At 37.8% G+C, this 72,089-nt stretch overlaps 1 protein-coding gene across 1 annotated transcript; it reads right to left on the reverse strand.

Moving 5' to 3' along the window:
- Nucleotides 1–14,021: 14,021 nt before the first annotated feature.
- SEM1 (SEM1 26S proteasome subunit) lies at nt 14,022–41,365 on the reverse strand. Its single transcript, XM_056118407.1, has 3 exons — nt 41,191–41,365; nt 18,594–18,687; nt 14,022–14,227 (listed from the first exon to the last, which is right to left on the reverse strand). The coding sequence occupies exons 1-3, from the start codon at nt 41,264–41,266 to the stop codon at nt 14,185–14,187; spliced, it is 213 nt and encodes a 70-aa protein (XP_055974382.1). The 5' UTR covers nt 41,267–41,365; the 3' UTR covers nt 14,022–14,184.
- Nucleotides 41,366–72,089: the final 30,724 nt, after the last annotated feature.

Below are 72,089 nucleotides of genomic sequence, written 5' to 3' on the forward strand. Positions count from 1 at the left end.
GAAAATTACATAGTTAGCAAATACATTATTTGTAAAGTAACTTAAACAAATTATTATTTATATTGCTTTTCTCTCCTTAATATTGTTTTGTATGCCTGTCATTTCTGAATTAGAATATAAACTTTGACAGTTTAGCAGAATATTAAAGTGTCACCACATAATGTAGAGTATGAATACATTCTATTCTATTTTCTAAAATGGTTGGCTGACAACTGAAAAGGAAAGAAAAAACTTATCACACTCATTCTCTTATGGTATAAATAAATAAAATTATAGTTCTGGGGATTTTAGCCAATTACATATTCTACCTAAATATGTGTAAATAGATATGTCTTTAAAAACACTCAATAAGTCTTGTCGATTAAATACATAGATATTTGAGATTCATTTTGAACTCTTAGATATAGTAAAGATTACTCATCAACTTGAAATTAAGTGTTCCAAGTTCTGATCAAGTTTATATGTCTTCAAAGTCTCATCTTGGTACTGGCAATAATCCTCCTTGTTTATTAAAGTAAGTTCATTCGTGTACCTGAAATCCAATTTCCTAATGGTTAGGAACTTAATTGTGTCTCCCTGCTATCTCTGAAAATAAATTCTAACCCTCCATAACTCTTAATATGACATTTGGAAATAGATCTCTTTGCAAAAGTACTTAGTTAAAATTAAGTTATACTGAAGAAAGTTGGGCACCCAATCCTGGAATCCTCCTCAGAAGAGAGTTATTAAGAAAACAGCTAAGCACAGGTTATATTTTACATCACTGCAAGCCAAAGAATGCCAAAGACTACAGGATTGCCAGTAACCCACTTGAAGCTTGGAAGAGGCCAGAATGGTCTCCTTTCAGGTTTCAGAGAGAGGATGACCCTGGCCACAAGGTGATTTGAAACTGTTACCTTCCAGGAGTGTAAGACAATAGATTTCCTTTAAGTCACCTTTCTTTTGTGTCACTTTGTTATGGCAGTTCTAGGAAACTAAAATATAATGTCTATGATGTCTATAAAGCTGGACTCTGAATGTCTCATCCATAAATATATTTTTATTATTGAGATTCAGAAGTCAATACAATTTTTTCTATAAGGGACCAAAAATAAATATTTTGGGCTTTGAAGAGGATATGATCTCTGCCACAAATATTTGACTCTTTCAATCAAAACCTTTTATAGACAATATGTAAATAAATGAGTGTGGCTATGTTCCAATGAAGTTTTATTTATAGACATTAAAATTTAAGCTTTATAAAAATTTTCCATGTTACAAAATATTATTCTTTCAGAAAATTCCCCTACCATTAAAATTTATACCAACCAGTTCCCTGGCGACTCAAAAATAATCAGGAGTTTTGGTCTACAGGCTTCAGTTTGCTGAACATTATTCTAAGTTTTTGACATAAGTGAAGCCAACTTGGTATAAAACTTTAAAAAATCATATGGTATCTTTACTTGTAGATCTAAAGTAGTCAGGATTTCTGTTAATTTGTTTATATGTATCTATACAAATAATGAAAATATTTTAATAACACTACCTGAGAATCATGTATTTAAATAATAAAGTAGCTTTATAAAGAAATCTGTCTCTAGTAAATGTAGCATTCTTTTATTTATTTATTTTTTCTGGGGCATTCTCAGTAATGCTCAGGGATCACTCCTGGTGGGCCTGGGGAACCATATGGGATGTCAAAAATTAAAGCCTGGTCAGCCCTGTGAAAGGCAAACATCCTACCCACTCAGGACCAGTAGTTAAAGTAGTTTAATAGAACAAATATTAATAATGAAAATGATTAACACTTCTTGAGCACTTACAGAGTACTAGACATGCAAAATGATCTCATTAATGCTATTATAAGCTTACAACTTACATATTTCTTTTTTATTTATCAAAAAAATTATTTATTCTTTATTTATTTTTATTTATTTTATTCTTTTTTATTTATTCTTTTTTATTTATTTTATTTATTTCTATGTCCTCATTACAGAGGAATCTCAGAAAGGTGAAGTTAACATGCCTAAGGGCACACAACTAGTACAAAACTGAACAAGGGATGACCAAAGTAATTCTGACTTCTAAATTCATAATTTAAAACAATTTTTACCATTTTAATTTCTTAAAGTTATTAAAAACTATTAAATTTAAAAAGAAAATTGAAAGTAATTTTAAGAAATGTCAATAGATTATGAAATTGTAAGACCAATAATGTGTCAATAAACTCTATAATTTATAAAAAGAATGAAAGAAAATGTACTCCACAGGGTCAGGGAGGTGGTATATGTATTAGGGATCCAAGTCTGATTTCTGACACCACATTTTCTCCCTCCCAACATTGGCAGGTGTAGCCTTGGAGGCCCCAAATCCCTTCTGGGACAACCTAGGTGGTCTCTGGTACCATAGGGCCTGAGAAGCACTTACATTCTCAGGTCTTCACATTCCAGTTGGCCAAGAGTTGCAAGGAGAGGTCTGCAGACCCTCTGATCAGAGCATGAGAGGACCACCCTCTGCCCCCCAAAAAGGATGAAAATGCACTTCAATCTAGTATTAAATTACGTCAAATATTACATTGCATTTCTTCATTTCAAATACAGGAATGTTATGAATAAATGACCCAAACTTATTCTTCTTCTCACCCAGTGACAAAAGAAGGTGGGATAAAAAACAAAATAAGCTGTTGGAACATAAGTGATTAAGTTTCTCACTCAGGTAAATTGACAGATGGCATAAAAGAGAAGAAAGGATAGAGATGTTAGGAAAATGGAGAATGGTGTAATCAAATACAAAACCATCTGGATCATGTCCCTCAGTGACCGAGTGTTTGTGTTTAAGTTAAACCTTTTGTATCATTACCTGACGGACCACAAACTAAATTTCTAACCTGAAGCATCCTTTCAGCAAACACAAAGTAACCATATACTTTTTGAGAAAATTATACACTCCATCCATATAACGGTTAAGTCTATGAAATTATTAAAAGGATAGAACAAGAATTGAAGGTTTAACCTCAAGGATGCCATCATGTCTGAGATTGTATGTTCGAGAGCATATAATATGTCCAATACAAATGATTTGCTACAAACTGCAGTCTTCTTTGTGTTATTTTCCAATGTAAACAAAAAACATGTATTTATAACAAGTAAGGTTGTAGGGAGTGAAGTGGGATTGTGATAGCACTAATTTACCGCATCAAAATACATCCTCTTGTCAATTCTAGGAAAATGTCACTCAGTACAATTGTTCTAAGTCTTTTGGTCTTCATTTCTGTATTGCTTAAGGTGCCCAAGCTATGCTTTTGGGATAATGACATACTTAAAGCAAGTTGAAATCAATACATGGTAAATTCAATAAGAAATGCAGGCCATGAGCACTGGTGGAGGGATGGGTACTCGATCACTGCATAATTGAAACCCAAGCACAAAAATTTGTAAGTCTGCAACTGTACCTCATGGTGTTTCACTAAAAAAAAATTTAAAAAAGAAAAAAAAGAAATGCAGGCCAGGGTCTGAAGCAATAGTACAGGAAGTAGGATCCCTGTCTTAAGGCAAGCATCTGATATGGGTTTGATTCCAGGACCATACCACCTGGTCATTCAGATACTTCAGCGCTGCCAGGAGTTATCCCTGAGTGCCCTGAATGTAAGGCCAGGAGCAAGCCCTGAGCACTGCTGAGTGTGGCCCTACACACAAACACACATAGATAGCTATATATCTATCTATATCTATCCATATATATAAGAAAAGCAGGCCCTAAAGATTTCAGCGACTGTAATTTTCACAGCTATTTTCTAGCTGTACAAACATACGCATCAAATATACAACTTGTTTCAAAACAAGTTAGAATCAGAAGTCAGCAGTAAGTTTCAAATTCAGCTTCAGGTCTTTATTTACTTTTTCTGAGATGGCTAAATTATAGAGTTTAATTTTGACTTCATTGTTTCAAGTATTGCTAGATATAAATATCTTTCATTTCCAAAGTTCAAACAGAGTAACAAATTTCTCATTAAATATTTTTAGAAACCAAACTTTGTCCATTTAATTTAGATCAACTGACATTAATTAAGGACTTTAATAAGTGGAGCTGTCACTGAATGAAGATAGACCACAGTTATCAAGACTTCTGATATAATATAGAGAGAAGACTAATTAAGGCAGAAATCTTCAATTAAATTAAAGAATGAAATAAAAATACTGAGTATAAGGGGAAGGTGGAAATGTAGCAATGTATCAAACCCGAGAGTTCAAATACAGGTTTTCCGAAAGAGGTTGAGGCCCAAAATGAGTCCCAAAGATAAAGAGGATTTAGTTAGTTGAAGAAATTAGTTGAAGAAAGGGGTGAAAGGCATCCCAGGCTTGGGAAACTATGAGTGAAAAAGGAAAAAAACATAGCAGAAGAGTTCAGAAAAGCATGCTTAAAGGAGAGAAAACAGAACAAATCATCTCAAAACCCAATACCTGACCATTTCAAAAAAGAAAAAAAAATCAAGTGTTTGGACAGTATTATTAGCTGCTTTAATTTTATAGTGAAAATTATTACTGGGAAATCTATCACTAGTATTAAGGTTCATATCAGAATGGAGTACTGACTCTAGACATCTCTTCTACCAAAACAAATTTTTTTTAAAAAATAAAACATTCTCCTTGTCTCATTATTGGTAAAATAGCTCATACTTGTTCCCAGGCCAGTGCTCTGAAAGTTTACGGTGACTCCAAGCAAGACACATAGAAACTCAATGGTCCTCCAAGTGTAACCCCTGAAAATTATTTACTGGAACTTCTGTATACATGCCATTTCTTCCCGGGGCTTCAAGAGGCACCATGTACTTTCACTACAGAATTAGTTACTACAAGGAAGAACAAGGGACAGATAGAAAAGAGTACTGCCCTCTCTTATCTAAGCTTACTATTTGGCACTAAGTTTAAAAAACAAATGCCGCCATTAAATTCAGATCAATCAATTAAATACAACTCAAAGTTCCCAAGTTCTATGTCACTTGCCTTCTCAAAGAACATAAATGGATGGTCATGTAATCAGTTCTCAGCAATGGGATGTGAGCAGCCCTGAAGGCAAGCACCAACAGCCCTGTTTTCTTTGCTTAGATCATATGCTCCTTACATAGACATGGTTTTCAGAACAGCAGTGGTCCTGTGGTATTGCTCCTATCCATGTCACTGTGAAGACCAAGTGATGACTGTGTCCTGCAATCTCCTGAGCATGGCAAATGTTGATTATCATACGGAATATTGGAGAGGTTCAGATCTGAATAAGTTTGAACTTTAGACTGTATATCAAACTATTATTCAGAGAAATGCTCCCAGTCTCCCCCCACCCACCCCCACACAAATACATTCTCAGACACAAATACACAAATACACACTATCTCTCTCACTTGCTCACTTTCAGATCCATCTACATTTTTAGCTTGACGGAAAATGCTCTAGATTGGAAAAGACTGTTTTAGAACATCCAGTGCACACCCACTAATGTTTTTTGTCTTTTTAAAATCTTTTCTCTTTTTTTTTTTGAATTTTGATGGGTATCACCAATCCCTGGAGTGTCTTTCTCTTGACTTGGGCACTAGAGCAAAAGTTAGCACGCTTGGTTCTTTAACTACAACAGGCTAAAAAAAGATCCCAAGGATAGTACAGAAGAGAAACAATAATACAGAAAGGACAATCTCTAAGCTCACAAGTTATAGTTTCTGACCATCCAAAATTTGATTCTCAGAGTAACTGTTAACTTCAAAGACAAGTAGCTTTATACAACACATTCTTTTGTCCTGTCTTCTGTCCTGCCATCTTGGGCTGTTCCTTTATTTGCAGAATAATGAGAGTAATAGTGCTTAAAATTGAATAGTATCTATTTATTACATATGATATATGATGGCTAATTATTAGTAGCTATCTACATCCTATAAAGGACTTTACAATTTGGAAGTCTTTTTTTTTTTTTTAAACAAGACATGCCTTTTCACTTAACTCTTGTGACTAGAACAATTACGGTCAACCTTCACAATCACAAAATTAATGGAGGTGGCATGATCTTTTGGGGCCGGGAGACTGTTTGGAGCACACTGAGCAGGGGTTACTCCTGGCTCTGTGCTCAGAAATCACTTCTGAAGGTACTCAAGAAACCATATTTGGTGCTCGGGATCCAACTCTAGTTAGCTGTTTGCAAGGCAAGCACCTTATCCGCTGTACTAGTTCAAGCCCATATCCTATGAACCAACAGAACTGCAGTAATCTACTACCAATCATTCTTCTAGGCTGATATACCTGTAATCATCTTGCTCTCTTGTCAGTTCCACCCTTGAGTTCAAGGTGGCTAGTACTCAACAATATATGGGTCTCTACCTCTTCAGCAATACAAGAGCATCCCAGATCTTCACAGCTAGGTAGGACTATGATCGCAGTTCAGGTTGATGGCCTGTTAACAATGGAGACAAGAAAAATATAAACTCCCCCTTTGCTCTTTTCTTTAGGTAGAAAACTCAGTGGCTATGTATCACTCAGTCTGTGTGATGGACAGTCACCTAGAGTATCAGTTGTTCCAGAGAACAGACTTTGAAAAGAAACTTCTTTTTCCTTTCCCAAGCCCACATCTCCAAATACCACCATATTGTAGAACTGTAGTATATAAATTTAGGGAAGGGTTCACATTCAATCCACACCAATAGTTTTATTATAAAAGACCTAAGTCAGGGGCCAAGAGAATATATAGCTGTCAGATGCATGTTCAGCATGCACCTAACTCAGGTTCAATCCTCAGCACCACCTGGCCTCTGAGCATCATAGGGTACTGTCTTGGAGGACCACAAGCATCACTGTACATGGCACCATTGGGCCTGAAGAACACCACATCCTTGGGTTATAACACGAACCAATAATGCCCCATATGACTATCACTGATAGTAGCCTCTAGACCCCCTGAGAACAAAGAAACTTTTAAGTGCTGAAACACTATCACTGAGGGATTATTTCTCATTAGTATTTAAGCCAAACAGATCCTGAGTAATATATACTACTTAACTTCATCACCATCCCAACTTTGTATCTCCCCGTCCTTACCCTCCCATCTATGTGACCAACAGGTCAGTCTTTCTTTAAACCTTCAGATCATGACTTAGAGCTGTTTCTTGGAGGACAATGCCAATCCTTATGTAGGTCTCACTCTTTTCTATTATTGAGCAGCTGAAAGTATTTCCATTATAATTTGTAATTACATTTTTATGCATCACTTAGTTTTCCTTTTCTATCATTAAATTAGAAGACCCACAAGGAATCTTTAAGGATATCTAGATTTTACCAATAAAATACTTTATCACTAGTATAAATATAAACTTATTCTTAAAATAGAATAAATATATGTTTTAAGTGACTTAATAGCAAACCATAAAAAGTGCCTTATCTATTAAGGCAGAAATCTTGTTTCATAATATGGGTAGTGACATTTTATACATGAGGAAAAATTAATTCCACTGGATTACATGCTGGGCCAGAAATTATAAGAGGCAAAACATTTGTACACATAAGATCTCAAGGTCACGAAAAAAAATATCTTCCTTGAGGAAAAATCAGTAGTCGAGCATTAATCCCAAACCAGCATTACTCTACTCTCCCAATTCTGGCAACCCTATCCACAAACACCAATAATTCTTCACAGAAAGAAGAGAGGGCAGGGTGATGTGAAATGCTCTCAATTCTACAGACGGGAATATTAAGCCACACACATCCCAGATGAGAAGATTATGTAGATGACCAAGAGCGAGTGAGAGACAGACACACAGACACAGAAAGTGAGAAAACTTAAAAAGTTTTATCTATAAGAGGAGATAAAATTTGGGAAACTTTTCTTTCTCAGGAAGAAAATTTCTGCAGTGTGAGGTAGTCTACAAAGAACCAAGAAAAACAATGAATCCATAATAAACTTTATGAATATTTTCCAATGACTTTTCACCTGAGATTCTTCTATTTCCTGAGGTATCCAATTTTGCCATCACTTAAGCACACAGAAAAGAAAATGCACTGAAATACTAGGTCAGAAAAAACTAGTAATCTAAGTGCCTTTGGTTCTAATACTTTTTATGTGTTGTTACAGCAATTTTGTATAGAAGCTAGGACTAGAAAATACTTTATGTAGGAGATAATAGCAGATATGAATACCCAAGCCCTGTGACAGACATTTACTCTTTTATAGTTATCCAGTACCTAACTCTCTCTACAGATACAAACCTTTCTTATAGCCCCCCGTGTCCCCTTGGGGATAATTCAAGTGGTATGTACTCTTAGTGGGAGAGCACTAAGTGCCACCTCTTACTGCCATTTTCCACTTCAAAAGGGAGGAGCCTGCTCTTTGCTCCACCAGCTCCCTAATATACCAGGGAGCCAGGCAATCAAACACCACTCCTGGGATTGTTAGTTCTAAATGAGGAATGCAAAAGAAGAGGGTACAGATAGCTGTCAAATCCATTGCAGGGACACTTAAGGTACAAGGACAAGGGTCTGAGTTAAACTCTCAGTTAACTAAAATACTAATGCCAGAAATGCCCTAATTCTTGCCATCTCCTCAGCTTCTTGAAAGCCCCAATACCCAACTAGCAAATCCTTTTTTGGTTTTGAAATATTTGGGATTATACTCCACTAAGAACTTGATTAAGGGCTGCTCTATACACATGTAGGTTGTTTTGTACACCCAAACCTAGTAAAAACAGCCATGGCAACTTGAAAGTCATCCTGTGCTCCACTTGCCAACCTACTGGGACTTACACTTTCCTGGAGGAAAGGGTGACAGTTTCTGATTTACAGAAACTGTATAGGTGAACAATGGACCTGCCTTAACACACATATTTTTAATTGATAAAACATAGGTCTAGAAATTAAGGCAGTCACATGTCAACTAGAGAAATGCAACCGTCTTTTCTGCCTATAAATTGAACCTTCTCTTTATTTCTGCAAGGAAAATTTAAAGAAGGAGTGTTCTTGTAACAGTTCCTGTGTAATAGGGCCCAACAATCTTAGGTATCTGTAATCTGCCTAAACTTATTTAAAAGGTTTGGAAAAATCTGTAGGTTAGTATATTATCATGCCTAGCTTGTATATGGTATTTATTGTTAAAGAGGCAATTGGAGCATCATCACTCCTTCCACTAGGAATCTAATAGTTATACATCCTTTTCAAAGTTTTATCATACCAAATCCTCTGGTCTTCACATTAAGGCGGGGCTCAAAATCTTTTACTCCTACTTTATCTCCACATGACATCAGAATTATTTTCAGGGTTTAATCCTGTTAAGGTAAAATAGTTGACAGCTGTCCCACCAGTCACTGAAGAAAATCACTGATAGAAATCAGCAAACTACATCAACAATACTTAGAAGGCTCAGCATGAAGACCTGGAAAACTGCTAAAGGTTGGGAAGTCTTCTAGAAATGGAAAGGGAATTGTATAGCAGGTTTCCTTATATCAAGTTCTGTTTAAGGTAACAGAACAAAAGTGGGGGCAGCATCATCATTTCTAAGTATAGTGACTCAGGTTTTGGAGTTTGAGATTGTCTAAAATTTCAAATTCCATTTTTTTCTAGCCGTTTATAATATTACATTCAACAAAGGATTGGAGAATCTTTCAGGGATCTATATACTCATGATTAGCTAGTTGGTAACAGGTTGTAAACCACAGAAGCCAACTTAAACTTCAACCAAAAAAAAAAAAAAAAGGAAGTTATGAACAACAAAGATGAAGCAGAAAGGCCAGGCATGAAAACAAAGACAGGATCCAAGATGCTGTTTGAATTGAACATATTCAGTTTTCCTCTTTTTAGTACTTCTTGACTTAAGTTAGAAAATCCTTAAGTTTAGAAAAGACCACATGACATCTCCTCTTTGCTTAGGTCTGGACAGGAGACCTTGAAGACTACAGGGAAAAAAAAAATCAGTGAAGAAGTGGGGCAATGGTTGGAGTGAGATGGTGGAGTTAACCAACAATAAGAAAATTTAGACATGATTATCAGCAATGAGCCTAGATTAAAACAAGATTAAAACAATGTTCATTATTATGTTGAAACAGTAATATTTTAGACCCTAAACCTTAAATTTAAGTCATAGGGTGTTTGCCTTGCACACGGCATGTTGTATAATAACCCTAAGTGTTTTATGCTTCAGTGAATTTCCCCCTTTCTTCCTCCTGGGGATGCTTACCATGTTCTTGAGAGCAACACTAATCCTAACTTTTATCTTTAACCTTTAGTTTGTGTTTTACATCCAGCCCTATACATCACCCACACTTCAAATGTTCTATAAGTATGCTAACAGCTCTGCATTAAATAAAACATTTTTACAGTCGGTCTGTGGACCCCATTTCTTTTGTTTCTCTGCTAGGGAGGCTTAGGGAGGTTGAAGAGATGGCTCTCGACCACTGAATGTATGCTTCACGCATCCCCACACTTTGTGAATTCACAATGGTGTACCTGGGAATTTCTGGCATCATATATGGTCTCCTGAGCACCCCCAGTAGTAATCCCTGAGTGCAGAGCAGGAGTTAAGCCCTGAGTAGAGCTGGGTGTGGCCCAAACAACAAAATTAAGCCATCTACTTAATTTACAGTCACACTTTTTCTGCATGTTAGTGCCTGATGGGCTGGAACGATAGCACAATGGGTAGGGTGTTTGCCTTGCACGTGGCCAACCCGGGGTTCGATTCTTCCATCCCTCTCGGAGAGCCCAGCAAGCTACTGAGAATATCCTGCCTGCACGGCAGAGCCTGGCAAGCTGCCCTGACATATTCAATATGCCAAAAACAGAAACAACGAATCTCATAATGGAGATGTTACTGGTGCCCGCTCGAGCAAATGAACAACAGGAAGACAGTACTACAGTGCTACAATGTCTGATGGATAGCAGCATACATTTTAAAATAAATTTCTCTTGCAATATTATATTTTCTTTTACACTATTATACTTCCCAATACTTAGTAAATACCACCAACTACATACCAATGAAATAGACCCCTAACAGAGACAGTTCAATAAATAATACTGCAGTATGAAACTTCTCCTCCCCACACCCCCACATTTTTGGGGGCTTCTGTCCAATGTGATCTTGAGGATAGGACACCGCCAGTTTCAGTTTCTTTCATCTATAAAATAAAATGGTAGAGGTAGACGCTCTTTAAGAATCTGTTCAGTTCTATAAGTCTAACATCATGTTCACAAATACATAGATGACAGAGACTCAGCAAACTTAGAAAAAATGTTTATAATTTTCACAGTATGAAACAGTCTAACCTGAATCTGGAGAGAAAGCAAAACCTAACTTACTTGGTAGCATTTAGGAGAAATTGCCAATATTGTAGAAAATATAGATCACTATTATCAAACTTCAAGAAAAAGGCACAGAATCAATTTTTCAAATGAAAACCTACCTTGAATCCAAATATCTAAAACAAATAAAGGTCAGAATACTCCAACTCAAAAAATAGGAACGTGCAGTTCCATTCTGACACGTCCTACAGGCAGGTTTCAAGAAATATGTTATCACTCGTGTAATTCCTGATTATTCTTAGACTTTTCAATACCTTGTGATGATAGTTCTAAGATGTGATTACCAACCTCATTAGATAACACATATTAAGGAAAAAAAACTTGCCATAAAAAAGTTATCTTTAAAAATTTTTTTGCACCACATCCAAGGCTGTGCCAAGACTATATTCAGTGCCAGGAATTGAACCAGGGTCATGCAAAGCAAGTGTAATGACTCCTGTATTATCTATCTGGCCCTAGGGCTATCTTTTAATGTTGCTAGAAAGATTTAGACAATTGGTTTGGCCTATAAAAATTTCAATTTGAAAACAAAGTAAATTTAAGTCATTGTCATAAATAATATATACAATACACAGTTTCTTATCTGAAAAGACAGGTTCTAAAACATTCCAATTCAACAACCTAAATTGCAAACTATGAAAGTAAAATCTAACATATTAACCAATAACATTTAAAATTTTTTTATCTTGAAAAGTCTTAGCAAAGTATTTTTTTCCCCCTATGTATTTCCCCCCTGAGCTTTTAGGCCACACTCAGCAGTGATCAGGGGCTATCATGGCTTGATGCCTGGGAGGACCATGTGGCTGCCAGGGGATCAAATCCAGGCTTCTGCATATACACTGCAGTCCACTGCACTTTGGCCCATCTTCTATATTATTTTTTAGTTACAGTCCACTTCAGAAGAAAGACACCAGCCTTCTAGCCAAAGTAATTTAGCATATGCCTTTTTATAATCACCAAAGGGGAAATTACTGAAAATATCAAATGACACAAATTGTCATCTTGTGGTTAATGATAGTGTCCTTCTTAGCCCTGGCAAAGAGAAACAATTGCTCTTCTCATAAAATCAGTGTTCTATTCATTTCCCCTACTTGAAAAATATAATAATCGTCATTGAGACAATTCTATTCATTTAGATCATAGGTTTCTATACATAAAATGCAACCAAGAGTCTGAGTATAAAGTTTGCAAAATAAAGGCATCCTTAGTAAAGTTATCTTTATTTACTTACTGATCATAATATAGACTGAAAGTACATTTTATCTCAAATGACTAATTTTAAAATACAAAGATTCATGTGGTCAATTTATTGACTAGGTACTGAATACCAATAATGCCGTATTTTTGTCAAAGCAAACAGGTATGGTTTTTCTGCAAGAAATCTTCACTGTGGAGAAGAAAGTATTTCAGTGGTGAGACTACTGAACTTTCTTGGCAAGATACAAGGTTGAATCATCTATGTACAGTAGATCACATGGCTGGATTATAATCTTATCGTAAGATGGCTGCCTTACCAACAGGAAGGCAAAAATCATCTATAGATATAAAAAAAAAATGTCTCTACTGGGCCAGAGTGATAGTAGAGCAGTAATACAATAATACATTTGCCTTAAAAGCAGGAAACCAAGGTTTGATTGTGCACAAAGTCCCACCAGGAGTGATCTCTAAGCACAAAACGAGGAGCACCTGGCACTGCCAGGTATGGACACAAAATAAAAAACGGTCTACTTTATGGTCTATGCTAATTCTTCTGATCAACAGTTTCTATATTATATTTAAGATATGCCAAGTATAATGTAAGGATTTGTAGGTGCTATCGGTGTCCTGATTTGGGTGCTTCATCATGTAACATTTCCAGGCAGTAGAGCCCCACTTACTATGCCAGTAGTTATAATTATGCTAAAGGCTTTCTCTAGCAGGCAAGTCAACTTTGCTCAGTAGTACCTCTGGATACCAATACGACACTGTTAAGGTAACCATTGATGAGTCTAATGGCCTTGTAGCCACTGATCAGAACACTGAGAAAACACAAAACAAAACACCTCCTGATATGCTATTAGTCTGAGTGCCTATTTTTCACTGATAACAAAGTAATTGTAATTAATAAATGAACATGAGCTCCATTGTACATATAAAAAAATTCTTTACCAACCAAATTAAAACTCCCACTCACAAAAATTGATGAAGCAATAGTAATAATTTTGCATAAACTAAATTTCACTAAATGAAGCTATTATGTGAGATACTGTGAGAATACAGAAGTGTTAAAATACCTTGGATCCAATTTTCCCAATTTTAACAGAGGACCCGTTTGCAGAACTGTGATCAAACCACTCTGAATTTTAAGTACTAATACTACTCTATCAATCATTAATATTATTAATGGCATGAAAACTAATTATAGCAATTTTAAATGATTACTATTTAAAAAACACAGGTTTTGAGGGGAAGTCACCTTAGAAACGCTATTAACAACTAAGCTTTCAAAATACAGATAAAATCAAAGTTAAATGTGATTTAAAAGAATTCTTCTATATAGAACATTTAATGTGGTTAAAGAAAAGTAATAAATTGGGGATCAGATGTCTAGCCTGAAATCATTTAACTTCCCTGAGCCTTATTAACATAAAAGAAAACTTAACTGTTTCTATATAATAAAATTCTATAAAACCATAAATAGTATGAAAAATGACGAGGCAAAAAGATCCAGACTTTTGAACCAAGTGAAGATTTGATCAAAACATTTATTTTGTGTTACAAAAACAAAAATAAATCCAAGCAAGTCATGAAATAAACATTTTTTAAAAAGTGTTCCATCCTGGGTTCTTCGTTCTAGAATTTAGGTAACAGTTCAAACTTAGGTTGCTTCAACACTTTCTTCTGGATGTTATGAAGTTTCCATCTTATAACCATGTTTTTCTAATTCAGCACTATGATAAAAACACAAAAGAGTAATATCACTACACACTCTTCACAAAAGTTTTTCCATATATCTAGTATAAAATACACTCAGGTAAGCCAGGCAGCAGTTTAAGATACCATTAAAAAGCTTTAATTTTAATCTCTAAAAAGAAATTTATATAAGAAGGAAACGATGTCAATCGACATACTAATAAAATTTTGCTCCCTGTAATTTTTTTAGATACAATAATAAAATACTGTATAAAAACAAAGGTAACAAACCCTGTATCGAGACATTCATTAATATAAAGACATTTGTTCGCAAGTATAATTTGGCTTAGGTGCAATCATATTATCCAAGTAAGCACAATGCAAACATGATGTATAATATCATTTATCTCCTCACATTTCTTAACATCCCTAACATTTTTAGTAAGTAATTTGAAACAAATAATAGATTATTCAAATTTTCAATATTTTTTAAATGAAAGACATAGCCCCAAAGTTCAACCTAAGATCTAGTTAACAAGATGCATTATATGTCCAACTTCATGTCTGTTGCTTTTCTAGGGAAATGGTCAGCAATTACAAATTGCTTACAAGCATTGTTACTGTTACTGTGTTACTGTGTTTGGCATATCGAATACGTCACGGGGAGCTTGCCAGGCTCTGCCGTGCGGGTGAGATACTCTCGGTAGCTTGCTGGGCTCTCCGAGAGGGGCAGAGGAATCAAACTCGGGTCGGCCATGTTGGCTGCGTGCAAGGCAAACGCCCTACGGCTGTGCTATCACTCCAACAATAGGGGCTGGAGCAATAGCACCACGGTACGGCGTTTGCCTTGCAGGTGGCCGCCCAGGGTTAGATTCCCAGCATCCCATATGGTCCCCTGAGCACCACCAGGGGTAATTCCTGAGTGCAGAGCCAGGAGTAACCCCTGTGCATCGCTGGGTGTGACCCAAAAAGAAAAAAAAAATGACAATATGCTTCTCTATCACATAAATTCTCTGAGAAAACATGTAATTCTTTGATAAAATTCTGGTTACGTAATAAATCAAATGGAAAATAAAACCAAGGCCACAAAAAAATTCAAAATAAAAAAATACTAATATGCACTAGCTGAATGGAAAAATCTAAAAACAAAGAGAAATTCAGCACAAGACACAGATGTACACTATTTGAAACAAAAACAGCATTTCTTTTACAACAAAAATCAAGAATAAGACTAAAAGCCAGCCTTTCGGAGATTTAAGAACTCTTACCAGTCAAGAAACTATTATATGAAAGTGGCTATATATGGCAGGCTACTTGGAGTTTTTATGGACGTAGTAATATATGGTGAGGAAAATTCTGTAATCTATTTCCATTCTCAGAGAAAACAAATGATATTAGAAATAGCAAAGAAGAATGATTTTGTTTCTTTGAGATAGAGATGGCCTTCTCACTTCTATTTCTTAAAAGCAACTGCACTTAGAGGAACATGGACAGTCCTTGTCAAGGTTTTGCCGTGGGTTCACACAGCTAGGAAGTAGCTGTAGAGTTGAAATCCAGGTAATTTGGACTTATTTTTATTTTTGTTTGGGGGCCACATCAGACCGTGCTCAAAGATTACTCTGAGCTCTGGACTCAGGGATCTAGCAGGGATCAGGGGACCATACATGGTGCCGGGGACATAGAATATTGGTCAAGACACAATGGTAGTATGCCCCCCATACAGTTTTGATCCCTACCACCAAAGGGTCTCCAAGTTATTGCTGGGTGTGGCCCTGGAGGCCTTCAAGCATCGGAGGGCTCTAGCAGCACTGCATTCTTTGGCTCAAGTACTGAACAACTGGGCTGGTAGGCCAAGTATTGTTGGGAGTAGATCCCAGGCCCAAGAGCTCTGTTTGAAAAGTCCCTTTCCTGCAATTAAATTAAATACTCATTTAATCAGTTACCCTAGTCATATTCAGAATGTATTCAAATGTATTCAATGCCCACACAATTCATGGCTTCTGTACAAAATATTATAGCTTTACTATCAGCTCATTAGTTCTACTCTGGTAGCACTGGTAATGTATCAATAACTTCGTATGAAAAAAACTTATGACTATGATGGGGGGAAAATTATTTCACTAATTCCGAAAAGTACTTCTGGAGAATAATTAGAGATTATTAATTAGGGGGCTGGAGATTCCCTAGCCCTGAAGTGTAGCCATGGACATGAAGACTGCACTCCTTTGAGATACAAAATCCAGAGCTTTTTGAGAAGCTAAGGCACCACAAAGATGCAGAAATCCCAGAGAAGGGTAGACCCCTCAGAAAAAAAAAAAATCTACAGAAAAATCTAAATTATGTTTTGACCATCAACATGCAAGAAATAAGATTACAAGGTTTTCAACAGTGTAGGGCTTTCTTGTGACAACACCAAATTAACTTTTCTGAATCTAAAACTCCACGAAAAAAATTCATTTGGAAGTTCCTCCCATGAGAGCCATGGTGCTTGTTCTTCAAGCCTGTGTTCTTCCCCAAATTAGGGAGGAAAGATTGTCTATAAAAGGTGCTATAATCACTAGATATCTGCATTCAAAAGAACAAAGTTAGATCCTTACTTCAAGCTGGAGCACACAAAAATATTTCAAAATTAAAATGAAAGATTACATATAAGAGCTCAAATTCTGAAACTGTAAGAATAGGCATTGATTTTCATTACCTGGATTTGGCAATAAATTATTTTGAATAGGTAAGTTAAGCTTCATCAGAATTAAAACTTTTATGCAAAGAAAGCTGAAGAAAGTGAAAGACGACAGAAAGGGAGAAAGTATCTGCAATGTACTCATACACTCTAGTACCCAGAATATATAAGAGAACTCTAACAGCCTGGTAACAAAAAGACAGAAAAATCTATTTTAAAATGAGCAAAGGAGGTCTGGAGAGATAAGATAGTAAAGTGGACAGGGCACACTTGCTTTGCACACAGCTGATCCAGGATTCAATCCCCAGCATTGCATTCAATCCCCCAACTCATGAGTGCAAAGCCAGGGGTTCTGATCATTGTTAGGTGTGGCCCCCAAACCAAAAGTAAATAAATAAAAAAAATTGGCAAAGGACTTGACTAAATATTTCTCCAAAAGGGGAACAAATACAAGAGACTTGTTTTTTTCATAAAGAAAATGCAAATCAATACAATAAGACACTAGTTCATATTCAGTTGGATGGCTATAATTAAAAAGAATCACAAGCTTTGGTAAAATATGAAGAAATTAGAACCTTCATACACTTTTGGTAGTAATGCAAAGCCATTCAGCTGCTTTAGGGAAAAAGTTTGGCAGAATTACAGCATGGCCCAGTTATCCCTCTCTTAAAATTATACGACCCTGAAAATAAAAACAACTATTCAAATAAAAGCTTAACTGAATATTCACAGCACTTTTCACAATATCCAAATGCTGGAAATATCTACTCCTCAACTGATGAATGGAAAAACAAATTGTGATATGGAAATAGAATGGATTATTTTTTCAGCCATGAAAAGGAGCAAAGCCTGAGACTTTGGCTTAAGTGATAGAGCAAAATGCTTTATACGACTGAGGTCCTGAGTTTGATCCCCAATGCTACATAGCCATAAAAGGGAGTGGATCCATAACTATCAACAACAACAACAAAGAGAAGTACATGCTAGAGCAAGGATAAACTTGAAACCACGATGCTGTGTGAAAGGATACAACACACATAGTCATTTATTATCTGATTCCATTTATATGAATTAATCAGAACAGGCTTATCCATAGACTGAAAACAGATTAGTGGTTGTTAGGGGCGGAAACAGGCAGAGAAAAGTACAGTGATGGCTTAATGGAGTATGGTGTTCACTTTTAACATGGTGATGTCTGGGAAATAATGAGAGATGATGGGTAGATAAAACTGTGAAGATAGAAAATGCCACTGAACAGTTAGTTTTAAATGGTCAATTTTATGTTATATAAATTTTATTTCAATTATCAATTACATTAGGCAGAGATGTATGTTAATTGAAAAAGTATGTTCTCATCATCCGAATCTCCATTTTAGTTTAAGAATCACCAATCAAATGGATTCAACACTCTACGATTGTAATTTCTGCTGAGTTATTCAATTATTAGTAGAAAATTAACATTTATAGAATGAACCCCATGAAAAAATATGATAGCAAATATGCATCTATTTAACAACCTCTATAAAGACACTAGAAATAACTAAAGTTCTATGCATTTACACAAAGTATTCATGTTTTGAAACTCTCCGGAGACAAAGGAAATGCATATTACTTTTGATTTTCAGAAACATTTCAAAGATTATGTTTTGAGAGCTTATCATATCCAAGTTACATATTCCATGCTTACAATAAAGTACAATATAAAAATATGGCTTAAAATTTACCGTAACTGGTTGGAAAAGTCATCCTCTACATTGTCATCATCCCAATTATCCTCCCAGACATGTGCATCTTCGTCTTCATCTAAACCAGCCCAGTCTAAAATCAGAAACAGAAATAGTCTTCATTTATCATTTCTATAATAGTAAGAAGTTTGCCATCTAAGACTCATTAACTTAAGCATCCAGCATATCTATGATAAGTGGGAATTTTCCTCTTTAAATTTCAATTTATGCTGTCCACTCTATTCTTAAATTTGAAGCTATTCTAGAACATGAGAGCCAAATTTTAATGATCAAACTTAAAAGGTGACTGTCAGGATGGCAGGCTGGAGCTGGGGGTTGGGTGTAGGTGGTAGGAATGGGACCACTCCTGGAGAGAAGTTGACAACTGGTGGTGGGATTGGTGATGGAACACTGTTTATCAAAAGCCCATCTATGTACCCATGGTACCTTAATAAAATTTTGAAAAAAACTTAATAGTATTTATTTTTGCAGGGAAAACTTGTAATGTTTGAAAGCTACTGATTTTGATGACCTTTTCTGGGTAAGTAAATGTCTATTTCACAATTTTTCTAAACACAATTCCAAAACACCAGAGCAAGCTAAGTAGCAGGAAGACATTAGCCTGGAATTCAAAACTAATAAATATAAAAGAACTTAACTCATACACAGATAATAGCACTGTCCTTCCGTTGTTCATCAATTTGCTTGAGCAGGCACCAATAACGTCTCACAACGAATTGTGAGACTTGTTGTTACTGTTTTTGGCATACTGAATATGTCACGGGTAGCTTGCCAGGCTTTGCTGTGCAGGCGGAATACTCTAGGTAGCTTGCCAGGCTCTCCGAGAAGGGCAGAGGAATCAAACCCCGGTTGGCCAGGTGGGCCTCATGCAAGGCAAACGCCCTACCTGCTGTGCTATTACTCCAGCCCACACAGATAATAACAGACAAAATTATAAGCCATGATCAATATTTTCTATTATTTTTTATTTTAAAAGGAAAAATACTAAAATACATAAAGAGAATGTTAGAGATTTTGTTCCCTAAATTTTTTTCTTCTTCCGCTTTGGCATATGGGAGGGTTAGATATTTACCTTATATGTAGGATAGTCAGAAACATTTATGTAAAGGAACATCATTAAGACAGTTTAGTCCCCAAACTAGGAATATAAGAGAGTAACAAAATAGCACAGGAGAGGCAGAGCTAGCGAGTAGGGCAGGGCAAGTGCCTTGCACAAAGCTGACCCAATTCAATGCTGGCATCCCATATGATCCTCTAGCCCCATCAGAAGTCAGCCCCAAGCACAGAGCCAGAAGCAAGTCAGTCCTGAACACCACTAGGAATGACCCCCAAACAACACCAAAATTGGACAGAAAGTAGTACATTTACATACACATAGGAAAAAAATCTGTAAAATAATGTTTACTGTAACCAAATATTAGTTCTTATTTCAGAAGTTTGTGCCGCACCCTCCCCCCCCCCCCCCCAACACACATTTCAGGGAGGGATTACGGCAAATTCAAATGGTATTCTATTTTATTTTTCTTTTGTTTTCGGGCCACACTTGGTGGTGCTCAGGGCTTACTCCTAGCTCTGCACTCAGGGTTTATTCCTGGTCAGCTCAGGGACTATACGCTATACTGGGGATCAAACCTGGATCAGCCTCATGCCAAGGCAAGCATCCTACCCACTGTACTAACTCTGGCTATCCCATTTTCTCAAATTCTTAAGAAACTTAATTATGTCAAAATTAGGCGAGTACAATGGATTAGAGCTCATGTCTGAGATGTATGTGCTCAACACAAGTTCAAGTCCTAGCACCACATGTGTCCTCAATTATCAGTGGGTGTATCCTTAACTCCCCTCCCACCCACAGGGTCAGAGGAGAAGCACCGTCAGAACCCTGCATTAAACCAGAGGGGGAAATACACCTGTTGGGGGCCCCTGACCTCCTGAGCACTGCTTCAAGGGCAACCCCTATCCATCAGCCCTGCTCCCAGCCAATCTCAAAATTAAACTGACAGGGACTGAGATGTTCTTATATTTACTTTTAAATCTGTACTTTCAAGTAACAGAGAAGTGACTCAGTCAAGAGTATTCATTAGCTAATGTATTGTAACCTTGTTACCTAGACCACGACATAATTAATAATGGTACGGTTACCACATTGCCACTGAAATCAATAAACTGTTTATCTTAATATGTATATTATAACAAGTAACTTTTTCTTCCAAAAACAAATCTCAGTCAAAAAAGGAGGGACTATTTTAAGGCACAAAAGATATAAAATCTGTTACAGATTAACAGATACAATAGAAGAAAATTAAGCAATGCCTGAAATCAAAATTTAAAATTAAAAAGGAGTCTCAAGATTATAAAGATAGGACAGGGGTTAAAAGTGCTTATCTTGTCTCCCTCCAACTCTAGTTCAAATCCCGGGCACTGCATGGGTCCCTCAAACACCAAAAAGGTTACTACTAAGCCAGGAATAGCTCTTGAGCACTGGTGGGTGTGGATCAAAAGTCAAAATAAAATGAAACAAGAAATTAAAAAGGGCTGGAATGGGATCGGGAGAGATAGGACAGTGGGTAAAATAAGGCACTTGCCTTGCATGAAGCCAACCTAGATATAATTCTTGGCACCGGAAACAGTCACCTAACCACTTGCCAGGAGTGATCCTGACTGGAAAAACAGAAGTACTCCTTGAACACAGCTGGCTGTGACCACAAAACAAAACAAAACCCAATTTTTTTAAGGGATGGCGGGGAGGAGGCTGGAGAGATAGAATAAAAGCCAAGGTATTTGCCTTGCACACAGCCAATCTTTTTTGATCCCTTGTAACACATATGTCCCCTGGAGCACTACCAAGGAGTGGCCACCAAACCATAAATGAATGGAGCCTCATTTTACCCAATATATTTATCTGTAATACTAGTGTATCAAGGGCTGAAGCAACAGCACAGTGGGTAGGGCGTTTGCCTTGCACGCAGCTGACCCAGGTTCAATTCCTCCGTCCCTCTCAGAGAGCCTGGCAAGCTACCGAGAGTTTCCTGCCCACACAGGGGGGCCTGGCAAGCTCCCTGTGGCATATTCAATATGCCAAAAACAGTAACACATCTCACAATGGAGGTGTTACTGATGCCCGCTCAAGCAAACAGATGAACAATGGGAGGACAGTGCTAATAGATCAAAATCAGCTCATTTTTGTTGGGGGGGGGCACACCCCCAACACACAGTGTGCTCAGGCTTACTCCTAGCTCTGTGCTAAGGGATCACTCCTAGCTAGAGGTGCTTAGGGGACATTATAAAGTGCAGGGGAGTGAAACTGGGTTGGGCACATGCAAGACAAACACCCTACCTGTTGTATTATTTCTCTGGCCCACTTATTTAAAAATTTTAAATAAAGCACTCACAGAATTTCAAATTTGTCTGTTATAAATTCAGATTTCAGAGTTGAGGATTACAGGCACAGAGATCTGAGAGGACTGCAGAGTCCCAGTGAAAATAGATCCCTTTAGGAAAACTACAAAGATAAGAGACAGAATACTGAGTACATCAAAATCTGTAGCACTCAGTCTTCCAGAACCCAACAAAAAGTCCAGTATGAGGGAGCAGAAGCGGCAAACGCCAGGCCTCATGGGACAGCGAAGGAAGCGGCCCTTCTTCTCTCTGCCCAGGCGACCCTGAGATGACGCCCACAAATGCCCCCGGGCTACTTATTAAGCTTCCACACAGCCATGATCCAGAAACGTACACACAAATCTCAAAACCAAGCAGCTCGCTGCAGAGATCTCTCCAGACCTTCATTATTAAAATTTTAGAATTCCTAGAGTGTGTGGCCACTCTCGAGGCCTTGCAATATTTTATGCTATCCATAACAAGCAATACAAAACAGATTATCTAGCATTGCCTTTTCGGCAGGTTTGAGTGGTGGTGGGACCGGTGTCGAAATATTGAATGTAATCATAGTAGAGAAAGAGTATTGTGGAAGTGGTCTGCCACACAGGCAGGGGAAGGGTTGGAATGGGTGGGGAGGATACTGGGGATTTTTGGTGGTGTGCACTGGTGGAGGAATGGGTGATTGATCATTGTATGACTGAAACTCAAACATGAAAGCTTTGTAATTGTATCTCATGGTGAATCAATAAAAATAAATAAATAAAATTAAAAAAAATCTGTAGCACTATAGCACTGATTTGCTCGAGTGGGCACCATAAAAGTCTCCATTGTAAGACTTGTTGCTACTGTTTTAGGAATATCAAATATGACATGGGGTCTTGCCAAGCTCTGCTGAGTGGGCGGGATACTCTCGGTAGCTTGCCAGGCTCTCCAAGAGGGGTGGAGGAATAGAACCTGGGTCAGCCACATGCAAGGCAAACAAATGCCCTACCTTCTGTGTTATCACTCCAGCCCATGAGAAATATAAAAAAAAATTATTTCATAAAGTACTTAGTAGTTTCAATCAGCTTAAAGAATCACCAAAAGAAACATAATAAAAGTAATAACTAACTTATTTTGTAGGCAAGCCATGCCAATCTTATATTCCAAAAAAAAAAAGTAAAAATCCTTAACATAAAATGTAAAATATTATTTCAACATTATCTTCTTTTAAAGAGTGACAAATCTGAATTTACTGAATTCAATTCTGATTATAATTTAGCCTACAGACAAAACATCTCTTTCTCCTCTAACAAACTTAATAGCAAGGAAAGGGTAAGGATATGGTAAAAATAAAATCCAAGCAAAAAGAAACTGCCTCTTGGAGGGAAATATACTATGGAGATTTTAAGTAGAATATACATACAAAAAGATTCACTACAAGAGCTTTGTATCTCTTTGGTATTCCTCTACAACACTTTGTTATTATGACATTGCTAAGTAAAAAAAGGAGAAAAAATGGCAAAACTGGTTAAACTTCTACATTAAGTATCATATAAATTTGAATATGGTCTTAAACCTAGGATAGCACCTTATCTTAGAAGTGAGAAATACTGCGGTACGTGCATTCTATACTTCCTATTCCTAATTATTACACATTAGAAACCCAAGACCTTTATGGGAGGTGAGAGTCCACTCCAATGGTGTCTCAAGAGCTTATTCCTGGACTGCACTAAGGGCAGTGCTACCGACCAAAGGAGTTGCTGGGTATGGTACCTTGGTTGGCAATGTAGCAAGGCACCTAACCTTGTAAGGAATATCTCTGCCAAAACAACCTTTTAATAACTTACTGAGCTGTCACTGTCACTGTCCTCCCGTTGTTCATCGATTTGCTCAAGCAGACACAGTAACATCACCATCGTGAGACTTTGTTGTTACTGTGTTTGGCATATCGAATACGTCATGGGTAGCTTGCCAGGCTCTCTGAGAGGGGCGGAGGAATCGAACTTGGGTCGCTCATGTTGGCTGCGTGCCTGGGAAACACCCTACCCGCTGTGCTGTAACTTACTAAGCTATTACAACTATTTAGTGGGAACACCATTAAAAAAAAACTTTTTGTTTTTATAACTGTTCAGATTGACAGATCAATCTATAATGTATTTTAGATGAAAACTTTAAGATTTTCATTAAATTGTCTGCCATAGACTCTGGGGGAGGGTTGAAAAGGAGCGGGAAGGGCGGGGGAGAAACTGGGTACATTGGTAGTGGAGAGAATGTGCACTGGTGCTGGAGAGATGGGTATTTGAGCACTGTATGACTGAAACTCAAACATGAAAGCTTTGTAACACTATCTCATAGTGATTCAATAAAAATTTTATAAGGACAAAACAAAAGATAATAATTTCACTAAGTAGGAAAGTACTGAATTACATTATGCATAAAGATTAGCAATGTGTAAGATATAATACCCTCATATATCATTTCTAACACTTATAAACATTCCAATGCCACCTATGCTACAATTTACGTAAGTTCAATATACAAAATCAAATCAATATGCGACATAAAGCATAGGTGATTATCTCTGAAATGCTAACATCTCTTATAATACATCTCATACCTGTGTTTCCGTTTTCAACAAATAATCATCCAAATTTTAAGTTATCTTTATAAAGTTTTAAGGATACCTGATTCATGCCTAATGCCTCTCTTCAATATATAGATGACCATAAGAAGTATATGTATTATCTTCAACACCTTGCACTGCCAAGATTGTGAGTAATCATTTTAATAACCACAGCTGTGTTTACTTCAGCGTGCAGATCACCAGATGTATACCAGTAAAATAATTATCATATTTTAAGAAGTCTTGGAAAGATCTAATAAAAAATGCCTAAACCATGAGTTTCTAGCAATTTTAAATTATTTAAGACTTGCTCTGAAATTTGGTCTTGTTCACATTTACCAAGTGAGAATTACCTCTTGTACTTTCAAAAATCTAAGCTAAAGACTACACATATTTCATATCTATCACCTTGACATTGAAAGTGTGAAAGAGTTTTCTCTCAACTTAGAAAATGTTTCTAAAACTATTTCCATTCCCCACCCTCCAAAACACATTCCAAAATTTCTTACATAGATGCCACTCTAAGGAAAAGTAAAGAGAAAATTCCATTTATACCAAATGGAGCTGCAAATGTTGTATTTTACATCTATTTTCAGGAATATCAAATTCTCATTCATTCTTTAACAGTAAAGCTACTCTGAATATAAACAAACTAATCTCCAACAAAGTTTCTTCAAATAAAAAATGTGCATGTATATACAGAACACTATATGAAAAATAGAAAAGACACAAATAAAAGTTTCAAAAAGTTCTGAATTGTACAATCACCATCAAAGGTGAATGCAAAAAAAGGAAAGCAATAGTTGCAAATAGCATCATTATGTTCAAAAATGACAATAAAAGCTACATCACATACAGCCATTCTGAGATAAATTTATAGTATTTCTGCTTAAACTGTATAAAACTGATTAAAATCTAATGTCTATTCAGTGGGTAAGAATACCTAGCCTAACATTATTAACCACTACAATTCCCCAATAAGGGCCAACAGTAGAATAAAAAGCAAGTCATAAATGATACTGCTACCAGACTACTAGTGAGTTTTCAGTTATCTGTGGTCAGAAGTCATAGACTCAAAATGGCTTACATAAATATGTTTTTCCTACATAAAAAAGAAGGAAATTAAAATACTCAGTTTTTATTACCAATTATTTCAATAATTATCCAACATAACAGTTCCTCCAGCTGTCCTGCTTTTGGTTGTGTAGGTTTTGGTTCTTTTGTCTCTCTAATATTCTTTAACATAGCAGAGCCTGGCAAGCTACCAGTGACATAATCAATATGCCAAAAATAGTAACAATAATTGGTCTCATTCCCGACCCTGAAAGAGCCCCCAATTTGGGCTACACTATCACTCAACAGGGACTAATGAAGATGTTACTGGCGTCCGCTTGAGCAAATGGATGAACAATGGGATAAGTGATAAGTGATAATATTCTTTAAAATTCCCCAAAGCGATTATGCTCATCTTTCTTAAGTCCTGATGCCCTAAACTACTCTTGATTCCCTCATTTTGGCTCTCCCTGTAACTCAGTCAAGAGTATTCAATGTGAACTCCATTATTATTTTCCACTATACATACAAATCCAAAAATTATAACCAATGGCTTCTTATTTCTACCATTAAATATCAAACTAGCTGCTAAGACATTCATATTATTCTTATACCATTATGTATTTCATTCACAATTAACAATCTATATCATATCAGGGCCTTAGTCCTCACCTAAATTACTGCAACAACGTACTATTTTTCTGAATATATCTTTGCAATTTAATTCCGTTGAGCTATTTTCCCCATAAACCATCTACACAAAAATCGAACCACCTAAACTCATATTAAGCAAAACTCACTTTTCACTTTTTAATCTAAGAATAAAGTGCAAACTAGTCATTTAGTTTAAAGCTTAGTCTCCAAAACAGACACACAATGGTTGTCCACTTCCAAATACCTAGTCCTTTTACTAACCTTTACGATTCCCTTTTCCTACTTTTTAAAGTTCTACTCAAATATACAATCTCACATGGTAAACAATTAGAAATAATTCCCTCCTCTTTTCAACTGTTGTTGCATTATATTCTCAGTTGTTTAATGATCTCTCTCTTTATCCCTACTGAAGGAAACCAATAGAGATCTGACTCAGAAATACAGCAGGAAAAGACAAAACAAAGATGCTCTGATATAAGTGAGAGTGAAGAGGGAAAGTTGTAGAGTCACTTCCTAGAATAAGTCCCTCCCCAAACCAACAAGACTTAAGGTTGGCACTAACTCAGTGTTAGTGACAAGTTTGAGGTACTAACTCAACATACTATGAAACTTGAAATAGTAACTCAATGCTCAAACACAGTGTGATCCATTTTCTTCGAAACTGATACTTAGACCAGTGTTTCTCAACCTTTTTCCAACTGTGAATCCCCTGCCTTCCCAACTCTAACCAGTTTCCTGTGGCACCCTTAACTGGTACTGTGGTCCCCATTTAGGTAATTTTCACCTGTTGCTCCTTTGAAATAATCTAGAGGTCCATACAACTCCCAATTGAGAAATGCCAAGGTAGACAGCATCCACCTACGGAGTTAATTTGTCTCAATCTCCAGATACTGATGACTTTGGCAAATCATGTAACTGTGCTGTCATAAGGATTAAAACCCCCATAAGACTTATCAAAAGCACTTAGACTGATAACATCAGCTAATAACTTTTTCTCCCATACCATGCAATACAGGTTTATAGGAACAATATACATTGAAAGAATAATTTATTTTTTGTTTTGGGGTCAAACATTGGGTGCTTGGGGGCTAACTATGAAGTGCTGGAGACAGAGGTTGGGACTCCTGCAGGCAAAGCATGCACTCCAAAACTAGAGCAATTTCCTCAGTCCTAATAATTTATTATGTGTAAATTACTGCAAAGACTTGAGAGATAAAAGAAAAAAATAGGCTCCAGAATGAAGGCAACAATATTATTTTACAGAGTATTATTTGTAGATCAGAACACCAAACTGGAAAAAAACTATATATATATATATATATATGGTGAATTTTAAATAGTTCAGAAGAATACAAGTTATAGCATCAAAATTTATAATTTTTTTCAATACTGTTCAGTTCAAATCTTTCAATGAGTAATATTTACAGTAAACAAGTAGCAATTTAAGTACTAATAACTGTTTATTGCTTGCTCATCCCGCAAAATCAGTGAAACAGCTAATCAAATGGCTTTTCAAAGTAACTTTAGTTTAATACCTTGCATCACACATCTCTTCATCTCTTAGCTACCCTCCCAAGCATCAATATCTTGGTATGTTTGTATTATAAAAGGTATTTACTTTAAATAAAGGTACTTGTTTATACCTATTTACCTATAAGCATCCTTAAAATATACACTGCTTTTTTGGCATCTTTATATTTTATATAATAAATATTTTTAGAATACTTTTGACTAAACCCAGCTTCTGGCCTTTTTTATTTTATTATTATTATTTTTTTTTCTACAGGGAAGGGGATTTGGGGCTACATATAGCAGTACATGGGTATTACTCCTAGCTCTGTGCCCAGCTATCACTCCTTGAGGGGCTCATATGTGATGCTGGGAAATGAATCTAGCTGACTGCTTGCAAGACAAGTGCCTTATCTTCTGTACTATTCCTATGCTCTTATAAAACCTATTCTACTAGGGCTGAAGCAACTGAACAGTAGGCAGTAGGCAGGGCTCAATCCCCATCTCATGTGGTCCCCTGAACACTACTGGAAGAGAACCCTAAGCATTGGTGGGTGTGGCGCCCCCAAAATACCAAAAAACTCTAACAACATTTAAAAATGTATAAGGTTTTAATATCAGAAAACATAACAACTGTCAAAAAACCTACAAACAATATCTCTAATAAAATAAAAACCTCTATTATTATACCTCTAATAAAAACAAAATGTTACAAACGGTTCATGTTTTAAACAAATTTAGTACTAAATATCATTCAAAATCCAAATCCCAAGCAGATGGGGAGGGAGGTCCCCTAACACTGACCAAAATCCAGGATTGTGCAAAACTCAATGATATGAAATTTAGCTAAATCATTAATGGACTGAATGTCCCATGTCCTCTGCCCAACCCAGAAACTTTTATATTGAAGCTCCAAGCACTATTGTAATATCCAGACATGAGGGTCTTTGTAGGAAAACAGGGCTATATGCAAGCTGGAGAGATAAGACAGCAGGTAGGGCACTTGCCTTGCATGCTGCCACCCCGATTCAACTTCTGGCATCCAAAATAGTCTTCTGAGCCTCACCAGGAGTGACCCCAGAGCAGAGTCAGGAATAAGCCCTAAGCACTGCCAGGTGTGACCACCGAACAAAAAAGACTGGAAAAACAAAGGGAGGAGGGTGTGCTGGGGGGAGGGTGTGCTGTATGAAGTCCTGAGAGTGGAGTCCACATGAAATCAAAAATTAGTGGCCATGTAAGAGGTGCTCTCTCAAACATGTGAGGACAGTGAAAAGGCACCAGTCTGCAAGCCAGCAAGAAACCTCTCACAAACAGACCAGTATCTTGAATTCAGCTTTTTTAGACTACATAATTGTGATAAAATAATTTTTTCCTGTGTAAGTCATTCAGTTTATGGTACTATGTAGTGGCAATTTGGGAGGACTAATACAACCATGCAAATCTCACATGACTATTTATTAACCTTAAATCATTAAGAAATTAGGGATTCAGGAGGTAACATTTCAAAAAAAATCAAAGGTAAATAGCATTCAAAGCAATGAATCAAAATAAAAATGACATGATTCTATGTTTCATCCACTAGCTTTAAAATTAACTTCACTGTCACTGTCCTCTCATTGTTCATGATTTGCTCGAGCGGACCCAGTAACATCTCCATTTTAAGACTTGTTACTGTGTTTGGAATATCTAATACGTCACGGGTAGTTTGCCAGGCTTTGCCATGGGGGCGAGATACTCTGGGTAGCTTGCCGGGCTCACTGAGAGGGGCGGAGGAATCGAACTCGGGTCGGCCATGTTGTCTGCGTGCAAGGCAAATGCCCTACCTGCTGTGCTATCCCTCCAGCCCAAAATTAACTTAAATATTCAATAAAATTACTTAAGTATTTAAGCTTATGAATAGATGAGAATGTTAGTTATTAGTAACCCTTTATCAAAGACAATTGGACAATATGTGTCAAGTTTTAAATCTGGTCTAGTCCGGTGTCAGATATCAAAGAGTAAGATGGGATTTCTATGTATAGCAGCATAATGAGACCAGAATGCCAGAGCCTGGACAGGGTAAAGAGCCAAATGCTAAAGAAAGAAGTGATGAGGGTGGTCTGGCATTGAATGGAGAAGCCTAAGCAAGGTAAGGAGGGCATCCATTGTGGTCTGAAAACAAAAATTTTTTACAAAGGAATGCAACCAAATACAAACATTATTATTTTAGAAAATATAGTAAGGTTCCTTAGTACTGGAAATGAGTTTTAAATATGGGAAGGGAAATACTAGTTGCATTTGTAAAAATGAACTTGCTAATCTGATCTGGCAATTTCCTAAGAGATTATCTTATAATTACAAAAGTACACACTCAAAGATGTAGCAATATTTATGGCAGTATATCTCGTAATAGAGAAAACAAAACATAAAATCGAGAAAACACATCTGGTTTAGGAGATGGCCCATGGGGCTAGTGTGCATGCTTTGCCTCCTGGAGGCAAGGGTTTGCTCCTTGGTGCTATATATAGAGTTCTGTTGGTCCCCCACACTGCTGGACTGAAGACTGCTGGCCATCAGAGCTGCAATTTAACTAAAAAACACTGCATGGAAAACCTCCCCCATAAAAATAAAAACTGAAATCAAAATTATTAAAAAGCACAAAATTTTTATATTAATGGAAGAAAAATGTCTATGATGTATAATTTTAAACAGCAATTAGATTAAGGGTATAATGTGGTCTTCAGTGAACCAATTTTAAATATACATATTTAAAAGATAAAAATATATTGGGACTGGAGCAATGGCACAACAGGCAGGGCGTTTGCCTTGCATGCAAGCAGACCCGGGTTCAATTCCCAGCATCCCATATGGTTCCCTGAGCAGCACCAGGGGTTAATCCCTGAGTGCAGAGCCAGGAGTAATCCCTGTGCATCATCACCAGGTGTGACCCAAAAAGCAAAAAAAAGATAAAAATATACATACAAAACATGTCTATACTAAAAATGATCTATCACATACACGTAACAAGACAGATATGTAAGAATTCTGGAATGACACTAAAAATGCCTTTTAACAGTGGCAACCACTGGGGCATGACAATCATCTGGGCGAAAAAGGTGGGGAAAATAATGCTTTTATTTTTCAACGCATACACTTATAAAAGTTTAGTTTTTGCTATAAGCAGTTACTCACACAATTATTGTTATCTAGCTGCAAAAATCTTTTAAGGGGCTCAATATGTGGCTCAGTGATAAAGCAGCTGCTTTGCAGGCCAGAGGCCATGAATTTAAATCCTAGCATCACACCACATTGTGATGCAGTTGGGACACCCCAGTGCTGACATTACATACTGTTTAATGTCCAGTGTACTGTAACCAAAGTATGCAAGCACTGCAAAACAAGTATGTAACCCAAGACAAACACAACAACTACATATGTGCAAGCACCCTAACCAAGTGAGAGACCCCAACCTCCTCAATATCACAACCAAGGAAACGAAAATAATTTAAAGAAGTTAAAGATCACACCCCTTGTATGACAGTGACAACATCTAAGAGTTGACAAAAGCAAAGTAACAGTAGACCTAAACCTACTGATCAGGTTTTTGTTTTTTCCAACTTTTGGGCCACATCCAGTAGTGTAAGTGCTTACTTCTGGCTCTGAGTTCAGGGTGCTGGGGGTCTGTATCAGGTGCGGAGAGTGGACCCCAAGCCCATGTAGTGGAAGAGAAATGCCCTACCATACAGTCTCTCTGGCCTAAATGCAAAGAGATCTACATCAAGGAACAAAGTAGTGTAACACAGTGAAACAGTCAAAAAATATCTGCCTAAACCTGCTAGGTTTTAAAAACAACACATTCCCATTGACTTTCCTCAGACTTGTCAGCAGAAAAACCCATAGGGAAAGAGAAAATATAATGATAAATTCAAAATACTCAAGATAAAGGGGCCACAGAGATAGTACAGTGGGCAGGGAATCTGCCTTACAAGTTAAGTGGCCGTGTCAGATTCTATCCCAGGCATCCCATTATGGTCCCTCAAGCTTGCCAGGCTAATCCCGGAACACAGAGGCTGCAGTAACCTCTGAGTACCCTTGGGCAGTCCTCCCCTACTAAAACAACAAACAAACAAACAAACAAACACAAAAAAACCCAAAGATAAAAAACTACCCATCATGAATTATATATCCTTCCATGTTCACACACATGAAACAAAAGAACTAGACCTCATTTAAAAACATGGAAAGGCGAAATGGCTAGAGGAACTAAAAAGTCAAACCTGTTTCCAGAGACTCGCTTACGCTATAAAATGAACAAAGACAATGAAGTTATCTGATATTCCAAGTCAATAAAAAACTAAAAAGAGAACTACTACACGTACGCTAAATAAACTTCCAGACAAGAGTAAGGTATCTCTAATAATAAAGGGATAAATTGAAGTTATGGCATAATTATTACTATATATGCACTATAGTACTGTCCTCCCGTTGTTCATCGATTTGCTTGAGCAGGCCCAGTAACGTCTCCATTGTGAGACTTTGTCATTACTGTGTTTGGCATATCGAATATGTCATGGGTAGCTTGTCAGGCTTTGCCGTGCGGGCAAGATACTCTCAGTAGCTTGCTAGGCTCTCTGAGAGTGGCATAGGAATTGAACCCGCTCAACTAGGCCAACCACGCACAAGGCAAACGCCCTACTGCTGTGCTATCGCTCCAGCCCCTGTAGCACCAAAATATGTAATATTAAGAGACCTAAAAGGAGATAATGACAGCAATACACAGGAGACCTTAACACCCCACTTACAACAATAATTCAGCCCCAAAAAACACCAAGGAAACAAGGATCCTAAATGGAAAAGTAGGATGAGAAGAACTTTTAAGAGATATTTAAGGACAACACCAGAATATACATTCTTTTCAAATGCTCAGAGAATATTCTTATGGCAGACTAAATGCTGAGACAAAAAAGTCTAAATTCAAAGATTTAAATTATTATTAAGCATCTTCTTGGATCATAATGAAATAAGATCTAGGCAAAAGTAGGGTAAATAACAAATCTGTGGATAACAATCAATATGCTCCCAAAAAAAACTGAGTCAATAAGAAAAATCAAGAGTAGAAATAAACACCTTGTAACAGATTGAAAAGAAAATATGACTTATTAGAAATTATGGAATGCAGCAAATATAGCACCAAAAAGAAAGTTCGTAGCAATGTAGGCCTACATCAAGAAAAAAAATTACAATTTAAAGAAAATTAACCTTGCATCTAAAAAAAAGACTAGAGGAAAAAGCAAATAAAAAATGTTGATAAAGGGAAATAATAAAGATTGGAATGACAATGAATTGAGATCAAAATTAATTTGACCAAATAATTGAAAAACCTGTACTTTGCAGTGTTCAAAGAAACAGTAAAGACAGAGACACAGAGACATGGAAAGATAATCTGTAATCCTGAACTTGAAGAGTTATCGTTGTTTAAAATGCCCACATTACCTGAAGCACTATACAGATTCAGTACAATCCCCATCAAAATCCCAGTGACATTTTTTTAAAGAATATTTCCCTCATCTATAGTACGTTCTTTTTAAAAAATACTTTTCTAATTGAATCACTGTGATTCAAAAAAAACCTTACTAAGCTGTTCATGATTGGACTTCCATCAATACTTCAGTATTCCAACACCCATCCCTCCTACAGTGTACATTTCCCAGCACCAGTGTCCCCAAGTTCTCTCCAATCACTCCCCACCTTCCTCTATGGCAGGCTCTTTGCCCCTTCCTTGCTCTCTTCCCACACCTTTTGGGCATTGTGGTTTCCAATATTGATACTGAAAGATTATCAAGACTATCCCTTTACCTACTTTTAACCCTCAGATCTTGTCCAGTGTCATTCCAAGCAATTACTGGCTAATTTTTGATGAGAGTAAGAAATATGAAGTGGAAGAAAAAAACAAAACAAAACAAAAGAAATATGAAGTGGAACACGGAAAGCCTCTTAACAAGTGGTGCTGGCAAAACTGACAGCTACCTGCAAAAAAAGAAAAAAAAAAGGCTCAGACCTCTCAGACCTCTACCTAAAGTCAAGCACAAAAGTCAGATAAAAATGGATTAAAGACATCAACATCAGACCAGAATCTATAAGGTACACTGAAGAAAATGTCAGTAAAACACTTCACTGGTCAATGATATTCTTAACAGAAATATAACTTATGAAATTCTTAAAAACTTAAGATTCCAAAAAGACTTCTGAGAAGGATAAAGTCTGAGATTATCATAGTTTCCCCCTTCAAACTGTAACTTATGATGGTAATTAAAACATAATATCGGAAAACAACAGAGTCCAAAAACAAACCTCGTATGTATATATAAGCTAAGACAATTTCAACAAAGGAGTTTAAAACTTACAAAAGAAAATCTCTTGAATAAATGGTGCTGGGAAAAGTGGATAACTACATGTGAAAGAGTGAAACTAGATCTGCACCATCAAACACAAAAACAGACTGACTTGAATGTAAGATCGGATATAAGACCTTAAAAAACATAGGCAGTAAGAAAAAAAACATAGGCAATAAGCTGACATCAGCTTTAGAAACATGCTTGGGGACTGGACGTCAAAGACCAGGTTAAGAAAAGCAAAAATAAACAGGACCTCATCAAACTAAAAAGCTTTAATAGCAGGTAGGGTGCTTGCCTTGCACCAGGCCAACCCAGGCCAACTCTCAGCATCCCATATGGTCCCCCCAAGCACTACTAGGAGTAATTCGTGAGTGCAAAGCCAGGAGTAACTCCTGTGCAACACCGGGTGTGACACAAAAAAGCAAAAAAAAAAAAAAGTTTTATAAGAAATATAAGATACAAAAAGATACTAGAAGACAAAAAAAGAAATATAAGATACATATAAATATATAATATAAATATATATTATATATATTAATAAAATATATTTTATACATAATAGACAGAATATAAAAATATAGTATATGTTCATGAGAAACGTACTAGTTTCTGACGTTCCATTTGCTCTCAAGAAAACGAACATCTCTGAATGCAGCAGTTATGTGTACCTAGGTCGAGAACTCAACAAGATGAATGACCTGGCACCTGAGCTGAGCAGGAGGAAGAGAGTGGTGTGGAACACCTTCAAGACCAACAAAGAAGTTAAGAGGACGAAGAACCTCTGGCTCCAGGCATATTTTCGACTCCACTGTTCTTGTACTAACATACGCCTCAGAGACCTGGGCCCTAAAAACCAGGATAAGAACGCTATTTGGGTCTCCCAAAGAGGAATCAAAAGAGCTATGCTTGGAGTTACCACGCTTCACTCAAGTGAGAGAAGAAATCCAGAGTTCCGATCTACATCGACGATAGAGAATCAGGGACGCTGTCTTGTTTGCCAAGGCTTCGAAAATCAGATGGGCCAGACACGTAATGCGATTTGGAGACGACCCCAGGACTAGAGCTGTTGCTGACTGGATTCCATGAGACGCCAAAAAAATGCCTGGCCGCCCACCTACAAGAAGTCAGACTTCTTTGTCAAAGCCCTGAAAGAACGGTTTGAGGCTCTTCGTTTTCCTGAAGTGAGCAGACGCCATTAGGCGACACTAGCATGCTAATGCAAGAAGAACAGTGGAATTGAAGAGATGTGCTCGGAGATGGAGGTTCTTTGTCCTCCTAGTTACTTCTTTGATGCTCTTGAAGGCATTCCAAGCCGCTCTCTTCCTCCTGCTCAACTCAGGTGCCAGGTCACTCGTCATGTTGACTTCTCGACCTAGGTACACATAACTGTTGCATTCAGAGATGGTCTTTCTGTTGAGAGCGAATGGAACGTCAGGAAGGAGACCATTTCTCATAAACATTGTCTTCGTGAGATTCAGCTGTAGTCCGACCTTTCCACACTCACGGTCCTAGTCAGCCAGCATCTGTGCCGCTTGGCTAATGTTATTAGAACAATGTAATCAGCGAAGGATGAGAATGCTATTCAGGGCTCCCAAAGAGAAATCAAAAGAGCTATGCTTGGAGTATCACGCTTCACTCAAATGAGAGAAAGAATCTGTAGTTCCGACCTCTGTAGACAATCAAGAATCAGGGACACTGTCTTGTTTGCCAAGGTATCGAAAATCAGATGGGCTGGACACATAAGATTTAGAGACGACCGCTGGACTACAGCCATTACCAAATGGATTCCACGGGATGTCAAAAGATCACGTAGGTGCCCATCTACGAGATGGTCAGACTTTTTTTGTCAAGACCCTGAATGATCAGTTTGAGGCTCTTCGTGTTCCTAGAACGAGCAGACGCTATTGGGCTACACTAGTATGCGACAGGGACAACATGGAGATGTTACTGGCACCCACTTGAGCAAATCGATGAATAATGGATGTCAAGTGATCAAGTGACTAAGTTATTCAAACAAAGAGTAAATTCTACCATTTACAACATGGATGAACCTAGAGGGTATTAAGCTTAGTGAAGTAAGCCAGATGGAGAAAGACAAACACTGTTCATTTTTTCTCATGTGGTATTTAGAGAAGACAGACGAACTAAGTAAAACAAAAAATAAACTTTTAGACTATAAGACTAATTCGTGGTTACCAGAGCAGGGGGTAAGGGAGAAAACCAGAACAATAGGGACAAATACACATGGAAGGATATAACTTAACTTTTAGTGACAAACTTAATTTAGTATATACAGATGCGATTTTTCAATGATGCACACATGAAACGTAATTAAAAATTTATAATGCTTTAGTTAAGAACTTCTTAAGGGGATACAGGAAAAGGATGGAATACTCTTGACTTCTTTTGATAATAGAGCTGTTTTATTCACATAGAAAAATTAGGGAATACTTATTATAATACTCCTAGAGTATTATATAATTGCTCCTAGAGGAACACTGAATCAATAAAAGGCTTTTCCATAACATGCCAAAAATCTCCCAAATCTGTCACAGGAAGGAAACTGCGAGGGGGTAAAGGGGGCACTGGTGCAGGGAAGTGGACACTGGTGAAGAGATCAGTGTTTAAATATATGCCTGAAACTCAACCATGAATAACTCTGTAACTTCACCATAACTTTAAAAAACAAAACAAAACATTAAGAGAATCTTAAGGCCCACTTAACACTTAAGGCCCATTTGTACATTTAAGCACTTCTAATTGTCAGAGAAATAAAATTGAAAAAACTTGCAATAGCCTTTGAAGTTGTATTACGTAAAAACACTGAAGTTTCAAATAAATTATAACCTTTGTTTTAGACCACACTCTATTATATCTGAGTTGTGTGATCTTGACATACATGAAGACCATAGATTTGAAGTTCTGAAACTGCTTTCCAATTTTAACCATGTCAAAGCTTTCAAAATTATTATAATCAATCGTGTCCAGAGCACAGAATGGATTTCACAAAGATCCTATACATAAACTGTTATTCTTAATGACCAGATTACAGTCACCAGAATAATCTGAAACACTTTGATGGCGGAGCTGAGGGTGGGGAGGGGAGCGACATAAAAAAGACAACAATGACCATGGAATACAGGACAGGGAAGATCAAAAGTTGACTTGTTCCTCTGTACCTTCAGAGAAACAGCCACATAGTACACTCCAACATTAAAAAGCTATTTAGAAGAAGCAATGAGACATCCGTAAAACAGTTTCCTTTTTAAAATATTAAATTTCCTTGCCTCAAAATTACTCAAGTGACATCCTACCTAACAAGCTCTTCTTTAGGATGAGATGCAGCAACTAAAACCCACAGCCATCAGTCAAACCAAGGAGCTGTAATTTTAGCAATGGCTTCCAGTACTAAGATCAGCATTCTTTAACCACTAATCCACAAACCTGTGCCTGTCTGAAGTGTAGAAAGGTTGTATAACCACCTATCTATAGAATCACCTTCATTATAACTGATGGTCTGTGGCCTGTACACAGGGCAGGTGCCAGTCTGTAAGTATAAAGACGTTTAAGAACACTGTCCTAGACAAAGGAGATCATTTAATTTCTAGAATTTGGAGTCCTAAGAGACTGTTGATTTTAAAAGTAAAACTGAAAAGATTACTGGTAATTTTACTTTAATTTGTATCTGTTAAGTGACTTTGGCAATAGTACGTGTACCATCTCTCAATAGGTAGATCGTGGTTAAGATGCTGTGTTTCTAACAAATTCCAAGTTAATCCAAGGATGCTGCTTCACATGGATCACAGTGTAAGTAGCAATGAAGACCAAATCATGACGAGGTTAAAAAAAAAAAAAAAGAGCAAGAAAAGGAGAGCCCAAAAGAGAAATTATTCTTTGGAGGTGTTTCTGAATTCTAGATTTTCTAAATACCAGAGCAGTTTTTATTAGTAAATATCAACTGGTTTAACTTAGTGAACTAATTTTGTATCCAACAGTATCTAATTCAAATTAACACAAAGGGAAAGTCCACCTGAATTTATAGCTCCCAGAAAAAAATATAAAAACCTGTAACTCCCCCAACCCAGCCCCACAGACTTTGGAACTCAGAATGTCAAACTCTGCAGACCAAATAAACCAAGGCCCAAACACAAGAATTTCAAATACGATTTCTCATTCTAAATGAAAATTCCCTGTATGAACTCGGTTCTACACATTTGAACCAAAGATATCTGTAAGGTGACAGACCAGTAGTTAGTTACCTAATAATAAATACCAGAATGTTGTCTATACCAGAGGTCTGTGTCTTCAAAAAACTTTCTTTGCTTTTTAACTTTAATGAGATTTTTTTTTTACTATGTGCTACTATACTGTGAACAAATTACTATACACAACATAGTCAGCAGAACAATTTCCTATTCCTCAAAAGCTATTAAAATTTCTAGGAAAAAAATAAACGTACTACCAGGTACACAAGGTATTTCTAAATCCTCTTAAAGCAATCAATTCTTAAATGCCAATTTTTAAATCGATTAATTCATTCAAAAAGCATTTGACTACCTACTAGGAGCCAGCACTTTTAATAAAAATTATGTACAAAGCTTGAGTTGATGAGTCAGAAAGGCCTTTTAGATTCTGACATGACCATTTAATGCCAATCTCTGGTTTTCTCTGGGCCTGTTTCTTTTAGAATGAGGTGATGAACTACATAATGTAAAGGAAGTGCCTACATTGTATCCTGTACATGATAATGAGTAAATGCTATCTGCAATCCTAAGTCTGAGCAAGTTTGACGAAGGTGCCCTCAATAACTGTTCGCTACCACATAGTTCAATGTCCAAAAATAATGTAGCAACTGTGAAAATGGGATAAAGAATATAGGCCCCAGACAGATAAAATCGACCACCCAAATTAACACAATCTGCATAATAGGGGGTTCTCAGAAATGAAAAAGAAAGGTGCTTTTAGGTTAATGTTTGTACTGGAGTAGTAAGCAACTCAGTAAAATAAATAAAATAAATAAGAAGATCCCTTCAGCATTGCAGTTTTAGCCATAGCGAGTTGATGACTGGGTGAGGTCAAATTTTAGATGGCATTCGACTGGTCCAACCCTTTTGGAAAACAGTATGGCCGATTCTCAAAAAATTAGAATTTGATCTCCCATTTGACTCAGCAATACCACTCCTGGGAATATATCCCAGAGAGGCAAAAAAGTATAGTCAAAGTGACATGTGCAATTGTTTGTTCATTGCAGCATTCTTTACAATAGCCAGAATCTGGAAAAAACCTGAGTGCCCGAGAACAGATGACTGGTTAAAGAAACTCTGGTACATTTACACAATGGAGTACTATGTAGCTATCAGAAAAGATGAAGTCATGAAATTTACATACAAGTGGTACTACATGGAAAGTATCATGTTAAGCGAAATGAGTCAGAAAGAGCTGGATAGACACAGAAAGATTGCATTCATCTGGGGAACATAAAGCAACAAAATGGGAGACTAACACTCAGGAGTGGCTGAGATTAGTACCTGGAATTTTGCTCCACAACTTGGAGGCCAGCCACACGTGCTAGGGGAAAAGGAAGCTCAGATAGAGAAGAGAGCACCAAATAAAGGGTGTTGTGAGGATCCTCCCAGGGTGGGATAAGCATGCTGAAAGTGGACTGTAGACCAAACATGATTGCCACTCAATGCCTCTCTTGCAAAACACAGGACCCAAAAGAAGAGAGAGAGAGAGAGAGAACAAGGGGAAATGCACTGCCACAGAGGCAGGGTAGGATGGGGGAGGATGGGGGGTGGGAGGGATGCTGGGACCCATAGTGGTGGAGGATGGGCGCTGGTGGAGGGATGGGTACTCGATCATTGTATAACTGAAACCCAAGCACAAAAATTTGTAAGTCTATAACTGTACCTCATGGTGTTTCACTAATAAAAAAAATAAAAAATTTAAGATGGCATTAGCAAAGCAGATCTTGCTTCTCTAGCAGATCTGTACACGCCGACCACAACTTGTGTCCCCTCGCCTTTAGCAGGGCAACCCATGAGCAATGTCCTGTTTTGCACACGTTATCCTACAACCAACAAGGCGCCAATCAAGCAAAGCGTCTGGAACACAGCACCAGCAACAACGCGCTACCCACCCTAACTGCAGTTGAAGAGTTTCAGACCCTGGGCTTGATCAAGCAGGCCAGCTGTTAGGTGAAACCTCCAAGTAACTTGAAAAAAAACTATTCCTAGCTCCAGTCTCTTCACTTGAGGGGAAGGGCGGAGGGGCGGGGGGGAAGGGCTAGATCTGTGAAAAGAGAACATACGTAAAGCACTTTGGGAACCCCATTACCCACAGCTGTGTACCCAGAAAAGGAGACGAGACGCTCCTCCTGGTAAACCTGTAGCTAATAAAAAATGTAAACATGGGGAGGGAGGGGGGAGCGGGGTGGAAGAGGGGGAACGCTGATAAAAAAAAAGTTTAAAACTTCCAGCGATGAAAATCGATGAGGAACCAAGAGTCAAGCATAGGAGAGTCCGAACCCTGGAAACCTCCTCCCCCGCCCCCTCCATTCCACCTTCACCCGTGAACGACTAGACGTGAGTAGCGCTGAACTGAAACGGGCCACGGCTATTTGATTCCGTTCCATTTTAAAGGCAACGACGGGCTGAGGAACAAGGGAAGGGGAAGGAAGCCGGTGAGGGTGAGAGTGAGGGTGGGGGTGGGGACAGAAGGCGGGGAGGCGGGGAGGGTGGCCCGATCGGCAGCGCTCAGCCGTCTCCCAACGCCGGGCTCAGGGGCCCGGGATCACCGTGGCTTCTACCGATGAGGAGGAAGCTCAAGGCACCGTCGCCCCCGCACACGCGGGACCCGCACGGGGGAGCACTGCGGGTCGCGCACACAGAGCTGGCCCTAGAGGCGCGCCCGGAGCCGGGCCCCAGCGCCCGCGCCGCGTCCCTCCTCCCGGAGGCCTGAGTCACCGTCCACGAGGCCCGGAGGCCGGCTCCCAGCCGGTTACCTTCCGCGGGGAACTCCTCGAACTCGTCATCCTCCTCCAGGAGACCCAAGTCTACGGGCTGCTTTTTCTCTGACATCGCGACCCTCTCGGTCCCACCGCTCCCAGGCCAGTCACGAAAAGGCCGAACTCTCCTTCCGCTACCGCCGCGGTCGCCTCAGAGACCGGCTCTACCATAGAGACGCGGGAAGTGCTTCAGGGCCGGCGCGGGGGATGCTGGGATACGGGAGGTCCGCCCAGCGTTCTCGGAGGAGTCAGCGGTCCTCCTGTGTTCTAAACCAGGCTGGTTTTGGTCCTTGACCTTTTTTAATCCACACGCTCTGAGCTGACTTGAACTGAGGTTACGTTGGCCGACTGGAAAATGTTTTTTAATGTTACACACCTTTCCTTAGGCCAAGGAAATGAATTGTTAAGATTCCCAAAAAGCTGACCAAGTGGCTGGCCATTAACATCGATGTCATACAGGACATAGAAAACATAAATTATTTGATTTGCTGTCTTTAAACCAGCACGCTCATCATGATGTTAAATATCTCCGCATCACAGAAAACTCAGTTTTAGAAACAGCCAAATCCATTCAGATCCTGGATCATCAAAATGAAGACTTTTTTGTTAGACATTAGTCTCCAGAATTGGCCATTATTCAGTAGTGCATAGTACATAGTACATAAAGTAGGGTGTTTGCTTTGCACGCGGCTGACCCGGGTTCAATTCCTCCGCCTCTCTCGGAGAGCCCACTCGGCAAAGCCTGGCAAGCTCCCCTGTGAGGTATTCAATACGCCAAAAACAGAAACAAGTTTCACAATGGAGATGTTGCTGGTGCCCACTCGAGCAAATCGATGAACAACGGGAGGACAGTGCTACAGTGCTAATAAATATTGTCAATAAATACATTTTTATTAAAATTGTTATAATAAGAGTGTTTATTATTTTAATAAATACTACTAATAAATGTTATTTATTATAACTGATATGTATTTATGTTTATTTTGTATTATGCACTGTAATGTTATTAACTTATTGAATCCTCTTCAGAACCACTCCATTATGTGAATACAAATTAAATCCATTTTATACTTGAGAAGAATTGAGGCATAGGGAGTTTGTCATGTAATCAGAGTCACAGAGTTAACAAGTGCGGTGCTATTATATTATCTAAAGACTTTCTTAAAGAATAGGAAACATATAGCTTAGAGTTGACACAAGAACACCAAGAATCTTTCTTACTAACACAACTAACACACCTATAGGAAGGGTCAAATTATAAATAAGTTTAGAGTGCAAAGAGGTAAATGAAGACAAGTGATAGGATTGCTAGAATTGATGTCGTTTTCTATGAGTAGGTAGCCCTCCACAACTGTAGTTGAAATTAAAAAAAAATAAATGTGTGAGGCCAGAGCAGGTAGGGCATTTTACTTGCACGTGGCAGACCCAGGTTCAACTCCTGCCAACTCGTATCATCCTCTGAGCCTGCCAGGAGTGATCCCTGAGCACAGAACCAGAAATAAACTCTCAGCTGCTGGCTGTGGCCGAAAATCAAACAAGCAAACGAACAAAAGCGTTAAAGTGAAAGCTATGCTTTTATCCACATATCATATTGTCTCTGAAATTAATTGATTATATTTCATTTCATAGGTAGGAAATCAGTTTAGCAGCATAATTTATAATAGCTGATTTCATTTGACTCAAGTAAATATTTTCCCCCATTAAAAGTACTGCTTGTAACTCACATATTATCTATTACATTAAAAATGCACGAATCCTTAAGTTTACCATGTCTTGATCATTTAACAGCTGTCACTGTCACTGTCTTCCCATTGTTCATCGATTTTCTCGAGCGGGCCCAGTAACATCTCCAATTTTTTAAGACTTTGTTGTTACTGTGTTTGGCATATTGAATAGGTCACGGGTAGCTTGCCAGGTTACAGTGACACTTAATAACTAAGCAAGATAAATTATAAAAAGTTTGATCTTTCTGCATGTATTCTCAAACAGGAAAAATAACAAGGGGCTGATAAAATGGCTGATATCTAGAGGAAGTACTGATTTCAAAAGTACCCTTGTCTTTGAATTTATGGGGGCCAGCCAGCCATTAATAACTGCGAAGGCATAACTGCCTACCTGTAGTAACATTGGTTACCTCAATAAAATAGAATGGTTTTTAGAGATACAGGTGCACACCTCCTTAAATGTATTATCACATTGTGCTTACCACCAGAGTATTTCTTAACTATAGTCCATTAGATCCCCCTTTCATTCCTATGTCTATTTTTAGCCTAATACCACATGGTTTGATTACTATGGTAATAAAACTTATGAATAAACTATTTGTGGTTAAGTTTGAAGTTGGGGAGCATAATACTCTCATTCTTCTTTGGTCTTTAGATTATTTTCATTTTGTGGGGCCTTCTTGGTGTGCTCGTGGGGCAAGGGGCCATTTGTGAGGACCCAAGGATATACTCCCAGGAGGGGACCACCAAGTCACTCTAATGGTACTCCAGGGCCTCCTAGTCCACACTTGTCAATGTTCTGAAGACCTCCAGTGCATACCCATGATTTTTAAGAGGCTAAATAGTGATGGGGATCTAATTTAGGTCTGGGGCAATCCTATAGTATCTTTTTTCTTTTTTTCTTTTTTTTTTTTTTTACTCGAGACAGATTGCTCCACAGCTGGAAGCCTGGCTCATGAGCAAAGGGGAAAAGGCAGCTGCAGTAGAGAAGGTATCTCCAAAAAAAAGATGGCTGGAAGAATATGTCGCAATGGGAGATGTGTGCAGAATGTGGATAAAGGACCAAACATGATAGCCTCTCGGTGTCTGTATTGCAAACCATAAAGCCCAAAAGTAGAGAGAAATTATGGGGAATCATGTCTGCCATGGAGGAAGGGGGAGGGTGGGAAAGGGGGGTATACCGGGGGTATTAGTGGTGTGGAATGTGCACTGGTGGAGGAATGGGTGTTTGATCATTGTGTGATTGTAACCCAAACATGAAAGCTTGTAACTATCTCATGGTGATTCAATAAAATTAAAAAAATATATATCCTATACTATCTTTGACCCCTTAACTTTTTGTTTTTGTTTTGGGGCCAAGTTTACTCTGCCTCTCCACCCATAGATCACTCCTGGCAGGGATCAGGGTGCTGAGGATCAAGTCCATTTCAACATATGTAAGGCAAATGTCCTAACAGCTGTACTATTGTTCCAGTCCCCTTTTGTTTTGTTTTGTTTCATTGAAGGGGTGTGGGGGGACAGTTGCTTGTTTTGTTTGGGAGCCTCAACTAGTGATACTCCGGGATTACACCTAGCGGTGCTCAGGGATCAAACCAGGGCCACCACATGAAAAGCAAGCACTTGAACCTCTATACTATATCTTTAGCAAACTCCTCAATTTCTTATAAAGATTGCTTTGATTAAGGGCTGGTATGACATGACACATGACACATGACACATGCACTGGAGTGAATGTATGGCATGCAGAGATACTTGGGTTCAGTTTTAGGCATCATATGGACTTCCTAGTATTTGGTCCCCGACCACTGGTGGGGACCCTCCCCCTAAATGGATGCTTGGCTATTTCAAGTTTTTGGCTATTCCATACATTTGTTATATTTAGTAACTTAGTAATGTTTGTTCTATTTCCTTGAAAGTTTTTATAAGAATTTCATTGAATCTTCTTTGACTTGACATTCTTTTTAATAAGGTATTCTTTTGATCAGTGAAACACAGCATGTTTCCTTGTAGGTGTTTGTTTGGTTTTATTTTGTCTTTCAGACTACACCCTGCATTACTCAGTAATTATTCCTGACTTTGTGCTCAGGGATCCTGATGGGCTAAGGAGACCATATGGAGTGCCAAAGATCAAACCTGGGTCAGCTGCATGCAAGGCAAATGCCCTACCCGCTGTACTATCTCTCCAGCCCTCATTTCCTTGTGCCTTATAGTATTTTTGAACAGTATGTTATTCTTTTCAATGTACAACGTTTTTCACCTTCTTTAAAAAGTTTAAATGCACATACTTAATTATTTTTAATTGCTTTCAAAATCGGCTTTTGCCTTGCATGCGGCTGACCCGAGTTCGATTCCTCTGTCCCTCTCAGAGAGCCTGGCAAGCTACCGAGAGTATCATGCCTGCACAGCAGAGTCTGACAAGTTACTCTGGCATATCCAATATGCCAAAAACAGTAACAAGTCTCACAATGGAGATGTTACTGGTGCCCACTCAATCAAATCAATGAACAACAGGAGATCAGTGCTACAGTGCTACATTCTAAATAATATGTTTTTCTTTCCATGTATTTCTCTCCTGAATCACTACTTACATATAGAAAAGCAACACATTTGGAAGTCAGAGAGATGGCATAGTGGGCAGGGTGTTCACCTTTCCTGTGGTAGACCCAGGATCATTTCCCAGCACCCAATATGGTCTTCTTAACACTGCCAGGAATAAGCCTAAGCCCATCCATGTGTGGCCCAAAAACAAAGGGGGGAAAAAAGGAGATTATTTTTTACTCTGTGACAGAAAATGTTTGGGTTTTTTTTTTGTTTTTTGTTTTTTTTGTTTTTGGTTTTTTTTTTTTTTTGCTTTTTTGCTCTTTGGATCACACTCGGGGAACATATGGGATGCTGTGATTTGAACCCAGGTCGGATGCGTGCAAGGCAAACACCCCAGCACAGTCCTATCACTCCAGCCCTTGGGTTTTTTTTTAATATAATTTTATTGAAGCACTTTGAGTTACAGTTATTCATAGTTGGGTTTTTGACATATAGTGTTCTATCACCAGTCTCGCCACCAGAAACATCACCTTCCCTCCACCAATGTTCCCAGGCTCCCTTTCCTACCTCTTGCCCCAACTCCTCCCCATCCTACCCCAGCCCCGGCCTGCCATCTTGACAAGCACCTTTTAAGTTTGATTATTGACGTATAAAAGTCCCCCCTTTTTTATTTTTTTATTTATTTATTGAATCACTGTGGGAAAGGTTACAAAGCTTTTAGGTTTAGGTCTCAGTCATGCAAATATCAAACACATTTTCCTTTACCAATACTTATTTTTTAACATGAAGAACCCCAATAAAACCCCACCCCCCACCCCTCCCAGTCCCTGTGAGGCAGATGAATTCTAGTTAACACTCTATCTGCTTTGATTAGATTCATTGTTTCAATAAAAGATTCACCACTATTATTTAGAGTTTAACCCCCCAAATCAGACATGCTGAAAAAGTATTGTGAAGTGATTTGCTTTCTACAGCTGGGTTCAAGAATTAAATGTTGGTTTTGGATTTCTGCTATTTTACCTATTGACCCTGGAAGTATTTCTACTGAAAGTCAGATAGTTAAGAAATTGATTTCTGTGTTCTGGAGTCGTGGCCATGCTGGAGAGCCGCTCGTGGGGGACAACTGGTGGCCTCAGTAGGGCGTGAAGGACGGACCAGAACGCCCCCCTTCCCATGAGGTTTTAGTCGCCCCCACACCCCTGGCTCATACCTGCTGTCCACAAGGCTCCCATGCGGCCGCCATCCTTCTTTCCAGAGAAGAGAGGGCGAATGGGGCAACACCCTTTCCCCTCCGGGCAGACTTGATGGCCTGGATTAATGCATAGTCCATTCACTTTTCTGCTCCAAGCTGCTGGGTTCTGCATTAAGTCCTTGTGCTTTTGGGGCGGTGGCCGCGCTGGAGAGCCGCTCGTGGGGGGCAACTGGTGACCTCGGTAGGGCGTGAAGGATGGACCGGAACACCCCCCTTCCCATGAGGTTTTAGTCGCCCCCACACCCCCGGCTCATACCTGCTGTCCACAAGGCTCCCATGCGGCCGCCATCCTTCTTTCCAGAGAAGAGAGGGCGAATGGGGCAACACCCTTTCCCCTCCGGGAAGACATGATGGCCTGGATCAACGCATAGTCCGTTCACTTTTCTGCTCCAAGCTGCTGGGTTCTGCATTAAGTCCTTGTGTTTCTGGGGCTGTGGCCGTGCTCCAAACTTAACTCTGATTTTCAGGGAGAAAGGTTGGGTGGTTTACTTCCCATTGATCACTTTGTATATAGAGAGATGTCGCTCAGCCGCGTAAGCGGCCGCGCGGTTTTGAGAAAAAGTCCTAGTTCCTGCATACTCGAGCTGTGCTTGTAGAGGCTTCTGGTCACCGGGGTTCCATCTGGGGGAGGCGGGATGCGGTACCTACCCCATCTGGGACTTCCCGGTGATCTCGGCTCTTTTTGGAACCTGTTTTTTTTTTTTCTCCCGCCCTCCATGTGGTCCTTCTCTTGGGCTGTATGTTGTAAAGATGGTGCTGGGGGGCGGGCTGTGGGCGTGACTTCTGGAATCAGAGGTTGCCTGGGAGCTGTAGTCCTGCAGATTTGAGAAAAAGTCCCAGTTCCCGCATACTAGAGCTGTGTTTGTAGAGGCTTCTGGTCACCAGGGTTCCATCTGGGGGAGGCGGGATGCAGTACCTACCCCATCTGGGACTTCCCGGTGATCTCGGCTCTTTTTGGAAACTGTTTTTTTTTTTCCTCCGGGATCTGTGGTTCCCGCCCTCCATGTGGTCCTTCTCTTAGGCTGTATGTTGTAAAGATGACCCCCCTTTTTTTTTACTTTTTGGGTCACACCCAGTGATACTCAGGGGTTACTCCTGACTCTTCACTCAGTAATTACTCCCGGCGGTGCTGGGGGACCATATGAGATGCCGTGGATCGAACCTGGGTTGGCCTTGTGCAAGGCAAATGCCCTTCCCACTGTGCTATTGCTCCGGCCCCAAAAACATTTTTTAAAGATAAAAAGGAAACAAATTTAATTTAAATTTTGTAACCTGTCACTTTTCGGCTTTGGGTTACTGTTTATAATTTTTTTAGTGGATTCTTTGGGTTTCTAGGTATGTTATCATGTCATCTACAAATAGAGATAGTTTTACTGTACTTTTTCCAATTTGGTCTCTTCTTTTTCTTACTTATTGCTCTGAACTTTTACTACTACGTTGAATAATAGTAATAGTGGTGAGAGTAAACATCCTTGCCTTGCTTTCTGACCTTAGAGGAAAAGCTTTTAGTTATGATATTAGCTTGGGGTTTGTTTACTATGTTGAGATATATTCCATCTGGACCCATTTTGTTGAATTTTTTTTATCATGAACAGATGTTGACTCCTGTCAAATGCTTTCATTGTCTATTGATGTGATCATATTATTTTTTATCTTTTCTCTTATGTAATGAATTACATTAATTTATTTGGATATGTTAAGTCATCCTTGCATTCCTGCAACAACTATTTCATCTTGATATGTCATCCTTTTATACATTGTTGAATTTGTTAACACATTTAAAAATGCACAATATAGTATTGTTAACTTTAGGCAATGGTATTATACAGAAAATTCCTAGAATTTATGCATTTTATGCAACAAAAACCTTCTACCCATTGAACAACAATTCATCATTATTTTTTCCCCATTCCTGAAAAACAATATTCTGTTCTTTAGGAAAAAGAATATTTAAGTAATTCATATAAATAGAATCATAGAGTAATTTGTCCTCTGACTGGCTCATCTTGTTTAACAAAATGCTCTCCAGCTTAATATATAGTGTCACATATGGAAGAAATCGTCTTCCTTTTTAGGGACTGAATAATACCACTATTCCATTATATATGTAGATATATGTATATATCCATTCATCTGTCAATGGAAATTTAGATTGTTTACACATCTCTTTAAGATCCCACTTTCAATTTTTTTTGTATAAATGCCCAGATGTAGAGTTTCTAGATCATAGAGTTCTTCTGTTTTTAATTTTTTAAGGAACCTCCAAAGTGTTTCATAGCGGCTATACCATTTTTTATTACTACCAACAGGATATAAGTGTTTCAGTTTCTCCATACCATCAGTCCCTTGACAATACATGCTATCTTTTTGTATATAACTACTGTTCTGACAAATATGATATATTTGTCATATAAATTCTGATATAATTATGACACAGATTTGCATTATGTACAACTGATTGATGTTGATTGAAAATTATTTTATATGCCTATAGCTCACTTGTTTTCTTTAGATAAATGTATATTCGGCAGAATTTCCTGCCTCCGTGCCAGGCTGTCTTCACCGGGACCCCTTGGAGGGAGGCAGGTTGAGTTTCCTTCCCCGCCCCAGGCAGAACCCTGGTAGCCAAAAACCTCCAGAACCGAGTCACAGCCATGCTCAAGGCCACTCTCCACATGCTCGTATGAGTCTCATGCATGACGGAACTGGCAGAGGAACCTGGGTGTGTGGGACCAGGGGCTGAGATTTCCAAGCCTGCTCTGAGTCCCTCCACCCAAATCCCCGTTTTCCAGTGCTTGGCAGTCACACCCACAAACTGCCTCCAGCGCCATATAATCCCATCTATGGCCAAGATTCAGAGACTATAAAACAAAGCTCCCAGAAGCAAATGCGGCCCTGGGATCTCTTATGGTCTAGACCACTGATGTACCTAAAGCAGCACACATGCGTTTGATTTTAACATACTTGCTTGTATTGTCTTATGCACATTCTCCATCCCTCTCAGAGAACCCAGCAAACTTACAGAGAGTATCCTGCTTGCACAGCAGAGCCTAGCAAGCTAGCCGTGGCATATTCGATATGCCAAAAACAGTAACAATAATGGGTCTCATTCCCCTGACCCTAAAAGAGCCTCCAATATGACAGCATTGGGAAAGATGAGTAAGGAGAGGCTGCTAAAATCTCAGGGCTGGGATGAATGAAAATGTTACTGGCACCCTCTTGTTCAAATCGATGAACAACAAGATGACAGTGATACAGTGAAATGTATATTCAAGTCTTTTGCCCATTTTTAAATAGAGTTACCTTTTTTTTTTTTTGGCTATTAGAGTTATAGGTGTTCCCTTTATATTGTGGTATTTGCCCTTTATGAAATACATGGCTTCTACATATTTTCCATGCTTTACGTTACCTTTTCACTGTGGTAATTGTTTCTTTGGTTGTGAAAAATTTAGTTTGTTGTAGCCTTGTTGGATTTTCCCATTTGTTGCATTTACTTTTGGTGTCACGGTCATGGTCCTCCCATTGTTCATTGATTTGCTTGAGTGGGCCCAGTAACGTCTCCATTGGAGACTTTGTTGTTACTGTGTTTGGCATATCAAATACATCACAGGTAGCTTTCCAGGCTCTGCCCTGCGGGCGAGATACTCTTGGTAGCTTGCCAGGCTCTCCGAGAGGGGCAGAGGAACCGAACTCGGGTCAGCCGTGTTGGCTGCGTGCAAGGCAAATGCCCTACCCGTTGTGCTATTGCTCCAGCCCACTTTTGGTGTCATATCAGAGAAATCAATTCCTAGATGATTGTCATGCAGCTCTTCCCAATATTTTCTTCTACTTTTATTAATTCTTATCTTACCTTTATATCTTTAATTCAGGGGCTGGAGAGATAGTACCTGGGTAAGGCACTTACCTTGCATGCAAACAACCCCAGTTCTATCTCTGGTACCATCTAAGGTTGACCCAGAATGGACAGGAGGGATCCAGGCACAGAACCTGAACAGAACAGGAGTAAGCCATGAATATTACTGGGTTTCACCTCCCAAAATAAATAAATATTTAATTTAATTTTAGTTTATTTGTATATGTGATATATGTTTCATGATTTGGCTTATGGTGAATGTAAAACATAAAATATATAAGCAATTCCTTTAAAAACATTAACTTTGAAAACATGTCACTTTGGGAATGAACTTAGGTCTTCCATTCTGTATTCTCAAAAATACATAGCATAGATTATGAATTCTTTTTGGAGTCAGATGCCAAATGCAGATAATGTTCCTTCCTTCTTAGAATTTGCATCCTAGTAGTTTATGTTAGTTTTCATCTTCTACCTGAAATAAAACTTTTAAATTTTTTCTAGGGCAAATATCTGTGACTGTTTCTAAACTTTAATGTTCATTTGAAGGTCTAGATATCTTGTTTTAAATAGTGGGATCTGATTCAGTTTGTCTACCTAAGGCCCAAGATTCTACATTGTGAACAAATCCTCAGTTTGTTTCTAATGTAGATGGCAGTTTCTAATGTAGAGACCACATTATAAGAAGCAAGGGTTAGATGTAACGAGAGAGAAAGTACACTAGTTTCTAAAAACTCATCCTTCTAATAATATTGTACATAGTATCTAGCTTAGAGTTCCTGTCATATTGTAGGGAAGAAAAGATTTTCACTCTGCTCTGGCTCACTATCTGGTTCTATAAAATAAATGGGTGGCAGGCATTAACAGGAGAGTGATACAAATTTATTAATTTGGGGAGGGGTGGAGCTACACCCCCAGTGCTCAGGGATTACTCCTAGTTCTGTGCTAAGGGATCACTCCTTGCAGTGCTCAAGAATCATTGCAGCACAGGGTAAGTAAGATAGAGAAGAGACCAGTATGTCAATAATAGCTGGGAATAATCCCACTGGAGAATAACTGAGTATCAAAAGTACGTAAAGGGATATTCTTGATAATCTTTAAGTATCAATATTGAAAACCACAATGCCCAAAATGAGAGAGAGAGAGAGAGAGAGAGAGAGAGCCTGCTAAAGAGGCAGGTTCTGGGGGAAGGAAATGAGGGAACCTGGGAATACTGGTTCTGGGAAATGTACACTGGTGGAGGGATAGGTATTGAAACACTGCACAATTGAAACCTAATAATAAAGAGCTTTGTAAGGGTCTATCTCACAGTGATTTAATTAAAAATATTAAAAAACAGGGCCATGTGCAGTGCCAGGGATTGAACTAGGGTTGGCTACATGTAAGGCAAGTGCATTTAACCCCTGTACTACCTGGTTAGTCACAATTTTTTTTCCTTTTTGGGTCACACCCGGCGATGCTCAGGGGTTACTCCTGGTTCATGCACTCAGGAATTGCTCCTGGTGGTGCTCGGGGGACCATATGGGATGCTGAGAATCGAACCTGTGTTGGCCATGTTGGCTGTGTGCAAGGCAAACGCCCTACCTGCTGTGCTATCGCTCCAGCCCCAGTCCCTATTTTTTTTAATATTAAATGTTTGGTGCATCATTGGAAAAAAGGTGAATATCAAAAAAGTGGGATGGAGATATAGTATAGTGGGTAGGGCATTTGCCTTGCTTGTGGCCAACCCGGCTGACCCGAGTTTGATTCTTTCACCTCCCTCAGAGAGCCTGGCAAGCTACCAAAAGTATCTCGCCTGCACGGCAAAGCCTGGCAAGCTACCTGTGACATATTCGATATGCCAAACATAGTAACAACAAGTCTCACAATGTTACTGGGGGCCACTAGAGCAAATCGATGAACAATGGGAGGACAGTGCTATAGTGCTACAAAAAAGTAAGTGCTGTTTGGGAGCATATATAGATAGTCCCTGATTTATTTTGACTATGATGGGAAAGTTATACACATTCAATAGAAATTATACTTTGAACTTTTGATCTTCTCCTAGAAGAGCAATATGTGATGCTGGGTAGTTACAACAAACTACAGCTCCTAGTTAGCCATGCAACCATAAGAATAAATCAACAGATAAACGGGATAAAAACAAAGCTTCTAAATTTATTTCCCCCTTACCACCCCTTTTTGCTTGAGAAATGCAACATGGCCAAGTACTGCCAGATATACCTTGGATTAATTAATACACAATCATTATTGTGTATTCAGAAACTTTTCACTGTTGTCAAATTTTTGTGACCCCCTCATTCAGTATGTGACCTCATATGGAATCACGGCCCACAGTTTAAGAAGCTAGGATGTATAGCAGAAGTTCTCAAAGTTATTTGGCTTAAGACCCCCTTTTCAGAAAAGAATAAAAAAGAAAAGGGGAAAGGGAAAGGGAAAGGGAAAGGGAAAGGAAAGGAAAGGAAAGGAAAGGAAAGGAAAGGAAAGGAAAGGAAAGGAAAGGAAAGGAAAAAGGAAAGGGAAGGGAAGGAAAGGAAAGGAAAGGAAAGGAAAGGAAAGGAAAGGAAAGGAAAGGAAAGGAAAGGAAAGGAAGAAGGAAAAGAAAACACTTGGCCACCCTCTGGAAATGTAAATAAGCAATAATCAGAAAGCACCCCCCCACCCTGCAATTGTAGCAGAGTCTATGTTGTCCACCCCAATCTTCCCAGGGCCCATCTCATGGAAAAGGGGGCTGTTCACCACTTGGGGAAATACTGCTCTTGATCATCATTGAAAGAGACAGAAATGGTTGGCCATATAGCAATTCATCTTAGTTCAATGTCATTCTTCATACCCAGTTAGCTTTCACCTGTGTATGTTATGGTGCAAACCCATATAACGATTCTGTTTTTAACTCTGGGTGAAATTGAATATTTAATAAATTACAGGTGTTATTCAATATGTTACTCTTAAATAGGCTTTGTGTTATATCCGTTTGCTCAGCTATAGGTTAATGTAAGTGTTCTGAGCATATTTGAGGTAGACTAGACTAAGTTATATTGGATAGTAGGCTAAGTATATTAAATGCATCTTTGACATAATATTTTGAACCTGCGATTGCTTTTATTTTTTTGTTTTGTGGGGTGAGGGGGGGTGGGGCTGGAGCGATAGCACAGCGGTAGGGCATTTTCCTTGCGTGCAGCCAGCCCGGCCGAGCCGGGTTCGATTCCTCCTTCCCTCTCAGAGAGCCTGGCAAGCTACCAAGAGTATCTCGCCCGCATGGCAAAGCCTGGCAAGCTCCCCGTGACGTATTCGATATGCCAAACACAGTAACAACAAGTCTCAAAATGGAGACATTACTGTGCCCACTCGAGCAAATCGATGAACAATGGGGTGACAGTGTTTGTTTTTTGTTTGAGGTGAGGGGTGAGGAGATGAGATGGAGTAGGCCCATTGTAAGTGAAGAAACATCTGCATGCCATAGTAATAGGGACCAAAGAAGGGAGATATGGGCAACTTAAAGTAAAGCAAATGATTTTTTAGTAAGATGTAAGTGGCGATAGTGTTTGACAAAGTTGGCCTGTGTGTAGTAGTAACTTACAGTTTCCTCCTGGGTCATAAAACTTAATCCCTGGGAGTAGATTTACGAATTTCTTTTAGAGGCTTTATTTTTGGGCATATAGGGGAGGGGGATGTTAAGAGAAAACCTCTAACCTGCATTTGGTATTTACTGGCTTTCTTCACCCCTTCTCCCCCTACGCATATGCAACAATATGCCAAAGTGGCATATTTTGGCTTGGCATACCCAGAATTCCTTGACAAACAACCTGAATCTAAATGTTTTCTTTTTCCTTTTGGTATTTGAACATTTCCCCTGAAATATCTTGCTTATACAACGCAGGGAGTTTTAACTCATCTTTGAGTTCTTTATATATCTGTGAACAACTAATCTTTATCAATATTAAGTACTGTATGCCCAAAGATTGATTATGGGCTTTGGGAGGAGTCGCATTCCCAATTAAGGAAGAGTTCTTGGTTTATCATAACAAAAATTATTTGACCAACATATTGTGAAAAAATCATGATTGTGAAATAATTCTAAACTATCTAGATCCTATCGCAAAGGAATTAATAATGAACAAATAGTTGTGTGAAATCTAAATTCTAATAAGTACTTAATCTACCACAAAGTAAAAGTGTCGCCAAAAAAACTTATCTTGCACCAAAAACTATGCTCAGGAATCGATATTTGCATGCCCAATACTTGTTTGAAAAGGCTATTATGGTCTTACAAGTAAATCATAAGAATTTTTAAAATTTTGTAAATGCTGTATTTATATGACAGACAAGAACCACTCTGAAGGAATCATTATGGTTTGGGAAATGATATGCAATTTCAAAATCATCTAAATCATTTCAATTGCCTGTATTTACATTTATATAATGGATATTTATAATGGTGATTATTTTAGAACTTACCTTGTTTTCCAGGATCTCACATTGGTTTCTATGGGAACGAGAATAGCTCTGAAGAGGAGCATTTTAAGAACTCTTTTCACATACAGTGACTGCTAACTAAACTGAAAATTCTTTTTGTCTATTTAAGGGTTTTAACTCTTAAATCTTAACATAAAAATTAAATTTGTGCATTCTAATCTCATAAATACTTTTAGTAATAAGAATTATGAAACAGCTGGCATATTGAAACATTTTAAAGCAAAACAATGTCTTTAGGTGCTAATATTTGTTCACTTTATTAAATTCATTAGTGATTAATCCACATTAGATATGTGCTTATTTTGGGAAGTTTTTGTAAATAAGGTTTTATTTGGAATATTGTTGTTTTAATACACTTTATATGCTGTGTTTGTGCTGTGTTTTCTAAAAATCCCTTTAAAAAGCAGTATAAAATGTTCTGAATGTTTCCTTATGCTAATGCTTCACCCATTCTGTGTTATTGTTTACTCTGGTAATATATTGTACCTTTACAATGTTTTCACACCAGTTGGAACTTATTTTTACTACTTTTTAAACAAGCTCATAAGTCTTCAAATCTCAATATTTCTTTTTCTTGGAATATATTTTTATATTGTAAAAAGTCCAACATGTAGCATGTAATGCATTTGTGCAATTTACTGTATTTAATATTTCCTCACGTTTCATGTTTTCCCATAAAATTTTTACTTTTTTCAATTCCCAGGGGAAATGGTATTTCAGTATATTTTTTTATGTAATTCCCTTTCAAAATAATTAAAATCCACTAAAAGTAAGAGAAGCCTATTTTTAAAAAGAGTGCTAAAACAAAATTTTTGTTATACCCGAACTGTAAAAAATGCTGTTTGAAAGCACATGGCATTCCTTAACAAGCTTGTGTAATAGCTACTCCTGTTATTGCTGACATAATCTGTGTCTTTAATCCAAAAAGTACAGGTTGATGGCAAGGTGCCAGGAGGAGTGGAATTAATGGTAAGGGTTTTCCTAGCATTTTTTTTGATGGTAGACTTTTGTCTCTATCATTGTACTTCTGGTTTTGATCTGGATTGTTCAAGACAGTTTTAGAAGTGAAGCTACTCTCTGGCATCATGTGACCAATGTAACTGATGTAACTGTAACTTGCTGACCTGATGTAATGTTAAAAATTTTCTTTTTATTCTTAAAAGGAATTTTGTTTATATCTAATTTTGTAAGATGTATTAGGATTCACTACCCTTTGCAAAGTTAAAGATAAAATTGGGGCCCACAAGATAGCAAAGAGACTGAGGCACTTGCCTTGCATAGGACTGGCCTCAGTTTAGTCCTGGTACCTCCAGTTATTCCTTAGTACAGACACAGGAGTACGCTTTTAGCACAGCTGGTATGAACAATTTGCCACCCTCCAAAAGGTAAAGACAAACAAATGAGAAATATATTACCAAGTTTGCGGGGGGTGGGGGGGGGAGGGATGAATTGGTTTTGAATTAAAGCAGAAAAAGTGCTGAAAAGTAAAAGCAAGCATTATGTTAATCTTCAGAACAGAAAGATTTAACTTAAAGCATCTGAGTCTGTCTGTAGGTGGGAAATATGATGGTCTCCTAGGGCCACTCAAGGTGTCGTCCATGGACTGATGCTCATCTGAGGCAAGATAATTAAAAAGACAAGCATAAGCATTTAGAGGCTTCAGAGTACCTTGACATTGCCTCTTGCTTCAGTTTTATGAATTTACATTTTACAAAAATCAGTCCACAGTATTTGGGAATTTTAAAAATTTATCCTTTACTATGATTAGTTTCAGATGCAGTAATCTTGCATAAATTACTATAAGCCAGGGATAAAAAAAAAGATGCCATTGCCACTGATGAAATGTAAATTTTTTTCTGCTCGTGATTCCTGAAATCACAAGGGGGAAGTAAAGAATTTTTATCTCTGAAAGATATATATATGTATATTTACAAGTAGAATAATTTTTTAATCTTCATATATATGAAGTGAAGGGGGATGAAACAGATATTCACTTCTTTTGCAGATATAAAAACAAAAGTGCAAAGGGCTTAAGATATCTGATATTACAGAATTAGTGTCAAAATTTAAAAGTCAAGGTAAGTGAAGAACTTTGTACAGAACTTGTTTAATATTTCAATGAATAAAATAAAAACACCCTCGTTGATTATGGTAGTAAATTAGATATATTTGCCATTTTGTATGGCAAATGACAATGTGTTTTAAGTTTTCAGAAGGAAAATAATTGTGTTATAATTGCTTGGTGAATGACTGAAGAAATCACACACACTAATTCAATAACCAAAGTAAAATTTAGACAAAGAGAATGAAGAAAGATTAAGATAGGAATGCATGAGTAGTTTAACCAAAGAAATGATAAAGCTGAAATGTAAGTCCACACATCTCTCAAATATGTAAAATCCCAAAAGACAAAGGGTTGCTACCTAGGACGACAAATACTAGAAATAAAATGAAAATATAAAGGGAAAGTTCAGACAAACATTGGGATTTTTTGTTCATTGTTAAAGAGTATTAGGTTTGTTGAGTGGGCGCCCAAAGGAATCTCTGAGGACATTTAAAACCTCACTAAACAAAGCTCTGGACATTGTATTATGGAGAGCAAGCTTCAATGGCAAGGGGGATGGACTGGATCAACCTTGAGGTTTTTTTCAGCTCTGATTTCTACTCTTCCATAGCTTTGTGAAGAATAGTTGCTAAATTGCCTGATCAACCCAGACAAATAAAACACAGCACAAGAATAAAACTCCAGACAAAACAATAAAGTCAGACAAAATTGAAACACGCCCCTTAAAAAAAAGCCCTAAGCGTGCATCATAACCCAAAGACTACACATTCAGACTCTGGCAACTTGCCCAGAGGAATAAATTCCAGATCCAGGACCCTTCTGTGGGCAAGCTCAACCAACAAGTTAGGAGAGCTCAACTTCAAGACATGCTTGCAAAACCTCCCAGCTGATCTTAATACTAGAGCAGCTTAAAAAGTGAAAAAGGAAAATAAATTTATGAGCTTCACCTATGAGTGAGCTTATTCATTTGTCCATTCCACAGAAATTTATAGAATGACAACCATTGAGCCAGCCACTACTATAGAGTGGAGTTCATCAGTGAACAAAAACAGAATCTGTTGTGATGTTTACATTCTAATATAACAATGAATAGTGAGGTTTGAGCTCTAATACCCTTTATGGTCCCCCAACCCTTCCAGGAATAATTCCTAAGCACAGAGCCAGAAGTAAGCCCTGAACATTATCAGGTGTGGCCCCAAACAAAAAATAATTCATTTATAATACAAAAATGTTTATGAGAAGTAAAGGCAGCACTAAAAGTATTATTAGATAATTCATATTCTGAAAAATGGTTAAAAATTATAGGTTGTTATGAGTACTATTAATGTTAATTAATTTTTAGAAATGATTTGCGTACCTGCTGTGTGACAAGCAAGTGTTTTAGACCCTAGAGTATACAACAATGAACAGGAATCCACAAACTAATATGTTATTCTTTTAAGATTCTTCTCAGGAAACTTTCCCAGATCATCTTGTGAAGTAACATGTAGTCGAAAACATGAGTTGGAAGCTCATCTTTGAACCAGTATTATCTGCTAAAATATTTACTAATATTACTGATGTTAACTTTTTTCTTTTTTTAAAAAACGTGGGTATAGGAAAGTTTAAACTACATCCGTGGCTCAAATTCTGCCAAGTTGGAGAACCTGTGCTTACATATAAGTCAGCATTGTCACCAGAACTTGAGTAGATCAACTGTTGTAATGGACTCTGTTCAGTACTCTACTAATTAAGTGGCAAACTTTCATCCAGCCATGTTCTTAATGTTTATAAAAATCTTTTAATAACATTTATTATCATAAGTAATAATCTATACATTAATCTTTACAGCAATCCTGTGAGGTGCAATTTTTCTAGATGAATAATTTGTGACACAGAAAGGTTATGAAACTTGCCAACATCTGAAAATATATTGAACAGAATAGCTTAGGTTTCAAAGCTAATCTACTTGCCCTCAAATTTGAGTGTTCACTAGTCACTTATGTAATATGTTTTAAAAAAAGATTTCAAGATCATCCCTCCAGAGGATCTAACTCCTTTGATCTTGGGTGTAACCTGAACATTTGTGTCTTTATGATTTGATAGTTTGCAGGCCACATCTTGAGAGTCACTGATGGAATAAGTAAGTGCACTGTCCCTGTCTTCAATAGTAATAAAATCCCCAGCTTTTATGAACCATAGTTTCTTAACCTTAATAGATGGACTTATTTCATACACATAACTAACTTGTTATAATACCATCATTTTATTTATTTACCTCTCTCTCTTCTGTTTGTTGTTGATGTTGCCATAAGTGTTTGCACACACATACTTAGCTGTGGTGCTTCCAGGGTTTCAGACATCATATCGTGGTGCTTGCCTACGCAGCTGCAGTGTTCATCAAGTCCTATACTCCTTTAGTTGTAGTGCTTGTATGAGTTCCTTGCTGTGGGCTGTACTCTTTAGGTGAAGAGTACAGTTATGGTTGAGGTGTTTGCCAGGGGGGTCACTATCATATGCACATACATGATTGGTAGGGATTGCACTTATTGGCTATGGAACTTGAACATCTTTTTAGTTATAGTGCTAGCCAGGAATCACACTCCTTTTTGTGATGTTTACACACACCTGGCTATGGTGCTGCCAGGAATTGTTTTAAGAATCGCAGATAATGAAGCTGCCAGATGCAAACAGTAGACTACAAGTCTCAGCACCGTGAGACTCCAGTAATTTTAACTCGTCAGCTCATGACGCAAGCGCTAAGTGACTGTACTGTTCCGCCAGGCCCACAACTCACCATTTTAGAGCAAACAATTTAGGTTTTTAATATATTCACAGCATTGTAGCCATTACCACCTGTTTAATGTCAGAACATTTTCATCATTCTAAAAAGAAATCCAGTTTCTGTAACCCCAAATCTGTAACCCAGACCACATCCCTACTCTAGTTCCTGAAAGCCACCACTATATTTTCTAACTCTTCATATTTGCTTATTGGATATTTCAGACTCATGCAGAGAATATGTAGTCTTTAGTGTCTGACTTCTCTCTCTTAGGTGAAAATGTCTTCAGAGTTTATCTGTTACTAATGAAGCATGCATCAGTACCTTATTTCATAGTCAAATAATTCACTACTGTATTGGCATACTACATATTATCTATCCATCTAATAGTTGATGTGCCTTTGAGTTTTTTCTGTTTACTTAGAATTTTGTGTAGAGTTATCTTTTCATTTATCTTGGGCAAATGGATTCTATAGGAGTGGAATTGCTGGATCAAGTGGTAACTAAGTTTAACTTTTGCAGGGGCACAGGGTTGGGATTGGGGTTGGACTACAGTGCTCAGGGCTTACTCCTGTCCCTGCACTCATGGATCACTTGGGTGCTGTGAATCAAGTCAGGTGAGTCACACACAAGGAAAGCACCCTACCTTCTGAACTATTGCTCCAGCCTCATCTCCAAATATACCATTTTATATTTCTTTCAGAAACATGCAAATTCTAGTTTCTCCACAACCTTGTCAATATTTATTGTCCTTTCTATTATAGCAGTCTTGTGGGTATAAATTATAACTCATGGTTTTGCTTTGCATTTCCCTATTAACTAGTGATATTGTTCATCTTCTTAAGTCCTTAATGGCAATTTGTGTGTCTTCTTGGGAGAAATGTCTATTTAGATATTTTGCGCATTTTTGAGTTGATTTATCTTTTTATTATTGAGTTGTTAGAGTTCTTCATTTATTCTCAGAGAATTCTCTTTTTATTCGGGTATTGTGATTTGTAACTATTATCCTGTTCTGTGGTTGTCTTTTCACTTTCTTGATAGTGTCCATTGAAGCAAAAATTTTTTAGTTCTTTATTTATATTTATCAAATAAAAACTGTATTTAAGTTATACAATCTGAAGATTTGGTGCACATAAACATTGTGAAAAGATTACCAGGTAAATATAATTTTCTTATCGCCATATGTATATATACATATCCATGCATATGTGTATATATATACACATATATATGTATATATGTGCCATCCCAAAGTTGTTAATCTTATGAAATTTAAATTATTTTCATTTTTGTTACTTGTGCTTTGGGTAACATTGCTTAACCGAAAGATCACAAAGCTTTATTCCTAATATTTTTATATGAAGTGCGTTCAGGGTGGTGGAGCGATAGCACAGCGGTAGGGTGTTTGCCTTACAAGCGGCCAACATGGCCGACCCGAGTTCGATTCCTCCGCCCCTCTCGGAGAGCCCGGCAAGCTACCGAGAGTATTCGATATGCCAGACACAGTAACAACAAAGTCTCCAATGGAGACGTTACTGGGCCCGCTCGAGCAAATCGACGATCAACGGGAGGGCCTTTACCTTTTACCTTTTATATGAAAACATAATTTTTTCACTTAGGTCTATGATCCATTTTGAGATAATTTTTGTGTAGAGTGTGAATAACTAAATTATTTATTAGTGAAGATGTACAGTTTACCAATACCATTAACAGGTATAACAGGATCCTTTGAAGATTGAGGAAAGGACTGGAGATTTTTAATTTGAGATACGTCAATGGAGCATTTGCTTTGCATTCAGGAGGCCTGATTTGCTCCCCAAGTAAAGCATGGTATCCTATGCACTGCTGAGATTGACCCCAGAGCAGAGAGAAAGAAATGTTGCCTGAGCAATGCAAACTGTGGCCCCAAAATTAATAAAATTTTTAAATTGAGCTTAAATCCCTTTAAGGTTGTTTTAATGACAATATATTCATTAGTATTAATTATCTCTATGCTCTGGGTAGTCCTTGCTCTTATATTAAAGCATTGTAAGCAGTGTATTTTGAACCAAATACAAAGTCTGGTAATTTTTTGTTTCATAAAATTCTTGTCAGTAGCTACAATGAGTTGTAAGGAGCAGTTGGAAATTACCTTCAGCCAGAACTGGACACAGTAGATTACACATAATAATCATCTGCCTGTGTCCTGTTGATCCCGCTGGGCTAGAGTCTCTTGAATTCAACATTGGTAGCAGAAACCATAGAACAATAGACACATAGAAGCAATGGCCATACCATTCACTATGATTACCTAGTTTCTCTCATAGACCCAATCAGGTCTTCTTTCATGAACTGCAGTCAACCTCACTGTGTATGACTTCTTCTGATTACACATGAAGTTGTTTCTACATAAATATCTGTGACTGAAGTCAACAATTGATTGCCTCACTTGTCCTCCTCTTACCTGAGAAGATCAAGCAATGGTGTATTAACTCCAACGGCTCACAGATAAAGAGCAGACACAAATTTAAAGGCCTGTTCCTAGGGACTTATGAAAAGCATACATTTTTAGGATATGAGAAAAGCAAGCTACAGTTCGGTTAATTCTGAATTCTGGGGTTGATTCCAAGCAAAGCAAAATTCCCCACGTCCTGGGCAGGGCAAATCTGTGCATGTGGTGGCCTTGATGTCTTCTCCCTAGGCAGTCACTTCTCTTTGCTTAGAACAGCATAGCCAAGTCACTGACTTTCTCCCTTACATCCAGAGACTGATTCATGAAACAGTGACTTGCTGGGTTACTCTACGTCCTGGATTTTAAAAACTGAGCAGGAGTTGTCTTTGCAACTCTGGCCCCAACATGTGTCAACATGTCTTGGTATTTAAGCACAGTTTAAGTGTGTGTTTATTTGTGTAAAGAAAATCCAACAAAGGAATAAAATCGTCATAGGCCTCTCTTGACAGGAAAGTCAAATTGTCTGGTCAGTAGTTAAAAAAGATGAAAATTGATTATTTTGAAAAGTTCTAACATTAAATTGTTAGTCCTAAAATGATTCCTGTTGTGCTATATCTATTTATCTCTTTCATTTTGTTAAACTTTATAAGCTTCCTGTGAGGTGGAACTTTTTTTATTTAACAAACGGAAAAAAATGACTTTTTAAAGATGTAATAAATCAGTAATAAAGTTGAAGAAAAATATATAGTTGTTCCTTGATCTCTATTCATAAAGACAGGATGGGACAAGGCTAATTTATCATGTTTTTAAAAATGTACTTCTTCTGTCCTTGGGACTTTAGAAGAAATGTGAAAACTAGTGAGAGAGAAAGAGAGCACTTAAAATAACTTATTTAAAACAAATCTTGTTTACATGTTTGTTTGTTTTTTAAGTAAACTATCTTCTAGAACAGTTCTAGACACACACAAAAAAAGCAGAGTGAATAGATATTCCTTATGTTCCAGTACTGTTCCCTGTTATTAATATTTAACTTTGATATGGCACATTTGTCACAGTTTATGAACCACTATCAATACATCACTTATAATTTATAGATCATTCAGTTTTTAGGTTTTTATCTTATATCCTTTTCCCACACCAGGTTCCCATCCAGGACACTAATTTAGTCATAATTTCCCCTACAGCTTCACCTTAAAATTTCTTAAATTTTCTTGGTCTTTGGTGACCTTGACAGTTTTGAGAAGTATTTACATATTTTGGTTTTAATTATATCAGAGTCTCTATTAAGTATTTTGTGGAATGTCCCTGTACTTATTTGACAGTAAGATAGAATCATATCTGGCTGTACTCAGGAATTTCTCCTGGTTCTGTGCTCAGGAATCACTCCTGGCAGTGCTCAGGAGTCATATGTAGCACCAGGGGTCATACTGGGACTGGCTGCATGCAAGGCAAGTGCTTTGACTCTATATTAGATCTCCAGTTATCATTGGACAATTTATAATATATAAGATATTATATTTCATATTAGGTAAGTGATGGCAGAAATTATGTAACAGAACATTGATTTGGTTAATCTTTTTTTTTTATCATTTTTTTTATTAGTGAAACACCATGAAGTACACTTATAGACTTATAAATTTTTGTGCTTGGGTTTCAGTTATACAATGATCCCATCCCTCCACCAGTGCCCATCCTCCCCCACCACGGGTCCTAGCATCCCTCCCACCCCCCATCCCCCTGATTTGGTTAATCTTAAAATTTATCATGTGTACTATTCCCTTGAAGAAGCTATAGAATTCTTTACTAGAATATTTTTCTTGAAAAATATATTGTAATCATTTCACTTATTTTTTCCCCAACAAACCTCTGAAGAAGTATCTTTGATTATCTTTCAACATGGAAAGGTAGGGGGTTGAAGTTAGTGAAAATTTTTTAAATATAAAAATTGACCATAGCTAGTGAAATTTTTTATTTTAGCAACTTTTAATTGTGTAACCACTGGAAAAAAATTGCAAGCATCATATCTTTAAAAGGGGATGTAACCATATGTACAAGAACATGAAAGAGGGGTAATGTGAAGTAGATTGAGCAAGGAAGTATAATTATTACAAAGTAGAGAATACATATTATTTGATTCTTATATACCTATAAATCTACCTGTTCATAATAGTCAAATGCTTTGTGGAACAACAGAAAACACAAAAATGTATTTTGCTAAGATCTCATGGAAGAGTGGAGAGATTCAACCACACCAAATAAAGTAGGCAGTTTTGAGGAGTGAACCGTTCAGGAGCTCAGGGTTTGGAGTCTGCAGTCTGCTTTCTGAGTGTGCTGCTCTCTATGGTTCAATGTAGGAAATATTATTTGACATCCTTGAGGCTTGGTGGAGTTGTTAAAAAGGTATGCAATGTGGGCATTAAATAAAAGCATAATCACCTCAGTGATTATTAATGACATCTGCATTTTAGTAAGGTTTGGAGAAGCTAAGAGCAAACTTGCCTCTGGAATAACTAGAAGAAAGCTTACCGAGCATTCTTAGCTGTACTGTCAGTGAAGAAATTGGGCTCATAATGTCCTTGAAGGCCATTATTTTGACATTTTGTTTGAGGCTACTTCCTAATTTGACTCAGTTATTTTAGACAAGAATGCCTTCAAAAGGGCCGAGTGATGTTATTAACAAATGGGTTACATCTTCTCTTCATAGAGTTAAGCCTCTAATTATACCTTTAGCTGATTTATTAGTACTACAGGCTTAAACATTTCCTAACGATTAAAACTGACTACAGCCACAGAATAACTGGTCCACAAGCAAGGAGGGATCTGAATGGTGAAAACACCTCAGAGCAAGAGGTGATATTTGGTGAATGAGTCAGGAGGAAAGGCTCAGAGGAAGGTATTAATTAGGGTAATAGGAAATTATAACAAGTAAAATATGGGTTAAGTATCAGTAAATTTGCCTTAAGGACATACTTCCTATGATAGGTGAGAAGAGTCTTTAAAACATGCAAGCTTAAGACCTTTAAAACAAACTAGACTGAATGGAGTTCTTATGAACATAATGGAACAATTCTGCCCTAGTGGAGATATGGAGAATGATAAATGATCCTATAGCTGTTTGCAGTAACAGCTCCCCGCAACCTTGAGTTACTCATTTGTTCAGTAACTGAATACATTTCAAACCCTTAAGAATAAAATTCTCTCCCTTATGAATGAAGCAGTTATTTCTTTGCACATTGTTTATTTTGGGGGGAAAGGGTAACTTTTCAATGTTACTAACATTAACATTAGAACTCTTTGAGTCTGTCTCTGTTTTTAAGATTCAGTGTGTGTGTGTGTTTCTTCCAACAAAGAAAATTTTATTTCTCAATACACAGAATATTCATTTTGGTTTTTGCAAAAGAAATAGAATATTTTAATACAAAACTATTTTGTTATTTTTTATTTTATTTTTTAATTGAATCACCATGAGATACAATTACAAAGCTTTCATGTTTGAGTTTCAGTCATAAAATGATTGATCACCCATCCCCCCACCAGTGCAAATTTTCCACCACCAATGTCTCCAGTATACTCCCCATTCCAACTCTCCCCCTGCTTTTATAGCAAACTTCCGCCATACTCTCTCTCTCTCTCTCTCTCTCTCCTGTGGGGCATTATAGTTTGAAATATATATATTGAGCGGCTCTCACGTTTGGTCCTTTATCTACTCCCAGCACACATCTCTCATCCTGAGCTATCCCTTCAACCATCATTGACTTAGTTATTCCTTCTCTATTCCGACTTCCTTCTCCCCAACTCATGAGGCAGGCTTCCAACTATGGAGCAATATTCCTGGCCCTTGTGTCTACTGTCTTGGGGTGTCAGTCTCATCTTATGTTATTTTATATTCCAAAAATGAGTGAAGTCATTCTGTGTCTGTCCCTCTCTTTCTGACTCATTTTACTTAACATGAGACTCTCCATGACCATCCACTTATAAACTTCATGACTTCACTTTTCCTAACAGGTGCATAGTATTCCATTGTGTAGATGTACCAAAGCTTCTATAACTTGTCTGTTCTCAGGCACTCGGGTTGTTTCCAGATTCTGGTTATTGTGAATAGTGCTGCAATGAACATACAGGTGCAGATGTCATTTCTGCTGTGCTTTTTTGCATCCTTGAGATATATTCCCCAAAGAAGGGTCATATGGAAGCCCAATTTCTAGTTTTTGAAGGAATGCACACATTGTTTTCTAAAAAGGCTGGACCAGTCGACATTCCCACCAACAATGAAAGAGAGCCCTTTTCTCCCCACAGCCCCACGTCTGCACCGGCTCTGATTGTTCTTGTTCTTTTTGATGTGTGCCAGTGTCTGTGGTGTGAGATGATATCTCATTGTTGTTTTGATTTACCTGATGATTAGCGATGTAGAGCATTTTTTCATGTGCCTTTTGGCCATTTGTATTTCTTTTTTAAGAAGCATCTGTTCATATCTTCTCCCCATTTTTTAACGGGGTTGGAGGATTTTTTCTTGTACAGTTTTACTAGTGTATTGTATATCCCGTACATTAATCTGTTATCAGATGGGTATTGGAAATTATTTCCCATTCCATGGGCTCTCTCTGTATTTTGGTCACTGTTTCTTTTGAGGTGCAGAATCTTTAGTTTAGTGTAGTCCCATTTGTTTATGTTTGTTTCCACTTGCCTGATCAGTGATGTTTCATCCCTAAAGATGTTTTTAGCTTCAATGTCCTGAAGGGTTCTGCCTACATTTTCCTCCATGTACCTTATGGATTCAGTTCAGATTTTGAGGTCTTTAATCCACTTTGATCTGATTTTTGTGCCTGGCATTAGACTGAGGTCAGAGTTCATAATGCAAAACTATTTTAGATTTTATTTTTAATTTCTTTTTTGGTAGAACACAGGTAGACAACATTAAATAATTAGGGATTAGCTTTATCTCTTATGAATCCCCAGAATATGCAATCCAAAGAATGAAGAATTGTTATAATTATGACTATTTCAGTAAATCCAATAAGGAAAGAATACCCAGAGAACATAGTCTTACCTTTTTGTCTGCTGTGATAACCACAACTGCGCTGATCTGGATCTCAGGCCACACTGGACCATGCACTCCTCCTAATCCCATTGTATTTACTCCATGCATGAGCAGGTAAGATGGCCACCTATTTGGTGATTTCAGGAATGTTATGTGATTTTAGAGGTTTATACCTACAATAAGACTCATTCTTTAACTAGCATGAAGTTATAGTGCCCTCCTTCTTTCACCTTCATTAGCAATCTCTTTATCCCGTTCCCACCCTCCTTTCTACTTCTTTCACCTCTTCTTTCTCTTAGGATCCACAAACTTGTGGCATTTGCTTTACACTTTTCTTTCATTTTGTAACAAACTCCTGTAGCACTGTAGCACTGCAGCACTGTCGTCCCCTTGTTCATCGATTTGCTTGAGTGGGCACCAGTCACATCTCCATTGTGAGAGTTGTTGTTACTGTTTTTGGCATATCAAATATGCCACAGGGAGCTTGCCAGGCTCTGCAGTGTGGGCGGGATACTCTCGGTAGCTTGCTGGGCTCTCCAAGATGGGAGGAGGAATTGAACTTGTGTTGGCCGTGTGCAAGGCAAATGCCCTACCCGCTTTGCTATCGAAACTCCTATTAAGAGTAATTCAAGTATCTCTAAAATAACCTTTTTTTAAATTTTGATCAAGACATTTCTGTTTGGGATTATTAAAACAGCCTCCTAAATTGGTTTTCTTGCATATCTCCTGGTCTTCCTCCAATCTATAGTTCATGAACAGCCAAAGTGATGGTGTGAAACACTAATCTGATTATGTCATGTCCCTTGCTTAATCACACCCGCTGCCCTCAGTGTAAGTTTCAGATTCACTGCACACAGATTTTTTTTCTGGTCTTATCTTCCTTCCTGGTCTTTTACACATTCAGTGCTACAGCCACACTGAATAATGGGCAGATCTCCAAGTATCCTGACTTTTTCTTTCCCATCTTAACTCCTTCTACTGAATGCTTTCTAATAATCCCTTTCATCTAAATAACTTCCTTATCATGGATCTTGCCAGTCAACTTGTTCTTCAGAGATCTTCCAGTTGCCTCCAGAACAAGATTAGATATCTTACTCCTCAATATTCCTGTGTCCCCTATGCTTACCTCTATTTCACTCATCACATTCTAATATTCTCTCAATGGAATCACCTACCAGCATGTTCTTCCTAACCACTTTTTTCTTTTTTATAGCTATCAGCAAGATTTACTACAATGTTTGACACCTAGTAAATACAAAGTAAAACACTTGAATCTGTACACAAATAACAATTATTCCCTTGGGATAGTAACAGGTTCTTTAAATAGCATAAAAGGGTAAGAAGTCAGTGAAAATTATCTACGTAATCTTGTGGGAGAGGTATTAGTACTGGAGAGAGAAGATGGCATTTGTAGACAGAACTGTGAACCAAAGTACCTAGATGAAAACTGATAAGGTATGTTCATAAAATATTTAAATGTCTATATGGATTAATGTGGTGATTGTATGTTGAAGAAAGAGTTAACTGTGAATTTTTGAAGGGTGTTTGAAAACAGGAAGAAGACTTCAGACAACAGTATAATTAGAAATTGTGACCCATTTATGAGTTTAGAGATGAATGATATGATAAATAGAAAATTAATCTTTCTTATGCCTATAATCATCAGAGTAGCTAAGAGATTTTTATACCATAATATATGAATAGGGGAATCTGGAAGATTAAATTGGTATTCTCCAACCCTTTTACATTTAAGGACCAGCATGTCTCATACCAATCCTGGAAGTTAAAATCACTGAAGTAGACCACTGGTTTTCAGCCTTTCTAAATCTGTGGGCCAGCACTGGTTCACAGGTCAGCAATTGAAGACAACTGGATTAAACTACTGTTTTAACTATTTACTCCACTTCTTCTGTCCCACTCTACAGCTTTCCCCTGTGACTCTAGATATGACCAAGTGATTTGTTCTGACTGATGACTATGAAAGGGATTCAGGAAATACTATGTGATTGAACTTGCTCTTGCCATTATCAGGAGAAAATGACCTGGGAACAACTGAGCCTCAACTAACCATGGTCAGAACACAAATACATAATGAATACTAAATAATTGCTCTTACCCGTTGAATTTTGGGTTATTTTGCTATATAGAAATATTAACTGATACAGGGGAGATAAGAATGTGATAGTGGAATAGAAAGAAAGGGAAATAATTATGGAACCTGCTTTGAAAGACAAATTAATAAGCTGAAATAACTTCTGACCATAATAAAAAAAATTGATGTTAAAAATTCAAAAGAACAGCTTTTAAAATCATCTTTTCTTATTGAATAAATTTAGACTATCTGAACAAGAAACTCTGAAGTAAATGAATAACGTTATTATTCCTAAGAAGCAGTTACTTGGGTATATTCTTTCTCTTTGGGGGCTAGATTTATTTTTCTATTCAGCAAGAGTGCTGTGTGCATTTGCATTCGCAAAGGCCCTTATTTGGTGAAATCCTTCTTTTGGAAAGTGTACCAGTCGATTAATTATCTACTTACAAAGAAAGGAGAATGATGTCATTACAAACCATTTATTCATGTGGATTTACATAAATGTCGAATGCAAATAAAATAACATTTTCTGAATACTTCCCTGCACAATTTCACTTGGAGAGAAAATAAAAATTGACTGTAAATATCTGGATTTTTTTCTTTTGCAGACTATAAGTAATTTGGAATGACTAATCCAGCTGTCTTTACTCAATTATCTGACTAGCTTCTGGCAAGAATTACACTTATAGTAAAAATCAGAGGGGACATTACAATTAGAAGAGCAAAGAAGAACCGAAAATGCTTTGCCTATAAGAAGCACCTATTGTTAAAAATTACATTGCAACATTTAAATTTTGGAGTCAAATCATTCTTTCTTGTCTAGACATAATCCTCTGACCACAGAGCAAAGTGTTTCTCTTTGCCCTCCCACCAAACTTCCTGCTGCAAATCCGCTTTTACCTGCACCCCACTGTGTGGATTCACATTGCTCCTGGTTATTTTACATGCAGATAAAGAGGAGACTAAGAGAGAGACAGAAAGAGCTAGCAAACTGGAGTGCCAGTATGCTAGGATGAGATGAGGAAGTTGAGAGAACAATTTTTTTAAAGGGAATGAATAAAAACAAAATTCTGTTTGCTACAGACTTACTGGAAGCCAAAAAACTTGTCTGAGGTGTATGTACCTGTCAAAACCCATAATATTGAGTTGCCCTGACTGTGTTTTTCTAAAAGCTACAACTTTTGGCACAAAACTGCCAGCTCAAGTCTGTGAAATAGTCTCCTCTATCATTATATATCCAAAAATTGTGAGTAAAAAATGAACTTTAGCATATTTTTGGGATTGTCCAAGATCTTAGGATTTTGAACAAAGAATTGAGCAGGACATGGAAGGTAAAAAGTAAGGCAGAACAACACTTTACTTGAAAGCAAAAGTCTACTATGAGCAGATGAGCAGAATGGCTTAACGGGGACATTCTCAGGGCCTCTTTTTTTTCTATGACCTGAAGAAGGATGTCCAGAGGGGTGTCAGAGCACATTAATGGGTACCTAGGTGGATATTAATTGGTATACAGAGATTGCACAACAGACCCCATAGGGCTTTTGTCTCATTTTCTCAATTTTCTGTCCTTGACTTATAGAAGGGATGAGTCCTCCGACCCAACAACAGCCAGCTGATAAGTCCTTGGTTGACATTTGGCAGTTTTCCGGTAGCCCTGGCTTCCTATCTAACCCGGACTCATTAGGGACACTTTTAAGTGAGAACTGAGATATAATATAATTAAGAGCACTCCCAGAACACTTTGCTGATCCTGCTGAGTAAATGAAGTAGGTGCTGGCTTCTCATAACTCTTTTTTTGCCAAAAGACAAGAAAAGGTTGAGATAGTCTAGAACCTGACATGAGAAGCTCAAGGATGACTGAAAGATATTCACCTCTGATGTGGACTGCATGGTAACCCATTGCTAAGGACCATCCTGCACATTGGATCAGAGTCAGCAGGAAAGAACTATTTAGCTTGTGTGGAAAGTGATTAAAAAATAGGTATGAGTGGACAGTCCTTAAGCATACTTCTCTCCTTTACTCCTTTCAAAACTATACAGAATATCAGGACTTTTAAAACTTTTCCATTTGCCCCTATTTTCAAAAATTTTATACAATCCCAAGCATATAGATAAACAAATCATTTACTTAATACAAGTACACAGTAACAACAAAATCTCCAATGGAGACGTTACTGGGCCTGCTCGAGCAAAAACAAGTAATTTTTTTGTTTGTTTTTTGGCCACATCCAGAAGTACTCAGGGCTTAATACTCAGAAATTACTCCTGGCAATGATCAAGGGACCTTATGGGATGCTGGGAATTCAATCTGGATCAGCCACATGCAAGATAAGCCATACCCACTATACTATCTCTCTGGCACAATTATCACTAGTAATAATTTTTAAAAGATATTTTAAGTTAAATAACACCACATAGGTTCATTATCCACAATTTAAGAAAGATGCAATTCAAGAGAGATTCCAAGAGAGGTTACTCTTGGCCAGGAGTAGTGCCACAAGACAAGTTATGAATGATTTAAGTCAAATACCTAACCATATTGGGGAGAACAATTAAAATCAAAGGTATAACATCCTTTTTTTCTGTGCCAAAACACTCTGACAGGTACTAGATAGGGCTTAGGCTTTAGTTATTTTCCCGTGGAAGCATTGCCAACCAAAGTAGAC

Source organism: Sorex fumeus, unplaced genomic scaffold (genome assembly GCF_029834395.1).
Source record: "Sorex fumeus unplaced genomic scaffold, SorFum_2.1 ptg000037l, whole genome shotgun sequence".
Classification (NCBI taxonomy): domain Eukaryota; kingdom Metazoa; phylum Chordata; class Mammalia; order Eulipotyphla; family Soricidae; genus Sorex; species Sorex fumeus.

Excerpts from the sequence above, each read along its gene's own strand:
- SEM1 (XM_056118407.1), bottom strand. The coding sequence starts at position 41,266 with ATGTCAGAGAAAAAGCAGCCCGTAGACTTGGGTCTCCTGGAGGAGGAT. Across the intron at positions 18,688-41,190 it reads CGAGGAGTTCCCCGCGGAAG|ACTGGGCTGGTTTAGATGAA; the intron begins GTAACCGGCTGG and ends TTCTGATTTTAG. Across the intron at positions 14,228-18,593 it reads GACTTTTCCAACCAGTTACG|TGCTGAATTAGAAAAACATG; the intron begins GTAAATTTTAAG and ends TTTTTATCATAG.